Source organism: Silene latifolia, chromosome 10, assembly GCF_048544455.1.
Source record: "Silene latifolia isolate original U9 population chromosome 10, ASM4854445v1, whole genome shotgun sequence".
NCBI lineage: Eukaryota > Viridiplantae > Streptophyta > Magnoliopsida > Caryophyllales > Caryophyllaceae > Silene > Silene latifolia.
The window spans coordinates 130066284-130138372 of record NC_133535.1 but is presented as its reverse complement, the minus strand read 5'-3'; the positions used below and the strand labels follow the sequence as shown (position 1 = coordinate 130138372).

General features: G+C 36.3%; 1 protein-coding gene, 1 long non-coding RNA gene and 1 other non-coding gene across 3 annotated transcripts; 1 reads left to right on the top strand and 2 right to left on the bottom strand.

The window, feature by feature from the left end:
- The first annotated feature begins 21597 nt into the window (after nt 1-21597).
- On the top strand, nt 21598-21704 carry LOC141610116 (small nucleolar RNA R71). Its single transcript, XR_012528010.1, has one exon. It is a non-coding gene; the product is annotated as a small nucleolar RNA R71 (small nucleolar RNA).
- Nucleotides 21705-50175: 28471 nt separating this feature from the next.
- Nucleotides 50176-50688, bottom strand: LOC141608221 (protein FAR1-RELATED SEQUENCE 5-like). The gene has a single exon (XM_074427583.1). It carries the CDS (start codon nt 50686-50688, stop codon nt 50176-50178), a length of 513 nt encoding a protein of 170 aa, XP_074283684.1.
- Nucleotides 50689-52218: 1530 nt separating this feature from the next.
- LOC141609183 (uncharacterized) lies at nt 52219-62966 on the bottom strand. Its single transcript, XR_012527271.1, has 3 exons — nt 62898-62966; nt 62643-62693; nt 52219-52283 (listed from the first exon to the last, which is right to left on the bottom strand). It is a non-coding gene; the product is annotated as an uncharacterized LOC141609183 (long non-coding RNA).
- Nucleotides 62967-72089: the final 9123 nt, after the last annotated feature.

The following is a 72089-nucleotide window of genomic DNA, read 5'->3' as shown; positions in this document are numbered from 1 at the left end:
AACAACCACAACCTGCAAAAAAATACTTTCAGTATTGGGGTCCTTATCTCTCCAACCTAAACCCATCTTTGAATCTTTCATACCATTAGTAAATACCCAATTTTTTTCTTGATTGTAATGAGACAAAAATTCGGCAGCACTTCCTTACAGTTCTCCAAATACATTATTTAGAATGAATTCTCACTCTACATATGTATTCGGAGAACATTAAAGGAAATGTCAACCAAATTTTGTCTCATAACAATCAAGAAAAAAATTGAGTATTTACCACCTAAATGGCATAAAAGATTCAAAGACAGTCCCAAAACGGGGACTATTCAAGAATTACACCTAATGTGTAATCCCTGAACGGGTACTAGGTCAAAAATATATTAACAATCAAAGATACAAAACATTATGATTTCACAAAAACACAACCATAGGATAAATTAATATTTGTAAGAAAATACATATGACAAAATTTGGCTAAACTAAGCAAAAGTAGAATAAGCATAGTAAAATTGGTTAAAACATCCTAAATTGGTTTTTAGCTAAACTAAACTACCTTAATAATCCTAAACATTCTAAATTGGATTTTAATTAACTAAATTATTTTAACAATCCTAAACTTAATTAAACTAATCATTCTCAAAATGATTTAAACATCCTAAATTGGCTTTTAACTAAACTAAACTACCCTAATAATATTAAATATCCTAAATTGTATTTTAATTAAACTAAATTATTTTAACAATCCTAAACTTAATTAAACAAATTATTCTAAGCATCCTACACTAATTACTCAAGCATCCTAAATTAGCATCCTAAATTATCCTAAACTAAGCATCCTAAATTAGCATCCTAAATTATTCTAAGCATCCTACACTAACCATAATTAATCAAAATAATAACCATAAAACAACCCTAATTAATCAAAATAAGAAAACTAAGTAAAAAAACCTTGAATTAATTGAGACAAGGAAGTGGGGAGGTGGTCGGCAGCACCGAGTCTGGCGGCAGCGGCGGCGGGGTGACCGGCGTGAGGGCGGCGGAAAGAGAAAAAAAGGAAAGGAGAAAGGGAAAGGGGAAGGGGAAGGGGAAAGAGAGAAAAAGGAAAGGAGAAAGGGAAAGGGGAGAGAGGGCGGCGGAAAGGGTAGTGACCGGAGTGGGGTGGTGACCGCAGTGGGTGGTTACCGGAGGAGGATTGTCGAAATTATTGAAGAGAGATAGGGGATTAGGTAAAAATAATAGAAGAGAGATAGGGGGACACGGGTGAAAACCCGTCTATAAAACAAGCCTGCGACGGAATTTCCGTCGCAACAATTAAAAAATATTTTCCACTGTGAGCTGGAAACACAGTCATTAAAAAAAGGGCTGTAATATTATTTTAATATAGCGACGGAAATTCCGTCGCAGAATTTATTATTATTTTAATATTGCGACGGAAATTCCGTCGCAGCCCTTCCCGCTATGTCGGAAAATTTGGCGGTCTGGGAAATTTTGCTGTGACGGAAAATCCGTCGCAAGTCCGTCGTATAATCTGAGGTCCGTCGCAGGTTTAAATTTGCTACGGATTAATCTTCCGTCGCAATGTGTCCGTCGCATCGAAACGTTTTTTTTTTGTAGTGAAGGCAGCTAGGGATGATATGGTTGAGATGAGTATTAGGCCCGAGCTGGAAGTTAAAACAAAAGGAAATCGGACTTTTTTGCTGCCTGCAGCTCATACTCTTTCAAAAAAGGAGAAAAAAGAGTTTGTGAATGCTTGCATGGTATTAAGGTGCCAGAGAGTTATTCATCTAATATTAGAAGCCTTGTTTCGTTGCAGGACCTAAAACTTACTGGTTTAAAGTCACATGATTGTCATACATTGATGCAACAACTACTAGTTGTGGCCGTTCGTTCCATTCTACCTCTAAAGGTTCGACATGCTATAATTAGATTTTGCTATTTCTTCAAATCAATCAACAGTAAAGTCATTGATCCCGATGAAGCGGAAACTTTGCAGGAGATCCTCGTCACCAGTCTTTGTCAGTTTGAAGTGTATTTTCCTTCCTCATTTTTCATTATCATGGTTCATTTGACTGTCCACCTAGTCCGGGAGGTTTTGTATCTCGGGCCAGTGTATTTGAGATATCAGTACCCATTCGAACGATTGATGAAAGTTTACAAAGATTAAACATCTAATAGGTATCGTCTAGAGGAGTATATTGCTGGGCGAGCAATTATCGATGAAGCTCTTTCGTATTGTTACGCGTACCTCTCCTTGGATGAGTTAATTGGAGCTCCTACGAATCGTCATAGTGACTGGATGAATGGAAAAGGTGTAAGGGGTCGTGTTTCCAAGGATATGTCATCTGACATGTGACATAGAGCTCATACATATGTTCTATTTAATGATAATCATGTCCAGCCTTACAGTATGGAACACCAGAGTTACCTTAAGGGAACACCCTCATAAGAACGAAAGGTGGTATACAAATGAGCATTACAAGCAATTTAGTGACTGGTTTAAGGATACTATTTACGATGATGACAACCCAATTGATGATTGCTCAACCAGCCTACGACATCTCGCTTTCGGTCCTGATGCTCATGCAACTTTTTATAGCGGGTAAGCGATCAATGGGTACACTTTCTACACCCGCATTCAAGATGAGGCGAGCACAATGCAAAAGAGTGGAGTTTGCATAGATTCTGAGGCAATATACTTTGCTAGTTCAAAGGATAAAAATCTTATTTTGGGTACAATGCAATATTATGGAGTTATTCAAGAGATATTGGTTTTAGACTACATGGATTTTGAGATACCACTATTTCGGTGCAAGTGGGTTGACAACAACAATGGTGTTAGAAAGGATGATTTAGGATTCACATTAGTAAATTTGACAAGGTTGGAAACAAGGACGATCCTTTTATATTAGCGTCACAAGCAAAACAAGTGTTTTATGTTATCGATCCTATGGTTAAGAAGTGGTCAGTTATTCTATCTTGTCATCACCGAATTCCAGATGATGAAGACGTCGAATTTGAAGGACTTAATCACAGTGCTATATCGCAATTTGGTAATGATGTTGAAAATGTTAACTTTCCAAACATATATACACGGGATGATCATGATGAAGGTATTTGGGTTAATGAAGAGACTAGCAAATCCAAAAAACATTACCGGCAGCCGTGAAAATATCAGCAATCCAATCAAGATATCTTACATCATGTGTAATTATTGTCTTACTGTTATATATCAAACTTCTGTTGTAAACTTTTTTTGTTGTTGCAGCGGGAGGGTTAGGGAAAAATCGTATCAAACAAAATGAATTATTAAATAAAATTAAATGGGTATACCTAAACCGTTGTTCAGGACATGTACAGTTATAAGGGTTCAAGCAGTTGTTATCTATATGAAAATGATGCTTTATTTCTTGGCGGTAAAATAAAACACAATGAAATACTCCCTCCGTACTAGACCAAAGGTAACACTTACTATAAACGGACGTACCACACCAAAGGTAACATTCCTTATTTGGCCCACAACATTACCAAGTTATCCTTATAACCATTTGATATTTACACAAAATGCCATTACATATCCCACCTACCAACCCACAATTAAACCCACAATTACATACCCCACCTATTTTTTCCCTCTTTACCCTTACTTTTTCCACTTTTTCTTAAATACTCCAATTTTCCCTACGTTACCTTTGGTCTGGTACGGAGGGAGTATAAAGTAAAATGGTTATACCCAAACCGTTGTTCATGACGTGTACAGTTATAACGGTTCAAGCCGTTGTTATGTATATAAAAATGATGCTTTATTTCTTGGCGGGAAAATCAAACAACATGAAAATATTACAGACAACGGTTATTTTAAATCCATTGTAGATAATACTAATCAATTACGGTTTCAAACAAAACTGATGTCTGTTTGGGAACAAAATACAACGGTTTTTCTTATACCATGTTTATTACTTTCTAATAAACAAGGTCTTGCAAGTGTTGTATTATTCACACATATATACTCTGAGCTTCCCCTCCCCCACATAATATCCTCAAACATTGAGCTTCCCCTCAACCACCAGACTACCCCATCGCCGTCGCAGTCATCGTTATCATCGCCATTGCCGCCGCCAGATCAATTAGGATTCTCCTCTTTAAAGAAGTAATAAACCCTCCTCTCTAGAGATTTCTTTGTTATTATAAGTATGCATTGTTATTATTTGTTTATTAATTTCTGCTTTATATATGGTCCAAAAGCGAAAAAGAAACGATGGAAATGCGTCAGGCGACGACTCAGGTGATGAGAATAATTTGCAACACACTGCGGGTCGAATGCGCCACAGGGTTTCCCTAGAAGCAATAAATTTAAAGATACCTAATCCTTTACAGTAGGATAAAGATACGGGCCTGCCATACGGTGAGTATGCCGGGTATTTTGCGAGTTGGATTGGTTGTTGTGTAAGACAGTATGTGCCTCTCGGTACGCCGCGTATCAGTGAACCGAGTAAAATACGGAACACCATGCTAATAAACAGAATAAAGGTATGTATGTACAATAATAAATGTTTTTGCTGAAATTGAGTTACTACTTGATATGTGTATTAGCCAAAATACTTGTACCAACTACGCTCATCATATATGCAGTTAGCTTACGTTGTCCCCGAAATGTATGATAAGTATCTAAAAAAAAAGACAGGGGAAGCCCTCAGATCTTGGAAGTTAAAGATTGCTGAGAACCACTTTTTCAACAAAGAAACCGGGGAGATGAACAAGTACCCACCAAAAAAGAAGTATCCGTATGTCAGTCAGGACCATTGGGATAGCTATATCGCTTATAGGCAGTCTGACAAGTTTAAGGTAACTTACTAATAATAATAAGTAAAGAATTAAACTTAGTTTAGTGTTTGGTCATGCTTACGTTTCTTGATACAATTTATTTGATGAAGGCTATGAGTGAGAGGAACAAGGCTAACATTTCAAAGAAAAAGACCATCTTTTACGGCTCCCGAGGTGGTTATACATTGATTAAGAAAAAACTTGTAAGTACATAATTCTTATAGTATTAGACTATTAGGTGTTTTAGTCGGATGTTATATATGTTCATAGTAATCATACATATTTTGAGAGGATATCAATGTGATGAATGAGTTGTAGGAAAAGCTTGGAAAATTCAGTCGTCATGACGCTTGGGTGGAAGGTCACACTCCTAAGAATGGAAAGACGGAAACTGAATATGATAACGATATCAAAGACAAAATTGTAAGTTTGAATAAATATGTCACTCCTACCACTGGTAGTCGGAGTTATATAATTGTGAGTTGCTTAATGGTTTTATGTGTATGTAGAGAATCTGTGAGAAGGAGGTACAGGAAGGAAAATGAAAGCCTGAAGGACGTGATGACATTCTTGCTAGGGCAATCAGCAAAGCAGAGCATCCAGGTCGTGTGAGAGGGGTTGGAACGCATGTTGGTATCACTAAGTATTTTGGAAAAACTACTCGACGTGGTGATGATTCCAAGAAGGTAATCTATAAATACTGTCTTTGAACCAACGTAATTAATTTACAACTATATATGCTGACATTAATTTCTACTACACAGCTACAGAAAATAGCCAGGTTGATGGTGAGAATGTTGGAAACTGGGGAAAAGCCATCATAAAAGGAGTTGGATATGGTTCAACAAGTGATAAAGGAAGCAGAAGAGAAGAGGAGGAGGAGGAGGAGGAGGAGGAGGAGGAGGAGGAGGAGGAGGAGGAGGAGGAGGAGCAGCAGCAGCAGCAGCAGCAGGAGGAGGAGGAGGAGGAGAGGAAAAAGAGGTAATAATATTTAGGTCTTATATACAGTGTGTTATATGATTTGGAAAATCAGTACGTGTTATATGGACAAGTGTTAATGTACAGAAGGAAGCCGTGGATGACATGACAAGGGAGAAGGAAATGGTAAAAGACACTGAAGTGGGAGCCGAGGATCGATATCAGGCAGTTGAAGAGGAAGAGGATGCCAGGAAGGCCATGACACAGGTGGAGGTAGTTGATGATCAGATGTTCTTCTCAACACCGAAAAAGGTAATAGCTGCTAGTTTATAATTATTCATATCATACACGTTCTTTACTTATGAAATTTATTAAAGGTAGTGAATGTATGTGTACTAATTGATTAAAGATGACGTGAAGGACGATTGCAAGATGGATTGTCGTCTGTCCTATTTACAGGGGAAACAGAAAGTTGTTGTTGCCAGGGGATACGTGTTTACTTACGACCGGCTTCAGCAAGTTAAGGTTCATGGTATACCCCTTCGTCCCAATTGCAAGAAAGTGGAAGTGTCCCAATTATATAACGACGAGTATGGGGAAATAAAAGTACCATTTCCTAATAAGGAGGTTACTTATTTGAAAGAAGCCCTAAGCTTTTATGTGCAATGGCCTGCCAACCTTATCAATGTTGTCATCCCCGAGGTACCTATATGCAGATGTTAATTATTACTTGTTCTTTAAATAGATTAGGGTACGAATATTAACATATCTTAAGTACTTTAATCTTTACATTTGGAGAACTTAAGCAAAGCCATGATGGCAGCTAAAGCGATTACTACTACATTAACGAAAGTTGTTGCAGTCAAGCCTGCTTATGATTCTTATTATGAATCGTGTGAATATAAGAAAAAGATGAAAACTGCTTCGCTGAAGGCTTTGCACAACCTGGCTGTAAAGAGGTCACCTACAAGGGATGTAGTCATGATTAACATTGAAGAGGAAATTATGGGCACAGCTGATATAGCAATACTGGAGCCGAAGCAACTGATGGAATTTGTCGATCTTGATAATTTAGATACTGTTCACATTTTGAATTGGATAAAGTAAGTTTTATTAATAAAACTATTTAGTCATTTCCATTTACGAATAAAGATGTTTGTTTAATTTATCAATTACAAAAACAATCTTCGTTCTATGTGGCGTAATAGGTACCTCAATAATCAGTTTGCTGAGTGGAAGGTCCCAATTCACGCCTACGGATTCTTGAGTCCTAAGGCGTTCTCTGTGCACAGAATTTCATACGAAGAACAAATCAATAGTATCGCTCGTCGGCTGATGTCGTCCAAAAAACTATGGCTTGCCCCTTACAATGAGAATATGTATGTATAGTACGTGATTATTGTAATGAATCACGGTTCTATAAATTTATTATTAACATGCTTAAATGCGTGTAAATGAACTAACAGTTCAATGTCCCAAAATGAATAGGAAGCATTGGATGCTACTGGCAATCCAAGTAGAAACAGTAAACGATTAATCTTGGATTGACTCTCGCGAAGGCAAACCCTCTGACAGTTGTGTAAGGATGATAACTGAGTAAGTTTACAACCTTCAATAATGTCATTTGTTATTGTATGACTTGAGCCATATATATGCAAATAACAATGGCATGAGTGTATATTTATGAACTAGTGTTTTTGAAGCAAAAAAAAGATTATGTCCACTTGGGAAATATGAAAGCAACACTGATCCCAATTTTATCACGCCAATAATAAGTGTATTCTTAATAATTACTCGTATCATTTAATTAATGTTTATGCGAGCGGTTGATTATCTAATTCAGCTAATTTGTGTGTGATTTATATAATAGTCTCCTAAAGCACCAGACGACAAACAATGCACCTTTTACGTTTGTCAGTCTATGTGGAAGGTTATCGACGGAAAACTTTCTACCATTCCGATACGGGTTAGTGTGATTTAAAAACTATTTCAGACGTAAATTGAGTTCAATTCTATATACTTCCATGTATTATATCTATTTTGATTATATATATTTTGAATTGTAATTTCCACTAATACTCAACAAAGCCCCAGAATATTCGCCAGAGGACATCAATCAGAAGAGAAATATGTGGGCCAGTTATGTTGTTTCATTAGCAGAGTCTCAATAGTTTGCTCATGCTTTATATACGTGTGTGTGTGTGTGTGTGTGTGTGTGTGTGTGTGTGTGTGTGTGTGTGTGTGTGTGTGTGTGTGTGTGTGTGTGTGTGTGTGTGTGTGTGTGTGTGTGTGTGTGTGTGTGTGTGTGTGTGTGTGTGTGTGTGTGTGTGTGTGTGTGTGTGTGTGTGTGTGTGTGTGTGTGTGTGTGTGTGTGTGTGTGTGTGTGTGTGTGTGTGTATATATATAGAGCCACTGTGTATTGCCTTCTTTTGTTTTTTGAGGAAGTTGTGTTTTATGGCTTTTGATCATCCTGTTTGTACTGTTTTGAAACTAGGTTTAATTGATCACGTGGTGTAATATTTTGATGTAGGATTGAATTTTTGCGACAAATTTCTTTGGAATGCTATTTTCAGAAGAAATGGTGAAAAATAGCATTCCAACAAATGCTACAAACAAATATTCTTTGAAAAAATAGCATTTTAGCAACTGCTACAACAAGCTAAAATCATTTTTAAAAAAAAAATTAAAAACGATAACGGTTAAAAACAACTCGTTGCAAACAATTATTTGACAACTGTTTTATTTAGATAAATAACCGTTGACATCTTTTTCCTCCCATTCAAACAGCCAAAAATATAAGATAACGAACGATAACCGTTGTCGAGTTCAAAATCTTAAAAACGGTTTATTTAAGAAGAACCGTTGTCAATGTTTCATCAACTGATAAATATAACAACGGTTTAGCACGCAATAAAACCGTTGTTAAATTTTGACATTTAATTAAATAAGATAACAAAATGAACCGTTATCATATATAATATTTAACAACGGTTTTTGAATCACTAAACCGTTGTCAAGAGTAAATTATGACAATGGGTTTGAAACCGTTATTAATATTTAATAACGGTTTCTTAAAAGTATACCCGTTGCCATAAACATATTTAACAACAGTTTTATAACGGTTCTTGAGTTGTGATAACGGTGTTATAGATCCGTTATTGATGTTATATAACGGTCGCGTGTTTGTATACAACCGTGGTATATATTTAACAACAGTCGTTGCAATAACGGTTCCGTGTTTCTATTTAATAACGGTAATTGCATTATTTGACCGTTATTGAAGGTCTTATTTGGCGTAGTGCTAAGGAAAAAGAGTACAACGCGTGCTACTCCCCCTAATGATTACATAACTTGATAAATCTTGAAATGATCCATGATTTGGCATAACTTCTCGATTGTTGAAGTAGTACCCATAGTGGTTAATAAACTTGCATCTTCGATCAATAGAAATCCATGGCAGCTTCGATATCATATTTCTTTGAGAACTCACAGTCTTAATATAATCATTTCATAATAATTCTTGGATCTTCATTTCAATTAATACTTCCGCAATAGTGATATAATTTCTCTTCAATAAATGACATAACATTATATGTCTAGAACAATTGCCATCTTAATCAATCACGATGACATGACATGACTAAACTATAGCATAATAATGCGCTTATAGTGCTACCTCGTTAAAAACCTTGCTAAGAAATACCGTTGGGACAAAAAATCTAGTCGAAGGGAAAAAGAGCGTAGCCATCATTCCTTAATCCTTGTCTTAAGGAGAATTAGTCCGATAATTATTGAATAAATCATCCAATACCTTTGAGCGATTTTCTTTGCTAAACCACATATGTATGGATTGATATTCTCATTATAGACTTTAACTAGATTATTTTCCAATCGTTATGGTACTTTTAGACCATAAGCTAATTTCATATGTTTAGCAAGAAGTTCATTTAAATCTGAATTATCATAGGCTCAACCTTCACGTTGAGACAATAATAATTTCCTTCAAATAAACTCTACTAGAGTTTGAATATTCCATTTTGGAAATAATCACGATAACCTTTCAATCGTGTCGTAGAGAATCATATATAATCACGAGTTCCCAAAACTCAATTAATCAAACATCATCATTTGATGATCGTTTATAAGAGGCTCCTATAGGGAGTTATCCTCATTGGAGTATCTCATAAGATAACATTTATCTTTTTTAAACAGTTATTAACATGTGCATGCATATAATAGGAAACAAATTTCTAAATAACATATTCTAAAACAATCCAATAATAATAATGTATATAGTAAAACTAAATGCAATTATGAACTTACTATATATATGCACATGATGATGACTCGATAATGCAAACTGTACAATTTTCTTTCCAATATTCATAATTTCATTTGACTTCAGGTCAATGGATGGACTTCAGGTCCATGAGCTCATTTATAATCAAAGATTATATGTCAACAATCAAAATTAAACTTACATATGAGATCCCCATTTTCTAGTCCATTTATTAAATTCCGTGCTTAAATGCATATCGGTTCCTTAAACATATCGATATAATTTCAACATCTCGCGATATTGTCAGTACAGAATCGGTGATATCTGAATATATATGGTACCGTTCCTTTTCTATATAGGCCATCTAGTATCATTCAGATATCTATGTCACTTCCAGGACATCCAAATTTCTTTACTCTAGAGGAGTACCAACTGCCTATGCTTGCCATTTTCTTATTACTTGAAATATGTGAACCGATATGATTCTCACACTACATTTCACGTGTGGTTATTGTTCAATTTGGCAAGAATCTAATTTTTCATTACATATATTTTTTATGACTAATTTATAGCTCGCTATGCCACATATAGGGATAATCTGTCTATAATTAAATCATAGATTTCAATGTATGAACATATCACATTTTGATAAGATGATCAAAGTGGTATAATAATACATCTTCATAACCAAATGAATATCATCATTTCTAATTCCATGAACCTCTACTTGATGTATTTCATATTGAAGAAAAATCGTTGAACTTCAGATTCAGTTGGGGATAATATACTTGTTTGTTTTTACCGGCTTTTCCTTATCATTCTCCCCCTAAGATGGTTAAAACCATAACCACCTTAGACCTTAATTTCTCATATCACCGATGAGAATTTCTAGGGGCATTTTTTGTACAATAACAATACAATGCAGTTGGATTTTTAATGTGTTGAATCACAATGGCCCGATTCGGAGATTAACGATTTCATTTAATAATCAAACTGTGGTTTCCACAAAATATCTACTCAGAAAAATTATTATGTGGCTATAAGCCACTCAATATAGTGTCAATCCATACACGAACATTTAAGTTCTTTATTATACTCTGAGTAGTTGTTAGATCTCCAATATCAAATATACTTAATCTCCATGTAATGTCTTGCCTTTAATAAATTTACACGAGAGAGTTTTCAGCACTTCTATTTTCTTTAGGATAAACTTCAGGTTTATCAAAACGGTATAATATAAGAACCCGGATGGCTTTAATATGTCACATCAGAATTACTTCTTGACAACTTTCTAAGTTGCCCACAATACATGACAATGTTTAATAAAAATTGGATGTGTGTCAATAATTTCACTTATCACACGCCACATTTTTAGCTGACTGTATTTCTCATGATAAACCTTTAGTTATCAATACTTTATTCAACCGGATAAATGATGTGACATATGATACAATAGGTGTCTCATATATATAGGCAAGACTCATTTATATTCCAATGTTATATATTCCTCTTTGAGTATTTTAATATGACAAATAATTATAATCATCAACATATACAATGATGACATACACATGCTTATCGCAACCTTGAATGTGCTAGCATAATAATACATGTAAGTTGGCCAAAATTCAACTTAGGAATTAATTATTCCCTTCAAGGTTTATAAAATATTCAACAACTCTCAAATTAGTTGTACTGTTCAACCATTCACTATATATCATATATTGGTCACATGATCACTTTTATTTCAGGACTAAAGTAAATGTCCTATTCCATATGGAATATTAGTGTTTTAAAATAAACACATAACTCATGAAAATATCTATATCCTCATACGTAACCGCTGCTTGTGGTATATTTTCATACTTTTATTAGACGAGTAAAACAATGCCATATTATTCTCAAGGAATAATGGCCTCTAATTAAATTTATTATGTAATGTGTCTATAGGACTACATTACTTGTATGAAAGATAAAAAAATTTCATCCTCAAAACATGATATCTCATTCGCTCCAGGGAATGTTTTGAATCGGTTTGATATGATTTTGAATTTTCCAAAAGTGTCGCATAATTTGCAGACATCCATGTATAAACACCGAGTTCATTCTTAATATTGATGCTCAAAATAATACTCAGTTTATAAAATGTGAGAATTTATAAATACTGTAAACTTCAAGTCACAGTTTCAATATATGTAAACATTATGAACTCCATGTCATAATTCAGTATATGTAAACACTATGAACTTTGGTCATAGTATGAATATCAAAATTTCAGCTCGTATATCATTTTTTTCTTTTCTCATATCAAACTCTTGCATATACGAGTCTCATATTCTCACATGACTTTTCATAAGATATTCACTTTCATGAGAAATTTTCATTTCTTTCAATGAACAAATTTTGGCTTGATAAGGCCACATCATTAAGCTCAATTAAGGCTTCTTTAGTTGGCTCATCAAATGCCACATTATTAGGTTCAATTTAGGCCGCAACATTAGGCTTATCATAATGCCATGTTCTCGATCTCTGTCACCGGCAGAGTCTTTATGAGATATCACATTCACTTCCAGGAATGGATCAAATTTCATATCTCATTATATTGTTCAACATCAAGTGAATAAGAATTAATTCGTAAATAAATTTGTCTTTCAAAAAAAGACCGCTTTAAACACTTTGCGGTTCAAAAATCGTAGCTGTGAACTTCTGGCCACTAGCATTTACACGTGAACTTCTGGCCAGTTACACTTATACAATATGAAAATATTGTACTGATGAGACGGTGTTAAAATTATTATACACCTTCAAAACTATGAACTTCAGGCCAAAGTTACAATATGGACATATCGCTCATCTTTATACTATAACTCTTTTGGAACTTCAGGCCCAAAATTATATCATATGTCCCTTTTTCAAATTTTATTAACCATGTATATGAAATTTCAGGTCCGATAATATATTTTCGCAAAACTGATAAATCGCTTATCGGTTTTTCTATTGTGTGCCTCAAGGGCACACAATAATACTTTCCTAGGCACATGATAAGAACACAAATTATATTATCTATGCTTTATTTTAGGAGATTATATTAAACTACCTCTAGTATATTATCTTTCTATGTCCTCCCTTATTCTTTCCTAATAAAACTCTACACTAACAATATATTTCTTCACCAAACGTTACAGTATCAAAAAATTTGCCTCCACCATACTCCATTCAATGTTAATGTAGTGTTCCTGCTAGTCCTTTTTCAATGGAAAACATTGTGAGGTATGTATTTATTTCTTATGTTTTGTTATATTCTACAAGTCTTTCTAATTCAGTCTATTGTAAATAATATTGATAAATGTTGTTAATTGTTAAAGTTAGGAATTAGGTAAAAGAAACGTATCCTTGTTTCTTCATTATTTTTGTTATCTTACTTTGATCTCAATGACGTAATGTTACCCAATTCTAATTGATTGTTTTCTATACGATTTGTTAATGTAGGTTTTATATGGTTAATTGTATTGATTTGAACAATTATCCGGAGGATGAAGTAACTGATTTGGAAAATAATAATGTTGCTGATTTCACTAATGATGAGACGGAAAGACCAATAAGATTAATGAATAACATTGTTGATGGAAATAGCCAAAACGACTTTGAACCCTTTATCGGTCAATGTTTTCTTAGTGAAGAAGAGGCGTATAAATTTTACGAAAATTTTGCTAAAAATAATGGGTTTTCAATTCGAAGAGGTCGATTTGTCAATAAGAACGGGAAAATGATTAGGCGAGATTTTTTTTGTCATCGAGAAGGATTTCCAAATGAGAAAATTGTTGAACCTTCTAAAGAGCAACAAAATAAACCATCAACAAGGTGTGGTTATAAGGCTGCCATGAGGATAAATTTGAAGAAGACGTGTGACATTTTCCCTGAAGAATGGCATGTTACCCATTTTACATCACACCATACCCATAAGTTGTTGTCGCCTATGCAAGTGCATTTTCTCCCTTCGTATCGTAACATATCTAGAGAAGACGAACAACAACTTATGTTATACAAAGAAGTTGGACTCTCAGTTAAGCAAATAATGCGTGTCAAGGAGCTTCAAAAAAATGTGAAATACGGGGATCTGCCATTTCTCCGGAAAGATGTGCATAATTTTTTCAGTAAAATTCAACGAGAGAATTTAGACAATGATGCCATGGATCTACTTGAACATTGTAAGAGAGCTAAGACTGAGAATCATAATTTTCAATTTGATTATACCGTTGATGCTCAAAATAGGCTTGAACATATATTTTGGTCACCTGCTCACTGTTTTGATATGTATCAACTCTATGGAGATTGCACTGGGTTTGATACTACTTATCGGGTGAACTCATATGACATGCCTTTGGGCATTTTTATTGGCATCGACAATCATGGAAGAACTATATTATTTGGTTGTGGTCTCCTTCGCAATGAGCGCGAAGCTACATTTCGTTGGCTAATGAAGGTACTAATACCTCTCATATCTACTCACTTTCTTAATTTTTTTCGGTTTTTCTATTGTGTGCCCCAAGGGCACACAATAATACTTTCCTAGGCACATGATAAGAACATAAATTATATTATCTATGTTTTATTTTAGGAGATTATATTAAACTACCTCTAGTATATTATCTTTCTCTGTCCTCCCTTATTCTTTCCTAATAAAACTCTACACTAACAATATATTTCTTCACCAAACGTTACAGTATCAAAAAATATGCCTCCACCATACTCCATTCAATGTTAATGTAGTGTTCCTGCTAGTCCTTTTTCAATGGAAAAAATTGTGAGGTATGTATTTATTTCTTATGTTTTGTTATATTCTACAAGTCTTTTTAATTCAGTCTATTATAAATAATATTGATAAATTTTGTTAATTGTTAAAGTTAGGAATTAGGTAAAAGAAACGTATCCTTGTTTCTTCATTGTTTTTGTTATCTTACTTTGATCTCAATGACGTAATGTTACCCGATTCTAATTGATTGTTTTCTATATGATTTGTTAATGTAGGTTTAATATGGTTTATTGTATTGATTTGAACAATTATCCGGAGGATGAAGTAACTGAATTGGAAAATAATACTGTTTTTGATTTCACTAATGATGAGACGGAAAGACCAATAACATTAATGAATAACATTGTTGATGGCAATTGCCAAAACGACTTTGAACCCTTTATCGGTCAATGTTTTCTTAGTGAAGAAGAGGCGTATAAATTTTACGAAAATTTTGCTAAAAATAATGGGTTTTCAATTCGAAGAGGTCGATTTGTCAATAAGAATGGGGAAATGATTAGGTGAGATTTTTTTGTCATCGAGAAGGATTTCCAAATGAGAAAATTGTTGAACCTTCTAAAGAGCAACGAAATAAACCATCAACAAGGTGTGGTTGTAAGGCTGCCATGAGGATAAATTTGAAGAAGACGTGTGACATTTTCCCCGAAGAATGGCATGTTACCCATTTTACATCACACCATACCCATAAGTTTTTGTCGCCTATGCAAGTGCGTTTTTTCCCTTCGTATCGTAACATATCTAGAGAAGACGAACAACAACTTATGTTATACAAAGAAGCCGGACTCTCAGTTACGCAAATAAGGCGTGTCAAGGAGCTTCAAAAAAATGTGAAACACAGGGATCTGCCATTTCTCCGGAAAGATGTGCATAATTTTTTCAGTAAAATTCGAGAGAATTTAGACAATGATGTAATGGATCTACTTGAACATTGTAAGAGAGCTAAGATTAAGAATCATAATTTTCAATTTGATTATACGGTTGATGCTCTTGAACATATATTTTGGTCACCTGCTCACTGTTTTGATATGTATCAATCTATGGAGATTGCACTGGGTTTGATACTACTTATCGGGTAAACTCATATGACATATGATAGGCTTGTCGCGTGCCTATGCAAAGATAAATTCCCTAAACACAAGTAAATGTAGTAATAGGGGTCGAACCACAAGGAAACGGGAATTACGTCGTGAATTGCTATGGTTAGATTCTTATCAAGGTCGATTATGATTTGGTTTGGTTTGGTTGATTGATGATTAATAATAATTATGATGTAAAATATATAATAAAAGAGAGTCTAAGGGGTTCGGGTCACACATGCAAAGGTAAATATATGATCATGATAAACTTGGTACTAATAACATTGTCAATTGCTTAGGCTTAAAGATACCCATCTTACGATATTAGCATCAACCATAGACCGGGTCCTAGAGAAACTCTCGTCCATGACTAGGTCGTCCTACTATACATGCTTAGTCTAATTCAATTCCGTGCCTCTCGACTTATAGAACGAATAAACAAACTTAATCAAATGAATAGGGCCCTAAACAAAGATTAAACATTGTGGCACAAGCATGTGATAGAAGCAATATGAACAATATTATTATTAATCTATTTTATCATGTTATATATTTGATTTTACATGGCTCCCCTAGCCCTTAGACTAAGAGATTTAGCTACTCATGTTAAAGTGTAAATTGTAAGTTATATTAAGAGAAATGATAAACATGATTAAATGATTTATAAGAACTAGATGATATAACATGTATAAGAAATAATGCTAATGTAATCTAAATTAAGTACTTTAATTATAAACTATGTGTAAGCTAAGATAGAAATGTAAATTTACAAACTAGAAATAAGAATACCTCAATAGGGAAGAACTTGTAAAGGAGAAATGTATAATAACCAAATGCTTGAATAACAAAATGCTTGAACAATAACTTGAGTACCAAATGTTGAAAGATTAAACTAAAGAAAGCTTAACAACTTGTAAACTAAAATGAGAAGACTAATGAGAGAAATATAAAGCTTAAGGCTATTGTAAAGTGAAAATGAGACGTAAAGATTGGATGCCCAAAGCCTCGGAATACCTCTCTTATTTATAGGAGAGGAGACCAAAACGTAAAAGGCTAGATGCATGCGGCCCCGATCGGGGTTGCATGGCCCTGATCGGGGTCGTGTGTTTCCGGGCATTTTTTCTTAACTCCTCACTTAATTGCGTGAGGAATCCAAAGTTCATACTTTAATGCTCTTTAATCACCCGGGTAAATGCCTCATCTATGATCTTTAGAGCTCCCAAAAAGCATCCAAAGTATGTTGGAATCTTATGCTTTCCACCTTGACTTGGATTTGATCATTGGGCCTTGACTTTGGTTGTTGTCAACATTTGCATTATACATAACAATCCATCAATTTCTCCATACAAAACCCAATCCAATGCTCCATGCTTAGTCCAACACTTGGTCTTGTTTAGCTTAATGAACTTAGTGTATAAAATGATAGGGAAAAGCCTCTAAATGCTTAGATTCCTACAAAAACATGTTAAGACAAGCAAATACACTAGAACAACAAATATTAGCTTACAACACTATGATAAGTGCCAAATGACATGTAAAATGAAGCTAATATAGGGGTGAACGTATATAAAATATGCACTTATCAAACTCTCCCAAGCTAAACCCTTGCTTGTCCTCAAGCAAGAAACCAAATCCCATCAATTGCAATATCCAAACAAGCTAAGCATAATGATTTTGAAACCCGAAACAACATGGGCAAGGAATAAAGCAAAGCATGGTTGAGATTTACATGACGGCGTAGCATAGAAAACTTTGGATGAACCTTTAAGCTCTTGCATGATCTTTTGACTTATGGACTCTCACGGGGCACTCGAACTCTTTTATATGTGAAAGGACAATTTTTGTGAATGAACACTCAACTATCCTTAACTTACAATAATGTACCCGCAATCTAATATGGTAATCAATCAAAACTAGCAAGCCAAAACACTCAAATGTAAGCATGATAGAGAAGCCAAATGAGTAGGAAGAAGGCAAATAAACATGGGTAAGAAGGGGGAACAAATGAATTATGGTAATGTGGAGCTAAGTCAAGCTAGCAACTACCAAAATGTAAAAGTGCTCAATCCCAATTCCAACCCAATTTTGCAATTCAAACCATGAGAAAATCCTCCAAAATATATGAATAATGCTTGAGAATTTCTCACATCTTTTCTTCTTCTCCTTTTCTTCCTTTTCAATTCATACTTCTTTTTTTTCATTTCATTCTCATTTTTTTTCATGGTTTTCATTTCTTTCTTTCTTTCTTTCTTTTCATTTTCATCATTTTTCATCATTTTTCCCTTTTTCAATTTTTTTCTTTCATTTTTTTTTCATTTTCCTCTTTTTTATCTCTTGAGCATTAAGACCAAGCTCACATGATATTCAACTTTGAAACAAATCTCAATTGAGCACCCAAACAAGACCAATCAAGCTACTAGCTCAACAAGGTAAGCAAGTTATAATGTAGCTAGGGAAAATTGTTTGTGAAGGGGTCAAAAAGGCAATTATATTCATGTGAATGGCTCCAAAATGCTATAACAAGTGAATGCATGCTTACCAAGAGATGACATGAGAACCATACTTGTGCGTTTTGATGTAACACACATTATAAGGAGATACCTACACTCACCTAAGAGAGACCGGATATGGATGCATCGGTCAAAAGAGGCTCTACCTACCATTTTGTAGCTTGCCACAAGTCAAGATCAAGCCCATTCGGTTCATTCTTCATCTCCCACCTACTATGTCAAGACATCCCCATGTAGCTAATATCCCATCATTAAAGAATAAATCATTAGCTACAAGCCATTATTAGGATAAGCAAAGAGAAAAGTAGGAAACAAGCAAGCACAAAGCAAAAATTTCTCTCAAAAATTTTCAAAATTTCTACACTATATGCAAACTACGCTATATGCAAATGCAATATCTTCCCCCAAGCTAAACATCACATTGTCCTCAATGTGGTAACTATCCAAATCACCCAATCAAACCATAATAATGGCTCAAAGCACAAAACAGGAAGGACTAGAGGTTATGTTTAATGGGATGCAAGATCTAAACTAAAATGTAAAGCAATTAAAAACTCACTCGACTTGCTAATCTCCCCCAAGCTAGCATGAATTCGGGGGATGTAGATGTTTCTTTGTGACCAAAGTGAAAAATAGTGAAGAAAAATGGTAGAGAAAGAGAATGGAGGTACCATCGGGTTTATATAAGAATGATAAAACGATCCACTCTTTACCCGCATAAGGAAGAAAGGCCAAAAATCCACGGAACCACGACCCCGATCGGGGCCACCAACCCCGATCGGGGTTGACCTCCTCTTCAGGTTTTGACTCTTTTCCGCATTGATTTAATTCCCTCTTGTTTCTCGAAAACCACGTCCCCGAACGGGGTTGTTGTATGGGGAAGCGTGCCAGGTTTACTTCTAAACCTCATTTGTTCATTTTCACCTAAAAAATCACAAAAAGAAACATCATCAAGTCGAACATTTTATTACTAATCTACGAAAAACAATAAATTGCAGAAAATTAAAAACAAAAATTAATAAAAGCAATAAAAGGCTTGGGTTGCCTCCCAAGAAGCGCTGGTTTAACGTCCCGCACGACGTAAGAAGCTATTTGATTCAAGTTTTGTCATTGAGCTCGCCACCAACCAAGCTCCATTTCATAGCTATCTTTGCATTTCTCAACCATTTGAAATTCTTCAAATAAAATTTCCCTTTCTTCCTTTTTCCACTTTTAGCAATAGCGTCCCTAGCATCATCACCTACAAAGCAAACAACACCCATATCGTCCTCCAACGGATCCGTTAGTGAGGATCCGAGCATAGTAGAGGCATAAGAAGAGTCCACAGTGCTAAGTAAATAACAAGACTCTTGTAACATTGGGCTTCTAATGGTGTTGTTTTTGCTAAAGGAAACCCGGTCATCACCTACTTCCAACGTCAACTTCCCATTTTTCACATCAATTAACGCACCCGCGGTGCGTAAAAATGGCCTACCCAATATAATTGGGGTTTGTGAGTCCTCGGCCATATCGAGTATGAGGAAGTCAACGGGTATGAAAAACTTGCCAACTTTGGCGGGTACATCTTCTAAGACACCTAAGGGTCGCTTTAAAGAACGGTCCGCCATTTGTAATGTTGTACTTGTGCATTTTAAAGCACCCATGTTAAGTTTTTCATAAAGAGAGTAAGGCATGACACTCACACTAGCACTTAGGTCGCAAAGGGCCTTATCAATGTTATATGTGCCTATAGTGCAAGGAATAGAATAGCTACCGGGGTCCTTAAGTTTCGGGGGAGACTTGTTTTGTAAGAGTGCACTACACTCTTCGGTGAAAGCAATGGTCTCAACCTCATTGAAGGATCGCTTCTTTGAGAGAATTTCCTTCATAAACTTTGCATAAGAAGGGACTTGGGTAATCAATTCCATAAACGGGATGGTGACTTGCAAATTCTTACAAACTTCCAAAAATTTAGCAAACTTACCTTCCTCCTTGTGCTTTGCTAGAAGATGGGGAAATGGTACTTGAACAACTTCTTTGGGAAGAGCATCCTCCACATCTTTCACTTTCTCGTCCTCATTGGGAACACTCACCTTTGTTGGAACGGCATCACTCTCCTTAGCATTAGGAGAGATTTCTTCAACAACCACCTCATCACTTTCATTTGGCATAGGAGACCCAACATCTTTGGCATCAAGCTTGCTCTTCCTCTTTAGCATCAACAATCGATGAGGAAATGGCACACGATCTTTAACAATAGGCTTTTCACTAGCCTTCTTCTTGTCATTTCCCCCAAGCTTAGCCTTTTTGACAACCACCTCATCATCCAAAGTCATGGATGGCCCATCATAGCTTGAACCACTTCTCAAGGAAATAGAATTAGCGGTTTCATGTGGTTGCTCACCTTGGGGAGGTAGTTGACCATTCTTTCTTTGAGAGCTAGAAGCGGCTAGTTGAGCCACTTGTTGTTCCAACATCTTGACCGCGGCACTATGAGCTTGATCATTCTTTTGAATTTGAGCCAACAATTCCCTTTGCATTTGGATTATCATGCCCTCGAGCTTACCAACTCCTTGATTGTTTTGTTGGGCATTTTGTGGTGGATTTTGTTGGTAATTGTTTTGTGGGGGCCTTTGTTGATTTTGATAACCCGGTGGAGGGATATACTTTTGTTGTTGAGGAACATAGGCATTTTGTTGTGGTGGGGGTTGAGGGTTAAGCACATTGTTGCTATTGTAAGACAAGTTTGAATGAAATTTTGAATTCGGGTTATATGTGTTGGAAAATGTACCCGGTGGATATGAACTTTGTCTTAGAGCTTGAAAAGCATTTACCTCTTCCATAGGAGCTCGGCAATGAGCGGCATAATGACCCGCACCTCCACATCCATCACAAACGATGATTTGGCTCGTTGAAGACACAACATTGAGTTGTTGAATGGAATCCTTAGCATCTCTCTCCGCCAATTGTTGTTGGAGCAAGGCAATTTGAGCTAGCAAAACGGAGTTGTTAGAGGATTCTTCTTTATCTTTGGATGGCATAACTCGGGAATTGACATATTGGGCATCATGGATCGCCATAGATTCGATCGTGGAATGAGCAAGATCGGTGCCAATTTGATCAAACTGCCCATTGTTGGCGGAATCAAGAATCCTTCGGGACTCGGCACAACATCCATTGTAGAATGTTATTGCAAGAAACCAATCATCTAGCCCATGATGTGGGCATTGTCTTTGCAACTCCTTATACCTCTCCCATGCCTCATATAAGCTCTCAAGAGCTTGTTGACGGAATCCGGTGATTTGGCTCCTCAAAGTTTGAGTTTTCTCCGGTGGAAAAAACTTTTGATAAAAAGCAAGAGCCAATGTCTCCCAATTGGTGATTCCCAAGGTGGTGCGGTCAAGGCTATTGATCCAAAGCTTGGCCTTGTCCTTCAAAGAGAAAGGGAAAAGTATTTCCCTTATTTGGGCTTGGGTGACGCCCGTTTGACGGATCATGGAGCAATAGTCACAAAAGTTTTGCACATGCAAATTGGGATCCTCCAAAGGACTTCCTCCAAATTTCTTTCTCTCCACAAGGCTAATAAAAGCCGGTTTGATCTCGAATTCCGGCGCGGTGATTTGAGTGGTGGTGATTCCGGCCGGAAGCATGGCCGCGGTGGGCTTTGAATGATCGGAAAGTTTCACCATCTTTTTGGTAGTAGATGGTGATGGTGGTGGAGATGATGAACAAGAAACCTCCTCCTCTTCAAGGGCTTCTAGATCGTCTAAGTAAGACTTTCTAGCACTTTCAACTTGTATGGGAGAAGTGGCTTCTTTCACTTCCTTCCAAATTCGTCGTCTTCTCCTAAAGGTTTTCTCGGGCTCGGAATCCGGTGAAAGCAATTCTCCACTACGAGAGGACCTGGGCATAAGACAACAATTTCTAGGAAAATGATAAGTAACGGTCTCAAGGAACAAGTGTTCCCCAAGACAAAGAAAAACAAGATAAAAATCGACAATTCAAAAAGCAATAAAACCGTTTCCCCGGCAACGGCGCCAAAATTTGATAGACTTGTCGCGTGCCTATGCAAAGATAAATTCCCTAAACACAAGTAAATGTAGTAATAGGGGTCGAACCACAAGGAAACGGGAATTACGTCGTGAATTGCTATGGGTAGATTCTTATCAAGGTCGATTACGATTTGGTTTGGTTGATTGATGATTAATAAGAATTATGATGTAAAATATATAATAAAAGAGAGTCTAAGGGGTTCGGGTCACACATGCAAAGGTAAATATATGATCATGATAAACTTGGTACTAATAACATTGTCAATTGCTTAGGCTTAAAGATACCCATCTTACGATATTAGCATCAACCATAGACCGGGTCCTAGAGAAACTCTCGTCCATGACTAGGTCGTCCTACTATACATGCTTAGTCTAATTCAATTCCGTGCCTCTCGACTTATAGAACGAATAAACAAACTTAATCAAATGAATAGGGCCCTAAAAAAAGATTAAACATTGTGGCACAAGCATGTGATAGAAGCAATATGAACAATATTATTATTAATTTATTTTATCATGTTATATATTTGATTTTACATGGCTCCCCTAGCCCTTAGACTAAGAGATTTAGCTACTCATGTTAAAGTGTAAATTGTAAGTTATATTAAGAGAAATGATAAACATGATTAAATGATTTATAAGAACTAGATGATATAACATGTATAAGAAATAATGCTAATGTAATCTAAATTAAGTACTTTAATTATAAACTATGTGTAAGCTAAGATAGAAATGTAAATTTGCAAACTAGAAATAAGAATACCTCAATAGGGAAGAACTTGTAAAGGAGAAATGTATAATAACCAAATGCTTGAATAACAAAATGCTTGAACAATAACTTGAGTACCAAATGTTGAAAGATTAAACTAAAGAAAGCTTAACAACTTGTAAACTAAAATGAGAAGACTAATGAGAGAAATATAAAGCTTAAGGCTATTGTAAAGTGAAAATGAGACGTAAAGATTGGATGCCCAAAGCCTCGGAATACCTCTCCTATTTATAGGAGAGGAGAGCAAAACGTAAAAGGCTAGATGCATGCGGCCCCGATCGGGGTCGTGTGTTTCCGGGCATTTTTTCTTAACTCCTCACTTAATTGCGTGAGGAATCCAAAGTTCATACTTTAATGCTCTTTAATCACCCGGGTAAATGCCTCATCTATGATCTTTAGAGCTCCCAAAAAGCATCCAAAGTATGTTGGAATCTTATGCTTTCCACCTTGACTTGGATTTGATCATTGGGCCTTGACTTTGGTTGTTGTCAACATTTGCATTATACATAACAATCCATCAATTTCTCCATACAAAACCCAATCCAATGCTCCATGCTTAGTCCAACACTTGGTCTTGTTTAGCTTAATGAACTTAGTGTATAAAATGATAGGAAAAGCCTCTAAATGCTTAGATTCCTACAAAAACATGTTAAGACAAGCAAATACACTAGAACAACAAATATTAGCTTACAACACTATGATAAGTGCCAAATGACATGTAAAATGAAGCTAATATAGGGGGTGAACGTATATAAAATATGCACTTATCAACATGCCTTTTGGCATTTTTATTGGCATCGACAATCATGGAAGAACTATATTATTTGGTTGTGGTCTCCTTCGCAATGAGCGCGAAGCTACATTTCGTTGGCTAATGATGAAGGTACTAATACCTCTTATATCTACTCACTTTCTTAATTTTTTTTTTGTATTGACTATTTTAATCAGGAAGTGACACATATCTATTATTATTGCTAGACATTCATTAAATTGATGAAGTAACCACCCCAGACGATCATAACTGATCAAGATCGATGGATGTCAGACGCAATTGCAATGGAAATGCCATTTACAAAACATGCATACTGTATTTGGCATATTACATCAAAATTTTCTGGTTGGTTTACAGCACTTCTTAAGAATCAATATTCATATTGGCGTGCTCAGTTTTATAGACTTTATAGGTTGGACAATGTTAATGATTTTGAACGAGAATGGCCCATCGTTGTCTCGAAGTTTAATTTGCAAGAAAATGAACACATTCGTGGATGATATGATATCAAGGAAAATTGGGTGCCAGTTATCTCCGTGACCACTTTTTTGGTGGTATGACGACCACAGGAAGATGTGAAAGTATCAATTGTTTTGTAAAGCGTTTTACTGTTGGGGTTGGTGTCCTTAACAGTTAGTGCAAGGACTTATAAATCTCTAAAAGGATCAAAGGGTATACTTTGTATCATAATCAGTTGATCCACGTTTATCAATAACGGTTGGCTTGCTAGATAAGTTTGACGTTATTGTCATACAGATGGCGGTGATCAACTGGTCCCTAAAAGTCACACCTATAGGATACGTTTTGAGTAATGTGACGGTATGAAAATACAGTCACATAGATGCCAATTTTGACTAACCAGTTAGTCCGAGTTATTTGACTAGTAATTAGTCTAATATGGGATGTTGAGATATTTTATTTAATACGGATTAAATGAAAATGGCTAAGACGAATTAAGCGATTAATTCGTAAAATTGAATATAAACGTTTTATATTTAATTAAATGTATATTGAATATAATTATACAATACTGTTTTGTCGGACATGTATTAATAATTCAACTAACCCGTATTATTAGTTGATGCCTTAATTTCCGATAACCGATAACAGTTTATAATGAAACCGCGTCGTATACACTTAGCGAACTATGGACCGGACCACGAGTTTAAGTGAAGAGAAAATGAAAAGCCCATTAGGGCTCCTCTCACTCGGTTTGGCCGAGACATGCATAGACAAAAGGAGAGTTTTCTCCTCTTGTCTAACCTAATTCATTTTGCAAAAATAATTAGGGTTTTGGGAATTGTGCCTCCTGAATCCCGGATCTCTCATCCAACACAAAACTCACAAAACAATCCCCTCGATATTGCAAGGCAATTAGGGGATTCTCTCTAGCACAAGGGCATTACTCGGACATCTTGGGTGCAACGATTAGGAGGAGATCTAACTTGATCTCTCATTGCCTTTTGCACTAGGACCGAAGGTTATTTCTATATCTTTGTCGTTTCCTTGTTGTTTTCGTTTTATGACTATAAACTACATATAAATTTTGCGTTATAATCCTATAAAGAAAGGGTTTTATACGGATATTACCCTACAAGTGGTATCAGAGCGAGGCCACGTAAATTTTTATATGTGTTTTTCATCAAACGATTGTTGAAACGATGAGTTTTGGTTAAAAAATTGTCACGGCTCAAATTTTTTTACTCGGCAGAAATTTTTTTTTGCTGCGTTTTTTTTCTTGTTTTGTGCCTTGTGATCCGTGTCAAGTTTACACGGTAATGTTTATCTTTTGTTTTGTGTTCATTTTCGATCTTTGCATATTGTATTGTAATCGATATTCCTTGCAATTTGTTAAAGTTCGATCAAAATGATTGCATAAAATTTCGTGTGGCTAATTTTTTTTTTTAGAAAACCGTGTGGCTTTCTTTCACGGCCTGTTTTCTGTTTTTTTGCATCGTTATGCGTGCCACATGATTTTGTTAGATCAATCGATCTCTTGTTTTCAATCGTTCTTCACATGTTGTAATTTTAACCGATAATTATTGCAATATGTTGAAGATTAACAATTGTAATTTGATTTCTATACGGATTAGATTAAAATTGCAATTGTGTTTTTCAAACCGTTTTGTTTGAACTCTTGTTGCTCTCGGTTTTAGCCGATTTATTTTTTTTTGGCCTTAAAGGCTCTCGGCTTTTCAGCATTAATAAAAAAAAAAAAAAAAAAATTTTGGCCCCTGGTACTGTTCACGTACAGCAGTACAGAAGAAAAAAAAAAAAAAATTTTTTTTTTTTTCGTTTTTTATTTTTCTTTCGGCCATTTTATGCATAAAACGTTTTTATGCTCTCGCTTGTTAGTGAAACGGTTCACCCACGTAAACTAAAGTTACTTTAAAACGATTTAAAGTAACGGATTATATCGAATTAAAATTAAGTTGATGAAGCGGTTTTGTCACATAATTTTAATTATCTTTGGTGGTTTGGATAAAAATTTAACATAATTACGGAATTATGTCACGAATAAATTTAATTTTTAGTTGATGCATTTTAATTTATCGTTCTTGTTTATATTTTGAATGTTTTGAATGCCTTTTAATTACGTATTTAATTATTTTGCAAACGGTTGTAACTTAGTGTGGCCTTAGTAGAACGTGTTACCGTAATGATGGAACACGGTCTTGGTTGTATTTTGAGATCTCGTATCTCCATTTTATTTCTTTTAATTACAGTTTTTATTTAGAATGTAAATAGGTTTATATTTGTAAATTTTAATTGTAATTTTTGAGAAGACTAAAGATGGAGACCGGATGATCACTCCCGCTACATGGACAAAGATGGAACACCAAGACAAGCTTTCGGGTCCAACGGTGGATTCCAAAGTTGTATTTTGTTCTTTTTACTAGGATAGGCCACACTAGGAATTTTTATTTACGTATCGCATTCATTTATTTATTTTATTGTAACGATAGTATGCATCATATTCCGCCTAAAAACCAAACCACCTAATTAATGCATGAAAACTGACACATTTAGAGGTCACGAGTTAGTTTTCTTTGACATTCGTATGTCACACGATTTTTATAAGCCATCACCCAAATTAATTCATTCACGCAGACGCTAGTTATTCGTTCACTTAATATGAATTATAATTTAGTTGATGGGATCTTCCTCGTATAAACAAAAATTGAGAACGGTCTTTATAGGTCAAACTCCAATGACTCCCTTCTTCGTCGGTAGGCATAATATGACCCCTTCTACGTCGGGTAAGTTGGAACCGATTGACCTATTTTATCTCAACACTATGGTCACTAAATGCGATCCTGTGACTATGGTGGACTGTAGATAGGATTTACAGAAATCTATCGACCAAGAGTTCTTCCAGAAGAATTAGCTAAACAGTTGGCTTATCAATTTACAGAAATTGAGTCTTGGGATCACTTGTATCATTCTTGAGGGAGATCAATTATGCAAGTGCATTGAGTCTACACGTTAAAATGAATTTTAAATAGACTTAAATCACCTCGATGAGTTGCTTATTTCGTTTTGTTTTTCTTCCTTTTTCAGTGTAGAACACGAACATTTAAACTGCTAATAACATAATGGCTGGCCGTGAGGACGACCCAATGCCAAGTGTCACATTGGACCGTGAGTCCTGGCTTCGGATCTTCATGGATCGGATGAATCGATCTACTCGATCAAGAATGATGGATCAAACTTCACGGATCGGGAGGCGGCATTACGGAATGCCATTGCCGATGGGAAGCTCAAATATCCGATTGAGCCCATCCCACCAAACCCAGGCCCCACGGCTGAAATTAACGAAATCGACAAGTATAACGATTTCGCCATGGAAGCGGGTGCGGTAAAGAACGTACTTATTTTTGCAATGGAATCCAATTTGCAGAAACGCTTCATAGCTCAAAGTGCAAACAAGATTTTCACTACACTCACTAGGGAATTCTCGAAAGCACCGAGAATCGTGACCTATGAGCTTACCACTCGCTTCTTTGATGCGAGACTCGAAAGGGCCAACTGTTAGCCCACACATTCTCGCATGATTGAGAATGTCGAGAAGTGGAGACCTTTGATTGTAAGATCGCGAGAACATTGTTATTGACCGCATACTTCACTCACTCCACGATGGTTATTCGCAATTTAGAGCGAATAACTATATGAATGATTTGAAGAAAACTCCCCATGAACTGCACTCCCTCCTCGTACAGACCGAGAAGGACATGAAGTTCAGTGGGAGCATGAAACAGGACGTTCTCGTTGTGTCAAACAAGGGCAAGGGTAAGGGCAAAGTTCAGCCAGGCCTAGCAGTAGGCAAACCGAAGTTTAAGAAGTCGGGATTAGGTAAGAGTGGGCCTGGTGAGGCAAGTAACTCATCAGGCGCGACAAAGAGCAAGACCGAAAACATGGAATGCCATCATTGCCACAAGACTGGGCATTGGAGGCGTACATGTCCTGTTTATCATGAGGACATAAAAGCAGGTCGCGTTAAACCTGTTGGTATGTCTTCTCCTCCTACTTTTATTCATATGATTGAGATTAACCACGCAAGTTACGGAACTTGGGTACTTGATACTGGTTGTGGTTCTCATCTGTGTAATCATGTGCAGGGCCTCCGAAATCTCAAGCCTCTCGTAAAGGGTGAGGTTGACCTGCGTGTCGGGAATGGAGCAAGAGTGGCTGCCGTCTCGAGGGGAACATATGTGATCCAGCTTCCTAGCGGATTTGAGTTATCATTATATGATTGCTATTATGTACCCAGTCTTTCGAAAAACATTATTTCAGTTTCTGCACTTGATAAACTTGGTTTTTCATTTGTAATAGAAAATAATACTTGCATTTTCTCATTACACGATATGATTTACGGCAAGGCAGTCTCCATGAACGGAATTTATGTTTTAGATCAGACCACCGAAATATTACACGTAATGAATAAAAAGTTAAAGGTTGGTGACAAAGATCAAACGTATCTATGGCACTGCCGTATGGGACACATTAATGAGAAACGCGTAAAACAGCTCATCAAAAATGGAGCTATCTCGGCCTTTGATTTTCAATCATTTGGCACGTGTGAATCATGTCTCATCGGTAAGATGACTCGGATTTCCTTCAAAGGTGTTGGAATGCGCGCTGCTGACCTATTAGGGCTCATACACACGGATGTATGTGGTCCTATGTCAATCACCGCACGAGAAGGCTATAGATATTTCATCACTTTCACGGATGATTTAAGTAGATATGGCTATGTCTACTTAATGAAGCACAAAAGTGAATCCTTTGAGAAATTCAAAGAATACCAAAATAGGGTACAGAACCTACTTGGTAGAAAGATAAAAACACTACGTTCAGATCGTGGTGGCGAGTATCTTTCTCACGAGTTTGATCAACACCTTAAAGACGTGGGATCGCCCTACGTTAACTCCACTGGAACACCTCATTTGAATGGTGTGTCCGAACGGAGAAATCGAACACTACTTGATATGGTTCGATCCATGATGAGTCACACGGTTTTACCGGATTCATTATGGGGTTATGCTCTTTGTCACCATTTGCTCTAATACTTAACCGAAGTCCGTCTAACGCTGTTGACAAGACTCCATATGAACTATGGAAGGGAACGGTCCCTAACTTGTCCTTTATACGGGTTTGGGGCTGCGAGGCTTATGTCAAGTGGAGACCTGAAGATAAGCTCGGCCCGCGATCGGTCAAGACATACTTTATAGGTTATCCTAAAGGAACACGTGGTCATTACTTCTATTCGCCAACCGAACAACGTGTTTTTGTTGCGGCTAGTGCGACATTCTTAGAGAAGGAATTTCTCGAGAATGCAAAGAGTGATAGAACCTTCGACCTGTCGGAGATTCCAGAACCAAACACCGAGCAACCATTGGAGGAACCTATTCCTTCAATCCCGGCTGCGGTGAATATTCCTGAGGAACCTAGGAGGTCGGGAAGAGTCTCTATTCCTCCAGACAGATACATTGGTATGGTCGAGGAACATGATATAGACGACGTTCTACTCTTAACGAGTAGTGAACCCGCAACCTATAAAGGTGCCATGACTAGTTCTGACTCAAAGCTATGGCTTGAGGCCATGCAATCCGAGATGGACTCTATGTATGAGAACAATGTGTGGGATCTTGTTGACTTACCTGCTAAGGTTCGTCCCCTTCAATGCAAATGGCTTTACAAGATAAAGCATTCTGTGGAAGGTCAACAAGATATCTACAAAGCACGACTAGTTGCTAAAGGTTTCACCCAAGTGCCAGGTTTGCACTACGATGAGATTTTTGCACCCGTAGTCATGCTGCGTTCCATTCGGATTATCTTAGCGATTGCCGCTTTTCATGACTATGAAATTTGGCAAATGGACGTGAAAACCGCCTTCTTAAACGGTTTTTTGGAGGAAGAGTTGTACATGGTACAACCCGAAGGTTTCATCGATCCAGAACATCCTAAGAAAGTGTGCAAGCTTAAGCGTTCCATTTATGGACTTAAGCAAGCATCAAGGAGTTGGAATCATCGCTTCGACCAAGTGATAAAAGAAAATGGATTTACTCGATCGGTCGAGGAACCATGTCTATATATCAAGTCGAGTGGGAGCAAGATTGTCTTCCTAATATTGTATGTTGACGACATACTCCTGATTGGGAATGACATACCTCTCTTAACTTCGGTGAAAGTATGGTTGAAAAACCATTTCCAGATGAAAGATCTGGGAGAGGCACAAAGAATTCTAGGCATCCGTATCTATCGAGATAGATCACGACGGATGCTATCTCTCGACAGAGTCTTACATAGACAAAGTCCTAGAGAGATTCAAAGATGACTAACTCCAAGAAGGGGTTCCTTCCTATGTCTCCAGGGGTGCATTTGAGCAAGTCTCAGGCACCAGAGACACCGGAAGAGAAAGAGCGCATGACACGGATTCCTTATGCTTCGGCTATAGGATCTATCATGTATGCCATGATATGCACACGTCCCGACGTGGCATATGCATTGAGTATGACAAGTCGATTCCAACAGCATCCAGGTGAATCACATTGGTTGGCTGTCAAGAACATTCTTAAGTACCTACGGAGGACTAAAGATTGGGCATTGACTTATGGAGGCGAACAAAAGCTATGCGCAACCGGTTACGCAGATGCTAGCTTCCAAACGGATCGTGATGACTCGAAATCTCGGACTGGATTCGTTTTTACTCTTAATGGCGCTGCATCAGTGGAAGAGTTCGAAACAAACTGTTACAAAGCAGATTCTACGACCGAGTCCGAGTACTATGCCGCGTATGAAGCTACAAAGGAAGCGATATGGATGCGTCAATTCTTACATGGGCTATCTGTAGTGCCTAGTTCGAATGACCCGATCACCATCTATTGCGACAATAGTGGTGCCATCTTCCAAGCTAAGGAGCCAAAGTCTAGCAACAAGTCTAGACATGTACAACGGAAAGCTCATCTAATCCGGGATTACGTGGAGCAAAAGGCAGTAGTGATAGAAAAGATTGCTACAGATGATAACATAGCAGATCCTCTCACTAAAGCATTACGACAAGATAAGCATGAAGGGCACGTTAATTCCATGGGAATTAAACGTGTTCCTAAGTTGTAGTACTCTTTTATGGATTAGATTCATTCGCTTTTGTACTCTATACAACATCATCGTTTTGATAATTTTATATATATATTGTTTTTCATGTGGATTTGTACGACAAATTTTGAACACCACAAAGTGAACTGAACGAACATTATATTTTTTCAGTCCTTAATTGCCCATATGAGCTGATAACTCTGGCAATTATTTTGTGACGTTGGTTGATGGTGGGTTCAACTAGCCATAAGTCAACAGGTTGACTGACCAATCACAGAGGCGATTTATACGGATATTTCGTAGGACACAATTGTGACATCGACGTGGAGTCCTAAATGTTTTATAACATTCGGTGCCCGGTCGTGGATAGGACTTCCATGGTGATCCTAAGAGTCGATTCTTTTGACTATCGACTGTCTCTTGAGACTAAGGCAGATTTTGGGTGACTTTGGTTTCTTTCTCACGGTCATCCGTAACAGGGGGCCAAGTAGATTGTTTCGGGTCATTTCATGTCTGTGCTTAGATCGGAAGGAATTCGAGTTGAAGGAAATATTCAGCCTTTATCAGGTACTCGATATTTCTCAGGGCCACTCGAGGAGTCAGAATCGAAATGCATGGCCATGCTCGGATACGGATTCGTTTTATCAGTTAAGTTACTCTCTAGTCGGGGAAACCACTCTAGATCCAGATCGATTGTAAAATACGACCTTTGTGGATCCAGATCTGCAAATTGTTTTACATTGAGTGGGAGAAATTTTAAATGAATATGAGAATCGGTTATCGCACATACACTTGTACGGACAAGTGGGAGTTTGTTGGAGCTGTGTCCTCCAGTTAGTGCGGATAACGTCATTGCACATACACTTGTACGGACAAGTGGGAGCTTGTTGGGGTTGGTGTCCTTAACAGTTAGTGCAAGGACTTATAAATCTCTAAAAGGATCAAAGGGTATACTTTGTATCATAATCAGTTGATCCACGTTTATCAATAACGGTTGGCTTGCTAGATAAGTTTGACGTTATTGTCATACAGATGGCGGTGATCAACTGGTCCCTAAAAGTCACACCTATAGGATACGTTTTGAGTAATGTGACGGTATGAAAATACAGTCACATAGATGCCAATTTTGACTAACCAGTTAGTCCGAGTTATTTGACTAGTAATTAGTCTAATATGGGATGTTGAGATATTTTATTTAATACGGATTAAATGAAAATGGCTAAGACGAATTAAGCGATTAATTCGTAAAATTGAATATAAACGTTTTATATTTAATTAAATGTATATTGAATATAATTATACAATACTGTTTTGTCGGACATGTATTAATAATTCAACTAACCCGTATTATTAGTTGATGCCTTAATTTCCGATAACCGATAACAGTTTATAATGAAACCGCGTCGTATACACTTAGCGAACTATGGACCGGACCACGAGTTTAAGTGAAGAGAAAATGAAAAGCCCATTAGGGCTCCTCTCACTCGGTTTGGCCGAGACATGCATAGACAAAAGGAGAGTTTTCTCCTCTTGTCTAACCTAATTCATTTTGCAAAAATAATTAGGGTTTTGGGAATTGTGCCTCCTGAATCCCGGATCTCTCATCCAACACAAAACTCACAAAACAATCCCCTCGATATTGCAAGGCAATTAGGGGATTCTCTCTAGCACAAGGGCATTACTCGGACATCTTGGGTGCAACGATTAGGAGGAGATCTAACTTGATCTCTCATTGCCTTTTGCACTAGGACCGAAGGTTATTTCTATATCTTTGTCGTTTCCTTGTTGTTTTCGTTTTATGACTATAAACTACATATAAATTTTGCGTTATAATCCTATAAAGAAAGGGTTTTATACGGATATTACCCTACATTTACAACTCCGCGCTCATGTTTGACCCAACTTATCAAACACCTTATCCTTTAATGTTCATTTTATTCTTTTTAATTGTATAACGTATAAACTTTTTTTATCGATGTCAATTTATGAACTTTTTTATGTCAAAATTCGTAGGTTGATCTTGCTGTAGAAGATGTTGGGCAAACTCAACTACATCATACCATGCTAAATACATATAGGAGTTCCTCTCTGCGTACTACCTCTCCTTTAGAAAAGCAGGTGTACAAAGTGTTCACAACGTTCTCTTTCAAAAAATTTCAAGAAGGGTTTGAAAGAGCGACCCAATATACAGTACGTGAGGAAGACAATTTGGTTTTTATTGTACAACATTTCAAGGACTTGTGTACCCAAAAACATGTTGTCACATGGAGCGGGGATATTATTACTTGTAGCTGCAAGCTTTTTAACTTTTGGGGTATTCTATGCCGACATGTGTTATCTCTATTTATACATAGGGATTGCTTTGAGATTCCAGTAAGATACTTACCCTTGCGCTGGTGCCAAGAAGAATTCCATGCTGAAGTTGCTTAATATAAGTGTTTCAAACATTGAAAAAACGAGCAACGGTATTGTTAATCATGCAAATGATGATTTTATTGGCAATCCCCCAGTTTCTAAAACTAAAGGTTATCCTAAGTTTAGACGAGAGATAGGGGGCAAAGAAGCTGCACGAAAACAAGTTAGAAGTTGTGCTTTGTGTAAAAAGTCCGGCCACAATATCACAACTTGTCTGGATAAGAAAAATTTCAACCCAAATGTCATCCAAGGAGCTATGGCTAAGAAGAGGAAAAAAAATGCCCAAACGCAGGAAGGTTTAAATCCCATTTTTTGTATTAAAGACTAGTAGTAATTTAAATTTTGTGTTGTTCGTATTGATTTCAATGTTTTGTAAGACATTTAGACATTTTTTTTTTGCTGAACTTTCGTATTGCTATTTTTTATACGGTTTTTTTTCTAAACGTTCGTTATTAATATTACTAGTACCAAACTACCCGTTAGATGAATGTAATTAGTGCTTCTAAAAGAAAAATTGTGGACAAGCAAATATGGCGTGCTCATACTCAATAGCTCCTTTATTCAAGATTTCAATTTTGTGCATGGTTCTTAAAATTATTCTCAGTGTTTCCTAGCAAAAATGAGGCGTGAACAAGTAACAATTTTGTAACTATCAAAAAAAAGTTGCAGTGTACGATATTGTTAGTGTAGAGTTTTATTAGGAAAGAATAAGGGAGGAAAGAGAAAGATAATATAGTAGAGGTAGTTTAATATAATCCCCTAAAATAAAGCATAGATAATATAATTTGTGTTCTTATCATGTGCCTAGGAAAGTATTATTGTGTGCCCTTGGGGCACATAATAGAAAAACCGATCTCTTATATACATAGTTGAGAAATCCCTTTAATACATGTGAAATTCAAGTGTAATCACCAATAAAATAAAATTGAGAATGTATATATCTTATTTAATAATTAGTAAAACTAAACAAGTGATGTGTTATCTCATAGCAAGCTACCCAATATTAGAAAACTTGAACTTATGATCTTACAAAAACACCGGTGAATTTATACAATTTAACCCCTAATGGATAGTGCGTAACATTATTGAATGGCTGCACATAATCTTGAAAAGTTTGTTAATTGTTATTACCAGATGCAATAAATCGTCAAAACAATCAAATAACGAAAACAGTACCTACGAATTACTCCGTAGAAACGTAATTTAGGGAACTACATACTTTAATTTGTCTCATCGATGAGTATATAGAAGGTTAATAGATTATACGAATATCAAAAATTATAATAGTAGTGTTGAGACATACCTAGACCTGAGAAATAGTATAATAAGATCTTATATGAACTTTCTGATTATCAGATCATAATAATAATATAAAAAGTATGAATGAATTAAGCCCTATTAATTCCTTTTTGCTCAGTTCGTAGACTCGTGCTGATAACGTGTTTTGAAATAAAGAGAAGAAATAATTATATAGAGAAGGTAGAGAGAATAGAGAGAGACATAACTGTATCTTATTCTATTACTAGGTTGAAAACCCGTGCGTTGCAACGGGTTAATTAACTTGGTTATAATGAAAAAAATGTTCTAAAACTTTAATGTTTACATGATAATCATTTGTTTACATATTATTAAAATATCTCTTTCAAAGAAAATAAATGATAAATACATACACACACGTCTACCGTTTATTGATTATGCGAGAAAAATTAATAATAAATAATAAATAAAATTTTCTATTAAAGAGATAATAATAGAAACTCTAATAAGAGATCTCTAATAAGACAATACTTAAGAGACTCAAAAAAAATTTGGTTGATATTTAAGTGCCAAAGATGACTCCTATTAATAATCATAGGTTCACCCCACCTTATAGTAATTTTTCGATGTGGGACAATTCGACTATTTATACATTATATATTAACACCACCTACATTGTTTTTCAATATGGAACAAATAACATTGTCAGAAATCACTACTACAAATACAGGCTATAACAACGGTCAAAAACCGTTGTTATATAAAAAAGCGGACGTTGTTAAAGCGTCCGTTGTAGAAGGTTTTAACAACGGTTGGTTTTCTTAAGGAAACCGTTGTTAAAACTATTAACAACGGTTTTATGTATAAAAACCCGTTGTGGAAAGTGTGACTCAATTTTGGGGGGAAAGTTATAACAACGGGTTTTAATATACAAAACCGTTGTTATAACTAAAGACAACGGGTTGCTTGTAAATAACCGTTGTTGTTTGTTCTTAAAAAATAAAAAAAAAATTAAATTAAATATTACTAGATGCATGCATAATTACGGCCCGTTAGAATTCCGATGCATGCATTATTACTGACATCACTGTGCATATGAACGGACAATATGGAATGAGAAGGGTTAGTAATAAGATTTGAAGCAGCATTGAGAGAAATGATGATGATTATGGCACAACTTCCTAACATATATATTAATTAAAAAACAACTCAACCCACACATTGCTTAGTATAAATACATTGCATTATCTCAACTAACATTTCCATTATCTCAATATATACATCTCCAAACCCTAACTGCTAAAACAAACTCTACTTAATCTTTCAAAACAAACTCCAAAAAACTCCAACAAAATGAATGATTTCATCCTTAAGACTTTTACCATGATCGAGAACAACAACAGCTTCATCCGCCGGTTCCTCCATATTGAGGAAAGTTTCAGGAGCTACCTTGCGGATGCTCGATCCGCACCGAAGCACGCCAAAGAAGATGGCTTGACGGAGCAAAGCAGCGAGCGAGTTGCGGCTATATGACGATATAGCAAAGCTGCGAACGGAACCTCCAAATAGCCAAGGAGGAGAGGACGGATACGATAAAGCAGAATAAGATCCTCTATGAAAATATAAGAATTTCATTTTTATATATGTAATTTTTTTTTTTAATTTATGTATTTATAAATATATATATATATATATATATATATATATATATATATATATATATATATATATATATATATATATATATATATATTAATTATGTTTATCTTGCTTCTTCATCTTGCTTCTTCATTTTTTACTAACTAATTATGCGAACAATACTTAAACAAATAACATAATGGTCGATAAAAACACATACATGCAAAAGAAATAAATAGAAAAAGAAAATAATGACGATGAAACTAACAAAGACGGCGAGATTTACCCGATAAATACGTAACGTAAGAGACGATGAAATCAACGATGACGGCGAGAAGATAAAGCGACGATGAGAAAGAGAGAAAGAGAGAAAGAGAAAGTGTGTGTTTTATGTTTGTTTGTCTCTTTGTGTTTGTGTTTGTGTATTAAGGGTTGTGTTTTGTGGGTCGCAGCAGACTTGTTTGTGTGGTTTATAGTATGTAAGGTATTGACAACGGTTATTAAACAACAACCGTTGTGAAATATGTTTTAACAACGGTTGTAAAAAACACCCGTTGTGAAATATGTTTTAACAACGGGTTAAAAAAGTAACCGTTGTGATTACTTTTCACTAACTTTGCGCCAATTTTGCGCCAAATTATTAACAACGGTTGTGCATGTGTGACCCGTTGTTAAAACTAATAACAACGGTTTTTATAACCATACCCGTTGTAATTGATTTTAGTAAAATTCGCGCCATACATTCTACAACGTCTATTGTGATTTTCGTGAATAATCGTTGTTAAAGGGGCGTTGTAGTTGCCTGGATTTGTAGTAGTGAATACACTATATTTTTCGCATCCAGTTCGACATCCAACCCGATTAATAATGAGAAAATAATATGCTATGTTCGTACGATTTTTCTATACTTATATATATGATATGATGTTTTTTCTAAGTATATTATTTGTCCCACATTGAAAAATAATGTAGGTGTGGTGAATATTACATATAAATAGTTGAATTGTCCCACCTCAGATGATTATCAAGGTGGAGTTTCCTAAAAATTAATTTAGGAAAGTATTATAAATAATATTTTTGGATGCAAGAAATAAAGTGTAGAATTTTTTAATTATTATAATTTAATATTTATTATATTATATTATATTTAAGTGATATTTCTAATTTTTATATAAAAAATTATACATTTCATTTGATTTGTGGTAACAAATGCTATCATTAGAGTATCGATTTCATATAATTTGTTAATATAAAAAATTGTATACTTCTTAGTATGTTATATATTCCACATTAAAACATAATCTAGTGTGATAAATATACTACATATATAAATAATAAAATTGTCCCACATCGAAAGATTAACATAAGAGGGGGTGATCCCATGATTATAAATAGGAGCCATCCTGGAAAAGAGATTATTTATAATGTATAAATATACGTGTAAATGATAATAAATCTATACTCTAATGGTAACAATTTTTTTTACCACGAATCTAATTATATAATTTTCATAGTTTTTTTAAAGATACTTTTTGGTCAAATGAAATAAAAAAGCTTTTATATAAAAATTATAAACTATCACTTGAGTATAACATAGGACATACGTGTTATAATAATTAAAACATTCTCCACATTATTTTTAATATCATATTATGGAGATAATGATATAAACTCCTAAGAACTCTCTAAGATAATATTTGAGAGATTCAAAAGATTTTGGATTGATATCTAAGTTCAAAGGATGCCTTCTATTTATAATCATAAGTCCACCCACCTTTTGTTAATCCTTCGATATGGGACAATCCTATTATTTATACGTTCAATGTGGGGCATGTAACATACTTATGGGTGCCTGGTTGGCTAATATGGAATTGAATGGAATGGATTGAATCAATTCAAATGTTTGGTTGGGTGATTTTGGAGGAGTTGGATACTCAATAGATTCTAACTCCATCTCAACCCCTTGAAAACTCACATCCACCTTCTCCCCTTTAATAAACTTCATTCCTTCCCTTTACTTATTTAGATTGAATTAAATAACTTTGAGATCAAATGAAGTTGGAATCTCATACATCTATGATATCATACTCCGTTCCATTTCATTCCTTCATCTCGAACCAAACGACTCCTAAGAAATATATCATCTTTAATATATGCAAATAATATGAAATTCATACTCCAATAATAACAATTTTTTTACCATGAATCTAATTATATTATTTTCATAATTTTTTGTTACCATATCATATGATCACCCCATCTTATAGTAATTTCCGATGTAGGAAAATTTTACTCTTTATACATTATATATTAACAACACCTAAATTATTAATGTGGACAAATAACACACTAAGAAGTAAGAAGTACACCATCTTTTTTCGGACCTAGTTTGACATCCAACCCGATTAATACTATACTATGTTCATATTTTTTTTCTTTTTTTTTATCAATTAAAATATGTGCAGATGATAAGAAATCTTTACTCTAATGATAGCATTTTTTTTATCACAAATCTAATTATATAATTTTCATAATTTTTTAACGATACTTTTGCAAATGAAATGTAAAAAATATAAAAAATATATATTATAATAATTAAAATATCCTCCACATTATTTTTTTTATATCATAATATAGAGATAATAATACAAAATCATAACTCTTAGTAACTCTCTAAGACAATACTTGAGAGACTCAAAAGATTTTGGGTTGATATCGGAGTTCCAATGATGTCTTCTATTTATAATCATAGGATCAGCTCACCTTGTGTTAATCTTTCGATGTGGGAAAATTCTAATATTTATACATTCAAGGTAGAACATATAACATATTAAGAAATACAACATCCTAAATATGTGCAAATTATATGAAATCTATACTCTAATGATAGCATTTCTTACCACGAATCTAATTATATTATTTTCATAATTTTTTTACCGACATTATTTTGCCAAATGAAATGTAAAACTTTTTATATGAAAATTAGAAAGATCGCTTGACTATAAAATAGGAAATATATATTATTATAGTAACTAAAAGATTTACCACTTTATTTTTTACATCAAAAATATTATTTATACAACTTTCCTAAATTAATTTGTGATGATGTGGTGATGATCTAGAATCGCTCGAAAAAAACTCTCTTATATATATATATATATATATATATATATATATATATATATAGAGAGAGAGAGAGAGAGAGAGAGAGAGAGAGAGAGAGATTGAATCATGTGAGGCACCCTTCTTAGGGTGAGGCGGCTGGACACCTTCTAAACCGTCGATCTAATAACTATAGACGCACCGAGATCGCCACGTGTCCCTATTTAATCATACACTCAAAGCAAATGCCAACCAACAACTTCATTTACGACATTTTACTCTCTCTCTACTCTCTCTCTCCCTATCTCTGTCTTTCACGCATTTACTCAACTCTCAACACTCAACAACTACCGTTTTTCGATTAACTTCGTTCATCATAAATCGAATCACACGCAGTTCATCATCTCGATATTTTGATCGCGATCGTCATCATCATCATCATCCCCTGTTCGGTCGTCCTTTTCGGATCTAGGTATGTGATATTCTCGTTCGTATCACTATTTTTCTTCATTTTCGATCAATTATTGTAGATCTACTATTTTCAGAAGCTTTTCAATCTACTATTTTTTTCGATAATGTATTACTAAATCATTTTCATTATAATGCAGGTTTTAATCATCCTCGAAGAATTATCCGATCGATCATTTAACGCAACAAAATCAATTTCGGAGCATTTTCGATCTACTATTTGTATGTCCTGTTCGCTCTCTTCAATACTTACTTCGTCAATTTTTGTTTATTAGGTTTTTCTCATTGTTCATTGCTTAATATGTTTCGTTTTTGTTAATATTGTGCTTTTTTGTTGTTGTTGTTGTGGTGCTCTGTTGATTCTGCAATGGCGACATAGTTCTGTGTTTGTGTATCATGAAACTTGGAGGCGATATTGTGAATATTGGTCTGATGTGTTGTTAAACCTGAGTTAATTTTGTGAATTTTGGAGTCGTTTTTGTGAATCTGGTGGAATATTTTGTGAACGGTGGAATATTTTGTGAATCATTCTCATTATAATGCAGGAAGTTAAACCTGTGTTTGTGTATCATGAAACTTGGAGGTGATATTGTGAATATTGGACTGATGTGTCGTTGTTAAACCCGAGTTAATTTTGTGAATCTTGGAGTCGTTTTTTGTGAATCTGGTGGAATATTTTGTGAATCTGGTGGAATATTTTGCGAATCATTCTCATTATAATGCAGGAAGTCAAACCTGCCTCATGATTGTCATCTTTTTATGATGAGTTTATGTGAATGCTTGTCTGAAGCATAAACCTTATCTTGCGAAACCTATAGACCACTTTGTCCATAGTTGATCATTTGTAAAACTTCATCTGAATGCTTTACCTTGTTTTGATATGGCTTTTAATCTTACTTATCTGGAATGTACTTATATGAAACATGACATTTTGTGTATGTGTATGAAATGTATTACTTATTATGTTTTAGTTATTTTCATTTATTTTTGTCTGAACTTTTTTAGTTATTTATATGCCTAGGTCAATTGCTCCTGTCTGCGTATACGTTGCCAACTATGGACACTTGGTGTACGGGTCGGGTAGTCGATATCTTTGAAGAGGCAGAGTTTGAGCTCATTACATGGATATGCTATCTTACCGGACAGCTTGCTGACTGTAGGGACTATTACTGGTCATTTGAAATATAGTTTAGTAGCTACATTCCCTATCACGCAAGGGTACACTTTTAAGTCTTACGAATGTGTTCTTAAGGTATTACTATGCTCAAACTCTGCCTCATCTGTACAATTCCTTGGGTTGTATTAAAACGGAATTTTAGGTTACCTTTCTTTCCATGTACTAGTAGAAAGAATATGTATCATAGATGAAGATGATAACGATGGAGATCGATCCCTAAAAACAAGACTTTCTCACGACCTATATTTTCTGCCATATCCCGACATTTGTGTTGCTCATTTAGCCCGGCCTTCTAGTTGTGACTGTTTCCTGGCTAAATGAGCAACACCAAATTGTGGGATATGGCAGAACATATATGCCATGAGAAAGACTTGTTTTGGAGGGATCGATTATCTTCATCGTCCTCATCTTCATCTTTGATATATTTGCTTTCTTGTACATCTAAAGAAAGCTTGCCTACAATGCCCTTATAATACAACACAAGGAATTGTCTGGCAGCTGAATATGAGGACAAGAATACCTTATGAACACAGATTGTAGGACTTAAAGTTGTACCCTTGCGTGTTAGGGATGTAGCTACTAAATTATATTTCAAATGAACCTATTATGTTTAGTTGTCGGTCGGTGTACTTAGGTCTATCACCGTTAGTATTTAATCTTACGTTTGTATACTTGCTAAGGCACCCTTGTATAAATATGTAATCAGTAGTTTTCTATTTCGGATGTTGTATCAACATAATGTATGAATACTATGTTCTATTAATCAAGTTTATTTTCCTTTTATTTTGTCAATCCTCGAGCATCTATCTTTCATAATAACTTCGAATACAACTTTCATAATAATTTAGCTGGCATGCACTTGATGAGATCCTGTTCTGTCTCTCGATCTTTGTAATGTTGATTCATAATTACGTGAATCGTATACTTGATTTTGTGAATCTTGGAGTAGTTGTTGTGAAACCTAGATCTGCCATTGTGAAACTTATTCATTTAGTTACTAACCTACTATGCGTTCCTATTATTATTTTTAGTGAATTATGGAGTCTTGGTGCAAAGGGTGTGTCGTTAATGCTTTTGAAGAAGACGAATCGTCATTTCGTGCAGCTTATGTCTGTCAAAAACAAAACGCAATCAGTTTGTCTTTTAAGGAAGCCGATTTGGCGAAGTTAAATTATCTTCCCTCGCTATCACTCACAACATTCTGTTTTCAATATTCAAGGAGTTATGCATAATATATTTTCTAAACTTGATGCCTTTGAAGACAAGGCAAATATGGCTATTGTGTGTCGGAATTGGTCTCAGTTATTTCTTATTCATCCCAATGCTCCCGGTGTAACCGCTGCATATTGGCTTTCTCTTGAAATCAACCATGTGGAGGGTATTCTAATTATTCATAGGGGTGCTAACCTAATATTCCAAACGTGCAAATGTTTGTCGATCGATAATATGTCAGCTAAATTCATCCTTCATTTTCACCAATATAACCATCCAAGTGCCATGAACCTTCTGAATGCTATTGATCGCGCTACAATTTATGAGAACTTACGTTCTTTACCTCCGATGATGTCTCTTGAACGAGCCACTCGCAATTGCTATTGTTGTCAACTTATTACGCAATTGTATAGACGCATGTTCTATTGATTTACCTTCTATTATGGACCTATAGCCTACATTTGTATCCCTTTTCCTAAAATACTATCTTTGTAATTTTCGGCATTGAACTTGCTATCTTGTTTGCCGTGTTCTATTGTCGATAGTTTATAAATATAATGTATGACTACTATGTTTTATTAATGAAGTTTGCTTTGTGTTCTTTGTTTTTTGTGAATCCTTGCGTTCCCTATTGTTTCATAATAACTTCAAATGACAATTTCAATAATAACTTCAATAATAACTTCATGCCCCGTTGACATTTCCGGCCCCCTACTGTTAACCCCGTCCCCCAAAAAGGGTTCACCCGTCCCCTCCTAGGGTGTCTTTTGGTATTGGCGTTGGTCGAATGACTATGTACAAGGGAAAGGGTTTAGGGTTGGATTAGGCGGATCCGCGGTAGCGGATCCGCCTAACCCAACCCTAAACCCTTTCCCGTCCCGTTTTAGGACACCCGACCCCCTACTGTTAACCCCGTCCCCCAAAAAGGGTTCACCCGTCCCCTCCTAGGGTGTCTTTTGGTCTTGGCGTTGGTCGAATGACTATGTACAAGGGAAAGGGTTTAGGGTTGGATTAGGCGGATCCGCGGTAGCGGATCCGCCTAACCCAACCCTAAACCCTTTCCCGTCCCGTTTTAGGACACCCGCCCCCCCTCGTTAACCCCGTCCCCAAAAAGGGTTCACCCGTCCCTTCCTAGGGTGTCTTTTGGTCTTGTCGTTGGTCGAATGACTATGTACAAGGGAAAGGGTTTAGGGTTGGATTAGGCGGTTCCGCGGTAGCGGATCCGCCTAATCCAACCCTAAACCCTTTCCCGTCCCGTTTTAGGACACCCGGCCCCCTACTGTTAACCCCGTCCCCCAAAAAGGGTTCACCCGTCCCCTCCTAGGGTGTCTTTTGGTCTTGTCGTTGGTCGAATGACTATGTACAAGGGAAAGGGTTTAGGGTTGGATTAGGCGGTTCCGCGGTAGCATAGACATGGTATTAATTATTTGCCTAATCTAACCCTTGACAGTTTGTGAATCAGAGTATATAAAACATTTTTAGTGTACAATCAGTATTAACTCGAAACATTTTCAGGTGGCCAAATTATCTCCTATTTTGGCAAGTAGTTCCCCGTCATATTATCCCATGCGGTTTCTGCACTCTCACAGGGTTATAACTCTCAAAGTTCCTCAACAATCAAATAAGTAAGTTATTCCCTAATGTGTCTGCTTTACGGAAATTAAATATTGTTTACTAAACAGTTGAACACTATACTACATTCAGTTTTGATTGTGGAGCTCACGTGTTGAGGTATTTGAGTATGTTGGACTGTGAGCTCGGTGATTGGCAGAATCCAGACAATTATCAGGTAAGAAACAAGTTGAACAGTATACGTACATGAAATCTGTATTTGAAACTGTGTTGTTCATTAATTTCAACTATAATTTCTTACAATTGCGAGAGAATGCCGATTTTCGAAAGTCCGTAATGATGCAACTACTTTCATGGGATGCAAATACTAGAACGGTACAGTCCCGGTTCTTTAATAACTTTTGCATATCAAATCCCCATTCATTCATAGTATCCGCGATATTTTGAATAGTAGCGAGCCATGCTTGTCCGTGTATATATTTTGAAATATTGTTTGTGTTTTCTGATATAGGAGTATAAGTAGCAAGATGTGCTTGTCTATGGTGGTGATGTGATGTGAAGTAGGGAGATCGTTCTTCAGTGTATGCTTCTCTGGTTGGGAATTTATTCTTCATGATTGTCTTTGTGAGCGTGTAGTAGAAACGGGGCAGCATTTATTCTTTTGCTGTGAGTTTTGGGTGTTATGCAGTGTATACTTACTTATCTCTGGTTGGTTCGTCGGAGGCATTTGTCCCTTATGCGTGGGATTTAACTTGTGGTGGATACAATCAAGTATTATGTTAGTATAGTATTAGATGGTATATGCAGGATCTATCAAGTATTCTAGTGAATATGTTATTAGTCATTTAGTTGGGTGTTAATCTGCTTATTTAGTAGATCTCCGTTTGTAATAGTTGACTTTAATCAATGGAATTGATTAGTCGCTTGAAGTTGTGAAATTTAACGTGGATGATTTATAAAGCGTCTGATTCGCAAAATTAGACCTGAGATTCACAAAAGAATGTCTGAGATTCAAAAAAAAAAAAGGACGATATTCACAAAAAGATGGATTCACAAAACAAGTCAATAAAATGAGACCTGAGATTTACAAAAGAATAAGAATGTCTGAGATTCAAAAAAAAAAGACGATATTCACAAAAGATGGATTCACAAAACAAGTCGATTCACAATATTAGACCTCGGATTTATATATTGTCATTCACACGGTAAGATTCATGAAATAATATTTAAATTGTGTCGTTCACAAAATAAGACCGTTTAGCCAGTTGACCGTTCCTTTCTAATAAGATTACGAATCTTCCTAATAATCGCGAAAATTAGACCCAGGATTCACAAATTAATACCAACAAATAAGATTTCCAGGTCTTTTGTACATATTAAGATTTAAGATTCATAAAAAAACCTCTTACATTCACAAAAGAATCTCTCAGATTCACAAAAATAAGATAAACAAATAAATATGTTGCCAAACTAAAAGACTGCTCCTTTCAAAATTGTCAGTGTCTTCTTCAATCATCATATCTATTTCTCAAGGAAAGAAGACTCTTTCCTTCATTCTTCATCCTCATCCCCTTCCTCTTCTACTTCTTCGTCCGCTAGCTCTCCCTACGTAAAAGACAGAGCTGGAATTAGAAAGATGTTTACAAACATTAGATGTACAATAATAAAAGTGAGGATCATGCAAAATTGGGTGACACGACGTGAATCACATTCATATAAGCCAACTGTTGTCATTTATGTTACAAAGTGAGGAATTATATCAGGTTACTACATACAATCAGTCTCATTTCTGTGATTCACAAATAAAGATATGTGATTCACATAACAAGACCCAGGATTCACAAATTAAGACCTGGGATTAAACGAAGAATGAGTTTCAATACTTTTTGGATTAAACCGTCATTTACATATTTCTAAACATTTCATCTGTGTTAATTATTTACCACACATACACATTTCTAGACATTTCTACACATCGTGGCAAGTGCCATGAATGTTGTTATTTACAACGTTTCACACAAAACATTCATTCATTCTCTTTATTTAAAACGTTTCACACCAAACACATTTCAACTCTATCCATTGCATCTGATGCATCTCTTTGTTTCATCAATCGGTTTGTTTCTATATAAATAGGTTTTGTTTCACATCTCTTTGTTTCATTCTCTTTAGTTACTCACATCTCTTTGTTTCACATCTATTTATTTAACCCTCCATACCCGTCTATCCCGAAACTTCAAACTTAATCCATAGTGAATTCCCTCTAAAACCATTATGCCTTCTAATAATTCATCTGATGCATCGTATGAATCTGATGGCTATGAATCTGATGGCTATGAATCTGATGGCTATGAATCTGATGCATCCTTTGATTGATAGAAAGTTTCGGACGCCATTCCGAAATATCGTACGTCAAACCTGTGATGTGCATTCTTTATAATTTGCCAAGCACAAGAGATGGGTTTGGAAAGGAAACTCTCTCATATGATCTTGACAGATTAGTAGAAATTATTCGGGGTGCTGGATTAAATTTAGTTCAAGCTATCCACCCGGCTATTACTGACAATGGGTCGTTCAAGGGACATGCAATGATCGAGTTTGGAGGGGGAGATGAGCGCAATTGCTTCCTTCAAGCGCGCAAATTGGAGCGCGCTTTTTCTAATAATGAAGCTTCGAGGTGGTGGTTTGAAAACGTTAAACCTCCGTCAGGACCATATTTATGGGTTGCTAATAGAGATGATTTGGGACTGGTCGCATATTTGTATGCGAAGGGGCCTTCCTTTGCGTTCGGGACAATTCCGCTTGCATGGGAGAACGACCCGGTGGATTGGGTTGAAGGTGATAATGATGTTTTCAGTGATATTCGTTTTGAAATCCGTAACTACTTTCCGGATTATTAATTTGTCTTTGTACTTCTATATGCCAAAATCTCCATTATCACAATTAAATATAAAACCTTGATCAAATAATTGATCAAATATATGATGTGCTATATATGTAGAAGTAATTTATGATTATATTCCAGGCGAGTACTAAACCGATCTTATTACAACGATCAATTTTTTTGATTATAATCTTATGTTTTCGCATTAAACTACTTCTTAAATCATTACAATTGAATAGATTCAAAATACTAAACAAATCTTCAAAGATTAAAATAAGATTTGAATTGAATCTAACCTTCTTGCTATAATACAATGAAATTCGTTCGTAGGAAGGGTCATCGACGAAAATATTGGTGGTAGAATAGGCGGTGGGAGTGGCGATAGACGGTGGAAGTGACGGCTAGCGGTGGTAGTTACAGCTAGCGGTGGAAGTGGTGGGAGGCGATCAAAGATCAGTGTTTGTGGTGGGAGGTAGGGAGGGTGTCTAATTGTTTCAGGTGGGTAAAGAAATAAGAAAGCGTGCTTGAGAATTGGTTTAATGCCAAAAATAAGATTTCCAGGTCTTTTGTACATATTAAGATTTAAGATTCATAAAAAAACCTCTTACATTCACAAAAGAATCTCTCAGATTCACAAAAATAAGATAAACAAATAAATATGTTGCCAAACTAAAAGACTGCTCCTTTCAAAATTGTCAGTGTCTTCTTCAATCATCATATCTATTTCTCAAGGAAAGAAGACTCTTTCCTTCATTCTTCATCCTCATCCCCTTCCTCTTCTACTTCTTCGTCCGCTAGCTCTCTCTACGTAAAAGACAGAGCTGGAATTAGAAAGATGTTTACAAACATTAGATGTACAATAATAAAAGTGAGGATCATGCAAAATTGGGTGACACGACGTGAATCACATTCATATAAGCCAACTGTTGTCATTTATGTTACAAAGTGAGGAATTATATCAGGTTGTTACTACATACAATCAGTCTCATTTCTGTGATTCACAAATAAAGATATGTGATTCACATAACAAGACCCAGGATTCACAAATTAAGACCTGGGATTCACAAAGCAACCCTCGGGATTCTCAAAATAAGATAAACAGATAAATAAAATACTTGATTAATATCAGATGTAGTTGCGTAGATGAATACAAACCTGGTTCCTTTGGAGGAAGGTCTGCAAAATCATATGGACAATTCCTTTTGTCGTGGTTGCCCTTGCGCTTACAGTTAGCACACAACCTTTTTGCTTTTTCCGCCTTCTTGATTGCCTTATTTTTCTTGCTCACCAACCGTTTACCACAGCCTTTGTTCCTAGACACATTAGGCGGTAAGATGTTGGTTTCTTCTGGAACCTTGCAGCCAAGAGAAGCTCAATCTGTTGTTGTTTTGTCAACGGTTGAGTGTTTCCCTCTAGTTTTGTCCTGAATTCCTTGATTAACTTGGCAAACTCTCTCACATCCGACTCTTCTTTCCTTTTGAGCATACCAACGATTAATGAATCTCGAGACCACACCACAGACATTCCAATCTGTTTTGTACTTGGTATTGTTGTATTTCTCTAATGATTCCCATTCCAATCATAAACGTCACTTTTGAGTGCATTCTTGCTCCACCTTTGCAAAATATATTTATCAGGTATGTCCTTAAACTTTCCCGAACAAACCCAAATGATGTGACTGCATAAAATACCTCTCCTTTCAAACAGTTTACATGTGCACCTTACATCATTCGTGCTTCTACCGCACTCATCGCAAATTTTAGTCCTTTCTTTGCATCCTCAACTAACGACACTTCAAAGTTCGTCACAGGATCTGGCGGAGTGTATCCAACCAAACTGCAGGTATTTATTGAAAGCTTCACCTGGTTTTGGAACTCATAGAACATCGCATGGGTATAGCTTCTCACTGCTTGTGTCTCCCATTTTGATCCATACGAGTGTTTCAGGATTGAATTCGCATTCTCCTCTTCACGGAGCTTCAAAGCAGTGCATTTGGTGGTCGGTGGCGCTTTCATAGCGCACCAAGAACTCGATTAATGTCCCGTATTTGTTTTCAAACCGCTTAAAGAAACTATTAGCACTCTCTGACCTTTGTGTAGTTCGTAGTAAATCGCCCATTGGCACATTTCTGAAATAAGCGGGTATCCATGTGTGTCTATCAGCGAACTTCCCATTCAACCACGTATTGTCTTCCAAGGAGAAATCGTTCATGACTTTAAGCCACTTCTCTTCAAATTCCCCGGGCTCCAGGTCATCGTCCCATACAACACCGTTCATACGGGTTAAAAAGTCGGTATCTCTACAAATTTTACTCACAACCTTGTCGGTTATTTTCTTCATGATGTGCCACATGTAAAACCGATGTTTCGCTGTTTTGAACTTAGCTGCAATGAACAAAATCAAATTATCGACCGTCACCATCATTTTATAATAACTAAATTCACGCAGTTTCACATAACAAAGTCATACGATGCACTATTATGTAAATCTCAAGTCTTATCCTCAGATTCGGACTATACATCATATAGCTTATTTTGTGAATCCTATAGCTTATTTTGTAAATCTGGGGGGTTATTTTGTGAATCTCATGTCTTAGCCTCGGATTCAGACTATATAAATTTTGTGCCTTATTCGCGATATAAGTACGTGAAACATATTTTTACCCCAGTTTCACAAATTCATGATCTAGTTTCGCATAATAAGCACTACGATTCACATAAACAAAAAACCAAACAAATTATTACAACCATCCTATTTTCCAGTGCCAACTAGAATCAACAAAACAAATGTAGGATTCACAATTTAATATGAAGTTTCACAAGTTAATAGGTACGAATTGCAAATTTCATAAACATACCGGAATCGCTTTAATTATTCCGGGTCTTCGTCGGTGATTATGTAGTTGGGCTCTTTCCCACCCATAGCCGCTTTAAATCGGTCAAATACCCACATGAATGACTCATCGTTTTCATGTTCTATAAGCGCACATGCAAATGTGGTTGACCTTTTATGATGGTCAATGCCCGTGAAAGGCGTGAACGTCATGTTGTACTTGTTTGTACCATAAGTTGGGTCGTATGAAACTCCATCCCCAAACAGAGCATACGCTCTTTGCATGTCACAATTCGTCCAGAAAATCCTTGTCAATGCATTCTTGGAATCTTTTTCATAAACAAAGTGGAGCCCTTTTGTTTCAGCTAGGGTGTCTAAGCGTGATTTGAACATTTCCCCATCATGACTGTTCATTAGACACTTCATTTCCCTCTGAAAATTTTTGAATTGCTTGACTGTTGCCCCGACATTTTGAAAACCACCCAATTGTTGAGTGCATAGTTGGTGTGTTAAGCTAGGACCAACATTTGCTTTTGAATTGCTGACAATCATTTGCATATGAAATTCATTGATATTTCAGCAAGTTTCTCAAATTCCTTATTTTTCACAACATCAAGCGGGTGATTGTGACCCTCAATAAACACGTCAACCATGTACTTGTTCTCATGGAACTTGAACTTTATCATTCTTTGGACAGCCCCACCTTCTAATCTTTGTTATTCTTGTGGTTGACCCTTTGTTGGAACTCTCTGCCTCTCCTCCACCTTTTTTCACCCTACGTTTAGCAGTTGGTTTGTTCGGTTTGCTCTTTGTACTACCTATTTTCGTTATTTCGATGCAACGGATTCATCCGCCTTTTTCGCAACACCAGTTAGGGCAGGTCGTCTTTTCTTCTTATTACAGCCTTCCCGATTGCAAACCATGCACTTTGTTTCGATAATATCATCACGAAACCTTTTGCTTGAAGATTTCCTTGATTTAAACCCACAAGCAACGGTGTACGTTTCATAAAACAAAGATCGCCGAGTCTAAGTCAATAAATGTTTTCCCAATCATTTGGTGTAAACTTTTCATCAATCCTATTTATCCATTGTTGGCTGCCACTCGGTGTGTAAGTTATAAGAGTAGTAGGTGTGGAAATAGTTGGTACTGTAGGGCTTGTTAACACAGTAGAGGTAGAAGCTTCACCGCAATTAACATTGGAATCAACAACTGAAAATTGTAGATTCACAAAATAAGCCAAAAGTGCAAGATAGGAGATTAACAAATAAAGTTCCACAATATTAGCATATAAGGTTAATAATCTATGCCACAAACCAAGTTTCAGGATCTTATAGTCTATATTTCAATAGATAACCTACTAGATACAAATAATTTGCTCTTATATTTACAAAATAAGCACTCTGATTCACAAAATAGACAATGTTAAACAATCCGCCACAAACCAAGCTTCATAATCTTATAGTCTATATTCACTAAATAACCTATCAAATTCACATAATTAGCTCTTATATTCACAAAATAAGTCATCGATTCACAAAATAAGGAGAATAGCAAAACAATCTCAAAAAAATAACATCTCAAATTCATAAAAGATTGATGTTTCTTCGGTTCAATTAGTAAGTTTTGCCAAACAGAGCAACATAGGCGATTCACAAATCAAGTTTCACAATATTAGCATCTAAGTTCCTCTGTCACAAACCAAGTTTCGGGATATTAGTCTATATTTTTCAAAATAACCTCTCAGATGCACAAAATTAGCTCCTAGATTCGCAAATAAACTTCTCAGATTCACAAAACCAGACCAAAATAACGTCTCAAATTCATAAAATAGGGACAAAACAGAATACCTGTTGCACTAGCACTCTTATCGAGTCATTTTGTAGTATCAGGAGTTAGACCTGCAACATTAGCAGGAACACTATAATAAGTAGGACGAAATTGATAAATTTTGATCAAATTCAGGATATTATAGCATACATTCACGAAATAACTTATCAGATTTACAAAATTCACTCTTAGATTCAGAAAATAACCTCACATATTCAAAAAATCAGGATAATAGCGAAAAAAAAGGAGATTACCTGTTTCAACAGCAATATTATCACCAGTTACTGTAATGTCTGTAATCTCCATTGAAATTGAAGCTGCAACGTCAATTTGAGCCTTATTAGCTCTTATATTAACAAATACAGTTTCACGATAATAATGTTTCAAATTAACAAAATAGTAGGAACACCATAATAAGTATGAATACAAGGACAACCATAGATAAGAAAGCATGCAATATTACTGATACAAGACAATTAAAGCATTCAATGGTGCGGACTTGTGCAAACTTTTCAGAATTTGTCATCTTATTTAGTTTTAATCTTACCCAGGTTGTATATATTAGTTACTTAAGTTTCACAAAATAACCTTCTAGTTTCACAAACTGGGGTCCAAGATTCACTAACTATAGGCTGAGATTCAGAAAATAAGGCCCAATATTCAGAAAATAAGGCCCAAGATTCACAAACAAGGGTCTGAGGTTCACAAACTAGGGTCCAAGATTCACAAACTAGGGTCCAAGATTCACTAACTATAGGCTGAGATTCAGAAAATAAGGCCCAAGATTCAGAAAATAAGGCCCAAGATTCACAAACAAGGGTCTGAGGTTCACAAACTATGTTGGGGTTGGTGTCCTTAACAGTTAGTGCAAGGACTTATAAACCTCTAAAAGGATCAAAGGGCATACTTTTGGTATTATTATCAGTTGATCCACGTTTATCAATAACGGTTGGCTTGCTAGATAAGTTTGACGTTATTGTCATACAGATGGCGGTGATCAACTGGTCCCTAAAAGTCACACCTATAGGATACGTTTGAGAGACGTGACGGTATGAAAATACAGTCATGTAGATGCCAAATCTGACTAACCAGTTAGTCCGAGTTATTTGACTAGAAATTAGTCAAAATGTGATGTTGAGATATTATATTTAATACGGATTAAATATCATGGGCTAAGGCGAATTAACCAGTTAATTCGTAAAATTAAATATAAGCGTTTTATATTTGATTAATGTATATTGAATTAATTATACAATATCGTTTTTGTCGGACATGTATTAATACTTCAACTAACCCGTGTTATTAGTTGATGTTTTAATAGCCGATAACCGATGACGATTTATAAAAACCGCGTCATATACATTTAGTCATTTGGGTACGGACTACGAGTTGAAATGAAGAGGAAATGGAAAAGCCCATTTCCTCCCCATGGACTCGGTTTGGCCGAGATTAGGAGATCAAAAGGGAGAGCTTCTCCTCCCTTCTGACCTAATCATCATTAGTGAAAAATAATTAGGGTTTTGAAGAGCATTCTTCTCTGAAAAACCTAGATCTCACATCTCGAAAACCTCACAACAAGTTCTCCCAATATTGCAAGGCAATCGGAGAACACCATCTAGCACAAGGGCATATCTCGGACAAGTCTTGGGTGCAACAATTAGGAGGGAATCTCGTTTGATTTCTGTTCTTTACGCCGCACTATAAAGGACCCGAGGTTAATTCTTGTTCCTTATCGTTTCTCTATTGTATTTATGTTTTATGACGATAATCGCATGCTAAATTTACGTTATAGTCCTAAATTTAGAGGGTCTTATACGGATATTACCCCACAAGTGGTATCAGTGCGAGGCCACGTAAATTTTTCCATGTGTTTTTCATAAAACCGATTTTGAAACGGTTGTTTTGTCTCGAATTCCGTGCCATGTATTCACGGCTGATTCGGTTTTTGTTCTTGTTGAAACCGTGACATGTTTTACACGGTTTTATCACCTTGTTTTCGATTTGTTTTTATGCATATTGTTGTTTTATACGGAGATTACAGCAACATGTCAAGTTTTGTCAATTGTTAAATTGTTTTTGATGCGTTTTTGATCAAAATTGCAATTGATTTTGTTTTGTCAAACTGTTTTCACGAGGGTTTTATGTTTTCCAGAAACTTTTTCCCTCGATCGAGCATGTTTTTAGTCGATCGAATGGTTTTTCTGACATGTTTTTACTCGATCGAGTCCTTGCTGTACTCGATCGACCTGCTTTTAAAACCCCACTGCTCGATCGAGAAGTCCTCGTACTCGATCGAGCAGTATTGCTGATATAAGTCCTCGATCGACTACCAGTTTTGTCGATCGAGTACTTCCTGATTAGCACACCTCTCGATCGACTTGCAGTTCAGTCGATCGAGCCCTTTCATTCCTCGATCGAGCACCTGTGTCCCTGGATCGAAGGATTTCTGTTTTGACAGCTTTGAAAATTTATTCTTTTTGCTTTAAATTTTCTTTTGGCTACAAAATGTACATTATACGGATATTGTACACTCGCTATGATTGTGAAACAGTTCACACACGTACCATTAAGTTATTTTAAAGCGTATTTAAAGTAACGGATTGTAATGGATTAAAATTAAATGATAGAAGCGGTTTTATCACATGAATTTTAATCATTAAAAGGTGGTTTGGATAAATTTAACATAATTACGGAATTATGTCACGAATGAATTTGTTTTAGTTGATGCATTTTTTTTTTTTATCGTTAATTTTGAATGCTTGTGAATGCCTCTTATTACGTATTTAATTTTGCAATCAGTTGTAACTTAGTGTGGCCTTAGTAGAACGTGTTACCGTAATGATGGAACACGGTCTTGGTTGTATTTTGAGATCTCGTATCTTCGTTTTGGATTTTTCACTTGTAATTACAGTTTTAATTAGAATGTAAATAGGTTTATTTTTGTAATTTTAATTGTAATTTTGAGAAGACCAAAGACGGAGACCAGATGCTCACTCCCGCTAACTGGATCAAGATGGAACAACAAGACAAGCTTCTTGGGTCCAACGGTGGATTCCAAAGTTGTATTTTGTTCTTTTTATTAGGATAGGCCACACTAGGAAATTTTATTTACGTATTGCATTCAATTATTTATTTTATCGTAACGATAGTATGCATCATATTCCGCCTAAAAACCAAACCACCTAATTATTGCATGAAAACTGACACATATAGAGGTCACGAGTTAGTTTTCCTTGACATTCGTATGTCACACGTTTTTAAGCCATCACCCAAATTAATTCATTCACGCAGACGCTAGTTATTCGTTCACTTAATATGAATTATAATTTAGTTGATGGGATCTTCCTCGTATAAACAAAAATTGAGAACGGTCTTTATAGGTCAAACTCCAATGAGTCCCTTCTTCGTCGGTAGGCATAATATGACCCCTTCTACGTCGGGTAAGTTGGAACCGATTGACCTATTTTATCTCAACACCATGGTCACTCGTACGATCCTGTGACTATGGTGGACTATAGATAGGATTTACGGAAATCTATCGACCAAGAGTTCTTAGGGAAGAATTAGCTAACAGGTTGGCCGATCGGTTTACAGAAATTGAGTCTTGGGATCACTTGTATCATTCTTGAGGGAGATCAATTATGCAAGTGCGAGAGTCTACATGTTTAAAATGAATTTTAAAATAGACTTAAATCACCTCGATGAGTTGCTTATTTCGTTTTGTTTTTCTTTCCTTTTCAGTGTAGATCACGAACTGTTAAACTGCTAGTAACAAAATGGCTGGTCACTTGAACGACCCAATGCCTAGTGCCACATTGGACCGTGAGTCCTGGCTTTGGATCTTCATGAATCAGATGAATCAGTCAACTCGACTGAAGAATGATGGATCAAACTTCGCGGACGGGAGGCAGCATTACGGAATCTTGCCGCTCGCCGCCGACGGAAGCTCAGATTTCTGCTTGAGCCCATGCCGTCACACCCAGGCCCCACGGCTGGAGTTAACGAGATCGACAAGTATAACGATTTCGCCTTGGAAGCGGGTGCGATTAAAAACGTACTCATTTTTGCAATGGAACCCAATTTGCAGAAACGCTTCATAGCCCAAGGTGCAAACAAGATTTTCACCACACTCACTAAGGAATTCTCGAAAGCACCGAGAATCGTGACCTATGAGCATACCACTCGCTTCTTTGATGCGAGACTCCAGAAGGGCCAACCGGTTAGCCCACACATTCTCAGCATGATTGAGAATGTCGAGAAGCTGGAGACCTTTGATTGTAAGATCAGCGAGAACATTGTGATCGACCGCATACTTCACTCACTCCACGATGGTTATTCGCAATTTAGAGCGAATTACTATATGAATGATTTGAAGAAAACTCCCCATGAACTGCACTCCCTCCTCGTATGGACCGAGAAGGACATGAAGTTCAGTGGGAGCATGAAACAGGATGTTCTCGTTGTGACAAACAAGGGAAAGGGTAAGGGCAAAGCTCAGGCAAACCTAGCGGTAGGTAAGGCGAAGTTCAAGAAGTCGGGTTCAGGTAAGAATGGGCCTGGTGAGTCGAGCACCTCATCAGGCACGACAAAGAGCAAGAATGAAAACATGGAATGCCATCATTGCCACAAGACTGGGCATTGGAGATGCACATGTCCTGTTTATCATGAGGACTTAAAGGCAGGTCGTGTTAAACCTGTTGGTATGTCTTCCTCTTCTTCTACTTTTATTCATATGATTGAGATTAACCACGCAAGTTACGGAACTTGGGTACTTGATACTGGTTGTGGTTCTCATCTGTGTAATCATGTGCAGGGCCTCCGAAATCTCGAGCCTCTCGTAAAGGGTGAGGTTGACCTGCGTGTCGGGAATGGAGCAAGAGTGGCTGCCGTCTCGAGGGGAACATATGTGATCCAGCTTCCTAGTGGATTTGAGTTATCATTATATGATTGCTATTATGTTCCTAGTCTTTCGAAAAACATTATTTCAGCCGCACTTGACAAACTTGTTTTTCATTTGTAATAGAGAATAATACTTGCATTTTCTCTTTACACGATATGATTTATGGCAAGGCAGTCTCCATGAACGGAATTTATGTTTTAGATCAGACCACCGAAATATTACACGTAACGAATAAAAGGTTAAAGGTTGGTGACAAAGATCAAACGTATCTATGGCACTGCCGTATGGGACACATTAATGAGAAACGCGTAAAACAGCTCATTAAACATGGAGCTATCTCGGCCTTTGATTTTCAATCATTTGGCACGTGTGAATCATGTCTCATCGGAAAGATGACTCGGATTTCCTTCAAAGGTGTTGGAATGCGCGCTGCTGACCTATTAGGACTCATACACACGGATGTATGTGGACCTATGTCAATCACCGCACGAGAAGGCTATAGGTATTTCATCACTTTCACGGACGATTTAAGTAGATATGGATATGTCTACTTAATGAAGCACAAAAGTGAATCCTTTGATAAATTCAAGGAATACCGAGAATAGGGGCAGAACCTATTGGGTAGAAAGATTAAAACACTGCGTTCGGATCGTGGTGGCGAGTATCTTTCTCACGAGTTTGATCAACACCTAAAGGACTGTGGGATTGCCCTACGATTAACTCCACTGGAACACCTCGGTTGAACGGTGTGTCCGAACGGAGAAATCGAACACTACTTGATATGGTTCGATCCATGATGAGTCACTCCGTGTTGCCTGACTCATTGTGGGGTTATGCTCTTCTCGTCATTTGCTCTAATACTTAACCAAGTCCGTCTAAAGTGTTGACAAGACTCCATATGAACTATGGAAGGGAACGGTCCCTAACTTGTCCTTTATACGGGTTTGGGGCTGCGAGGCTTATGTCAAGTGGAGACACGAGGATAAGCTCGGCCCGCGATCGGTCAAGACATACTTTATAGGTTATCCTAAAGGAACACTTGGTCATTACTTCTATGCGCCAACCGAACAACGTGTTTTTGTTGCGGCTAGTGCGACATTCTTAGAGAAGGAATTTCTCGAGAATGCAAAGAGTGATAGAACCTTCGACCTGTCGGAGATTCCAGAACCAAACACCGAGCAACCATTGGAGGAACCTGTTCCTTCAATCCCGGCTGCGGTGAATATTCCTGAGGAACCTAGGAGGTCGGGAAGAGTCTCTATTCCTCCGGACAGATACATTGGTATGGTCGAGGAACATGACATAGATGACGTTCTACTCTTAACGAGTAGTGAACCCGCAACCTATAAAGGTGCCATGACTAGTTCTGACTCAAAGCTATGGCTTGAAGCCATGCAATCCGAGATGGACTCCATGTATGAGAACAACGTGTGGGATCTTGTTGACTTACCTACTAAGGTTCGTCCCCTTCAATGCAAATGGCTTTACAAGATAAAGCATTCTGTGGAAGGTCAACAAGATATCTATAAAGCACGACTAGTTGCTAAAGGTTTCACCCAAGTGCCAGGTTTGCACTACGATGAAATTTTCGCACCCGTAGTCATCTTTGCGTTCCATTCGGATTATCTTAGCGATCGCTGCTTTTCATGACTATGAAATTTGGCAAATGGACGTGAAAACCACCTTCTTAAACGGCTTTTTGGAGGAAGAGTTGTACATGGTGCAACCCGAAGGTTTCATCGATCCACAACATCCTAAGAAAGTATGCAAACTTAAGCGTTCCATTTATGGACTTAAGCAAGCATCTCGGAGTTGGAATCATCGCTTCGACCAAGTGATTAAAGAAAATGGATTTACTCGATCGGTCGAGGAACCATGTTTATATATCAAGTCGAGTGGGAGCAAGATTGTCTTCCTAATATTGTATGTTGACGACATACTCCTGATTGGGAATGACATACCTCTCTTAACTTCGGTGAAAGTATGGTTGAAAAACCATTTCCGGATGAAAGATCTGGGAGAGGCACAAAGAATTCTAGGCATCCGTATCTATCGAGATAGATCACGACGGATGTTATCTCTCGATCGGGAGTCTTACATAGACAAAGTCCTAGAGAGATTCAAAGCATGACTAACTCCAAGAAGGGGTTCCTTCCTATGGCTCCAGGGGTGCATTTGAGCAAGTCTCAGGCACCAGAGACACCGGAAGAGAAAGAGCGCATGACACGGATTCCTTATGCCTCGGCAATAGGATCAATCATGTATGCCATGATATGCACACGTCCGGACGTGGCATATGCATTGAGTATGACAAGTCGATTCCAACAGCATCCAGGTGAACCACATTGGTGGTGTCAAGAACATTCTTAAGTACCTACGGAGGACTAAAGATTGGGCATTGACTTATGGAGGCGATCAAAAGCTATGCGCAACCGATTCTGCAGATGCTAGCTTCCAAACGGATCGAGATGACTCGAAATCTCGGTCTGGATTCGTTTTTACTCTTAATGGCGCTGCTGATCACCTGGAAGAGTTCGAAACAAAGCTTTAAAGCAGATTCTACGACCGAGTCCGAGTACTATGCCGCGTCCGAAGCTACAAAGGAAGCGATATGGATGCGTCAATTCTTATATGGGCTCTCTGTAGTGCCTAGTTCGAATGACCCGATCACCATCTATTGCGACAATAGTGGTGCCATCTTCCAAGCTAAGGGGCCAAAGTCTAGCAACAAGTCTAGACATGTACAACGGAAAGCTCATCTAATCCGGGATTACGTGGAGCAAAAGGAAGTAGTGATAGAAAAGATTGCTACTGAGATGATAACATAGAGATCCTCTCACTAAAGCATTACGACAAGATAAGCATGAAGGGCATGTTAATTCCATGGGAATTAAACGTGTTCCTAAGTTGTAGTACTCTTTTATGGATCAGATTCATTCTCTCTTGTACTCTATACGACATCATCGTTTTGATATTTTATATATATATTTTGTTTTTCATGTGGATTTGTACGACAAATTTTGAACACCACAAAGTGAATTGAACGAACATTATATGTTTGGTCCTTAATTGCCCACATGAGTGATAACTCGGCAATTATTTTGTGACGTTGGTTGATGGTGGGTTCAACGAGCCATAAGTCAACCGGTTGGTGACCAATCACAAAGGCGATTTATACGGATATTTCGTAGGACACAATTGTGACATCGACGTGGAGTCCTAAATGTTTTATAACATTCGGTGCCCGGTCGTGGATAGGACCTCCATGGTGATCCTAAGAGTCGATTCTTTTGACTATCGACTGTCTCTTGAGACTAAGGCGGATTTTGGGTGACTTTGGTTTCTTTCTCACGGTCATCCGTAACAGGGGGCCAAGTAGATTTTTTTCTGGGTCATTTCATGCTGTGCTTAGATCGGAAGGAGTCGAGTTGAAGGAAATATTCAGCCTTTATCAGGTACTCGATATTTCTCAGGGCCACTCGAGGAGTCAGAATCGAAATGCATGGCCATGCTCGGATACGGATTCGTTTTATCAGTTGAGTTACTCTCTAGTCGGGGAAACCACTCTAGATACAGATCGATTGTAAAATACGACCTTTGTGGATCCAGATCTGCAAATTGTTTTACATTGAGTGGGAGAAATTTTAAATGAATATGAGAATCGGTTATCGCACATACACTTGTACGGACAAGTGGGAGTTTGTTGGAGCTTGTGTCCTCCAGTTAGTGCGGATAACGTCATTGCACATGCACTTGTACGGACAAGTGGGAGCTTGTTGGGGTTGGTGTCCTTAACAGTTAGTGCAAGGACTTATAAACCTCTAAAAGGATCAAAGGGCATACTTTTGGTATTATTATCAGTTGATCCACGTTTATCAATAACGGTTGGCTTGCTAGATAAGTTTGACGTTATTGTCATACAGATGGCGGTGATCAACTGGTCCCTAAAAGTCACACCTATAGGATACGTTTGAGAGACGTGACGGTATGAAAATACAGTCATGTAGATGCCAAATCTGACTAACCAGTTAGTCCGAGTTATTTGACTAGAAATTAGTCAAAATGTGATGTTGAGATATTATATTTAATACGGATTAAATATCATGGGCTAAGGCGAATTAACCAGTTAATTCGTAAAATTAAATATAAGCGTTTTATATTTGATTAATGTATATTGAATTAATTATACAATATCGTTTTTGTCGGACATGTATTAATACTTCAACTAACCCGTGTTATTAGTTGATGTTTTAGATTCACAAACTAGGGTCCAAGATTCACTAACTATAAGAAATAAATAAATTGCATCAGTAACGTTTAACAACAGAGATTCAGAAAATAAGGCCCAAGATTCACTAACTATAGGTTGAGATTCACCAAATAAAATCCGAGATTCACTAAATAAAGTATCAGATTATTAGTTCAAATAATTAAAAAAAAAAATTTTGGTGAAGATTATGAATTCACTTTTAAGAAAAGGTCAGGTTGTATGTATCTAGATATTTTGTTGATTTGTTAATAACAGTTCCATTCAATCAAAAAATTTAATACATGGGTAATGTGAACAGGCACTTTTGACATTGAACAATCAAACATTCAATCAAAAAATTTAATACATGGGTAATGTGAACAGGCACTTTTGACAGTTGTGCCAAATACCAGGCCTATAAATACCTAATTTCTGAAACATAATAGTATATACCAATAACCTCTCTTCTCTCTTCTGTAAAACATTTCAAAAATCCCTCTTGCACACAATGTCTCATTTATTTGTATTTCCCTATACTTGTGTTTTGGCGAATGTTCCAGGTTATATGAATCAAAAAGGGAAGTATGTTTGTCCTGACCTCTCTAAATTGGCAGATTGTTTAATGAGCCAAGGTTATGAGATAGAGTCTTTGGTGCCTGTTATCTGCAGACAGACTTGTCATTTTATGGGAATAGTACTAATACAATTTGGCACAAATGGCAATGGCTGCAAACAGGCTTTTAAGTTGCAGGAGAAGTTCGAGCAATTTGGGCGTACTAGATCCGAATGGTGGCTACCTATTCCCGAGTTCAGGGGGCCCTTTCTATGGGTAGCATCAAGGCTTGATTCACAATATTTTAGCTACACTCCAGTATGTAGAAGAGTCCCATATCCATTTAAACATGCAGGAAGATCAACTCGTCGATGCGGATGAACGCCGCACCTATAGCTATATCAATATTGCTCTATGTGCATTGCCTCGAACAAATAGGGGTGATTGATAAACTAAACAAATATCATATCTTGTTTAATTTTTCAGCTTTTCAGTTTATTTTATTTTTGAATGTTGTTGTTTTAAGTTTATTTTATTTTTGAATGTTGCCTGCGAAATTTTATGTGATGAAAAATTACAAGATTTTTAAGTTTTCTGAATATTATATTTAGCTCTTATATTCACAAAATAAGCACTCTAATTCACAAAATAGACAATGTCAAACAATTTCTGCCACGATCCAAGTTTCAGGATGTTATAGATACGCAAAATTAGCTCCTAGATTCGCAAAATAACCTCTCAGATTCACAAAACCGAGCAGTCTATATTTACAAAATAACCTCTCGATTCACAAAATTAGCTCCTAGATTTGCAAAATAACCTCTCAGATTCACAAAACCGAGCAGTTTATATTTTCAAAATATCCTCTCAGATGCACAAAATTAGCTCCTAGATTCGCAAAATAACCTCTCAGATTCACAAAACCAGAACAAAAAAACGTCTCAAATTCATAAAATAGGGACAAAACAGAATACCTGTTGTAATAGCACTATTATCAGGAGTCGTTGCAGTATCAGGAGTTAGACCTGCAACATCAGCAGTAATACCATAATAAGTAGGGCGAAATTGATTATTTTCGATCAAATTCAGGATATTATAGCCTACATTAACGAAATAACTTCTCAGATTTACGAAATAACTTCTTAGATTCACAATATAACCTCACATATTCACAAAATCAGGAGAATAGCAAAACAGCTTCATAAAATAGCGAAAAAAACGGAGATTACCTGTTTCAACAGCAGTATTATCACCAGTTATTGTAATGTCCGTAATCTCCATTGAAATTAAAGCTGCAACGTCAATTTGAGCCTTATTAATGAATGAATTATAATCAATTAATGAATGAATTAACAAAATCAACAAATTTTACACCGCGAATTCCGAAATTGCTCAATTGCTCAGTTTTGATCGAATTCAAACCCTAAACTACCGAAATACTTGATTTTGATCCTTATAAATTTACAAAAAATTCGATTTTGTTCAAATTTGATCATTATATCATCAATTAATGAACGAAGTTAAGAAAATCAATTTTTCATCAAATAATATGAAATTACCTCGAAATTACCTCGAAATCTTCTAAGAAATCGATTAATTTGATGAATTCGCCTATTTGATTGTCAGAATTTGATTAATTTGATGAAATCGTCTCACAAATTTGATGATATTTTAGCTCTCTTTGAAATCGACGCCCCAAATTGAGTGTTTTTGTATAACGTGAAAGCTCATTAATTTTGGAAGGAAAGAATTTGGGCCTTTTGTTTAGATTAGAGAGAATAAGGTATTTGGGCTTTTGTTTAGTTTAGAGAGAGAAAGTGTTTTGGACCAAATGAAAAGTTTTCTTGTTGACCCCTAATTTTCATCCTTGTTTTTTCAGTCCAACATTACAAAATCAGCCCATCAATGTATAATGCAAATCAGTCCAAGGTAGTCATTTGGTGAGACCGGCCGCCTCGCCATAATGAGGTACCTCACCGGATCCGGCCTCTATATATATATATATATATATATATATATATATATATATATATATATATATATATATATATATATATATATATATATATATATATATAGATGAGGGGGTATATATACACATACAATGAGGGTAGAGTTTCCAAAAGATAATATACTCTATAATATTTTAAGATATGGACATCCATATAATATTATACTATAATCAGGAAAATTTAGCCCACATATATCAATATATTTTCGGATTGAGAAAAATATATAGTACATAACTTGTTAAATCTAATTCACAATATGTATAACGAGTACAATGACCGGTTACATAATAACTTAAATTTTGTTACTTCCGAACTAAAATTTCAATTCATGTTATATTTCTTACTAATTTACGATTTATTAATTAATTTATTTTTTCTAATTCATCGACTAAATTTTTTATCTTGTAATTTAGCGAATTTTTATTGCTTTCGTTTTATATATGTAGAATTGAGCAAAAAAAAGAGGGAATATGCATTTTATGAGAATCGAACCCGGGACCCATTGGTGAAAAAACAAAGCCCTTACTATTGAACCATATGATGTTTATTGTACATTTAATGCGCTAATATGTACTTATCCATTATTAAGCAATATTTGGATAGCAAAAATCCAACCCATAACAAATTTTTTTTACGTTTGGGGTAGCAGGCGCCACCCTTTGCTACCAGGTGGGTCCGCCCTTGACTATAATATTTCACAACAGTTTTGATTACTTTAATGACAAAAATTTTTTGAGAGAATTTATAAATTGGAATCATTAGTTTTGTGGTATAAAAAAAATACTTTTTAAAAACATACATTTAAGCACATTTCTCAATTCTCTTGAATTAATTTGAAGTTATTTTTTTTCTCAAAAAAAAGTACAATAACGAGGAAAATGAATAATTACGTTAATGAGATACCAACATTATGTTACATTTCAATTTACTCAGTTTTCTTGAATAATTTTACAATTCATTTTTTTTTGTTTCTCATATCAAAATATAATGACGTGAAATATGCAAAATTAATGAGGTGTTAATTTAACATAATTAAGTAATACAAAAATAAAAACGCTTAAATACCGCGTATTTATTGCGCGGGATCTAAACTAGTACAACTATCAATTATACAACTCTCTTTACTCACCCCTCCTAAAACTTATTACGATACCTTAATCCCGAAGTCACTAAAGTAAAACTAGTGAAGTTAGGTGTAAGAAAATAAAATTAGCCGCAAAAAAAAATAGAGGAAGATTGTTCAGACATGAGATTAAATATTTAAACAATTGGTCTCCCTTGTGACGGGTTACCATTTGTGGCGGATATTTTGTGAGTTAAAATGGTAACAAAATGGGTTAGTGGAGAAAGGGGACCACATGAATAGTGTTGCAGAGAGAGAAAAAGTGGGTATTTTGTGAGGTAAAATGATATCCGTCACTCCAGAGTGACGAATATGTGCCGTCACAAATGAGATTTTGTGATATTTAAATGAACATGTTTTAGGTAGCCTTTGCAATGCATTATCCATTAGTTTAGAATATACCACACAAAACTTCTCAAGTACACTATACCTAAGATGACAAATCATTCTTTTTACTATTAGTTACTCCCTCAGTGCCAATGAATTGTTATCTATTTCCATTTTGAGGTGTATCATTCATTTGTTATCTATTTTTATTTTAGGCAAGTATTAAACAAGTGACTAGTGTATGCAACTATGCAAGTGACAATTGTTCCTTTATTTTTGTCACATGTATTGTTCTTTGTGTAAAAATGAATAGATAACAATTGGCTGACACGGAGGGGGTATGTTTTAGTAAATCAAAATGATCTTACATAAAACCGCTTTTATGATATACGGAATCGTATACAAATTGATGTCTTAAGTCGCAGGATCGAATCGAGGATCGTAAAAGCTTACAAATAGCTTGGATAAACAAGTTTATGTAAAACAAATTGGTATAATTTGTGATATATAATGTTAATAGTTTATTTAATGATATAAAAGTATTAATAATCATGTCAATATATTACACATACCTTTAATTTAGAGTTGTAAATATAGAAAAACAACCAACTCACAAATTTGTAACACAAATAAGCTTTTTACGATCCTGAACAATCCTACCATCGATCCTATACAATTCTATCCAATCTTGAACAATCCTGTAGCGATCCTACCACCAAAACGATCGTACGACGATTTGGATCGTTTTCCACTCGTTACACCAATAAAGCGTATAAACAAGCTAAGTTTTGGCTTGATTAAAAACATACCATGTCTAGTGAGTAGTGATACTCTAACTGAAAAATTCATTATAACCAATTCAACGTGGCAAACTTAATTAGCTCATGAATGTAAGTACGTAACACGAAAGATTAATTTATTATAACATAGGTAGCAAATTGCAATACATACATTCAATTTTAAACAAATGTTCTCCCTGAATACAAGAAAAAAAAAAATTCAAAGAAATTATAATGCAAGAGAAAATTAATTAACAGAAATGAAACATTTGATTTTTGGCCATCTAATGGTGCGGCGAGGTATGGTGAGCACTAATGCTTCCTCCACCTATTCCTCCTCCAACTCCCTTCCATATGCCACCTCCAATACCCCCACCAATTCCCTTCCATATACCGCCGTTAACTCCACCGCCAACTCCCTTCCATATGCCTCCACCGAGTCCGCCAGTCACACCACTACCAATGCCTCCAATTCCACCTGCTCCACCATCACCGCCACCTACACCTCCACCAATACCTTTACCTATTCCTCCAACAATTCCACCACCTATTCCTTTTCCAATGCCACCACCAGCCCCACCTATTCCTCCAACAACTCCTCCTCCGACTCCCCCAACTATTCCTCCACCTATCCCTTTACCGAACCCACCTCCGATTCCCTTTCCAATCCCTCCTCCAACACCACTACCGGCTCCTCCACCAATGCCTCCACCAATACCTTTTCCGATACCACCAACAACTCCTCCCCCTATGCCTTTTCCAATGCCGCCTCCGGCTCCACCTATCCCTCCAACAACACCTCCACCGACCCCTCCGACAATTCCTCCACCTAACCCTTTACCAATTCCACCTCCAATTCCCTTTCCAATTCCTCCTCCAACACCGCCACCAATTCCTTTACCAATACCTCCTCCATCACCACCGCCTACTCCTCCACCACTTCCTCCTCCAGAGCCATACCCACCACCTCCTCCAGTTCCTTTACCACTTCCTCCACCACTTCCTCCACCATATGCACCTCCACTCTTTTTACCACCATGGTGCTTCTTTGGATGTGTTTTCCCACCACCACCACCATAGTATCCACCTGACCCATGTCCACTGCTGCTACCTCCGCTTCCACCTCCAGCACCACTTCCATGACCACCACCACCTCCTTGACCTGCTCCTCCACCCACACCACCATCATGACTGCCTCCACCCCCACCCCCATACCCACCTCCACCTCCACTTCCTCCTCCACCGCCACCGCCACCCCCAACACCACCACTAACTCCTCCGCCTTTTCCTCCACCACTACCACCACCCCCACCGCCTCCAACAGTACCACCCTTTCCAAAACAATCCGGTTTTCCTAAACTTCCAATACTAGGAGTTTCATAACCAATCCCAAACCCTTTACCTTTCCCAAAGCTAAAAGATTTCCCAAAGTGCCACCCCTTTTTCCACCCACCAGCTATTCCGCCGCCACCAAAACCACCACCACCACTCAACCCAGGTTCTCCACCCAAAAACCAATTCGGCTTCACCACCTTATCCTCCCCCTCTTTCTTCCCTAACTCCCTAGCCTCAATCCCCAAACAAACAACCCCTATAACAACAACCCATATCATAAAACCGAATTTTCCTGCCATCTTCATAAAACAACTATTAAATCTATTAACTCTCTTATCCAACCTCATCTCCACTTCATAAATATATATAGTGCAATACTCATAGAAAGTAGCTAGCTAGTATTAAATGTAGACTAGTATAGTAGTTGAATAGTGAATATATATCCTAACAGTTAGGCGACCAACAATCACCACTATCCCATGATTTGTAGGGAAGAATGTATTGATTATGATGGGGTTTCTGGTTGGATCTACAGCTTTACAACCCAACCAAGGTCCAAGTAGTCCACGTACATAACTACCATCGTCTAATCCATGCAATTCTACGTGATTATTGCCGGTTGCATTGAATTCGACATTCATAAATGCTTCAATTGTTTATTAACAGTTACAGCAACTAACTGAGACATGGAGAATGCGGTGATTTGTTGCACTGAAATCATTAACCTGCAACTAACTTCTTGTCTCCGTATCATTGCAACATTATTACTACTCACTACTTACTGCATTCCAATCATTTTCTTACCTTTTTTTTTTTTTTTACATTTTCTGAGCTGTATTTTAAACAAAAATCATCAAATTGAGACGTAGGGAGTAAATTCTAATTTCACCAAGCTGGCATTAAGAAATTTAATTTTCATCAAACATATTCGATAAATTTGTTGTTATGATATACTCGTATTGTTTTCTAAGCTATCTTTTTTGTTTTTTACTCCACCATTAACTGCATATTTGAAGGTATCAAATTTCTCCATATATAACATTAGTTCTAAATAATTCAGTCTCCCAATATAAGACCTCCATTCATACTAAAGTTTATCTCTTTTTATTTAACATTAGTGCTTAATTAGAACATGTGGAATTTTGAGAAAGCAGGTAGGATTTTTCTTAAACGTGTGCTCATTTCGTATCGAATTTTGTATAATACTACTAAGATCAGTTGGAGAACAAGAGAGAAGCCAGCAGAAAAAATTGAAGGTAGAATTTGTGGCTTTACAGTTCGATAAGATAGGTAGTCCCTCCATTTTCCTATTTTATTCCTATTTCCGTTTTGGAGGTCTAAACTTTGACCGCATATAAATTAGAGAATAATTTTTTTAATCCCTAAACTGAAATATCTATAAAATACTATTAAAAGCCTAAACTAAAATGGCTCATAAAGTCCACGTCAACAAAGCCACGTGTGATTGTAAAAAGCCACGTCTGATTAACGCTATGCCACATTTGCTTTACAAATAACACGTTTGCAATAAAATTGCCAGCACATCAACTTTTTATCAATTTCAATAAGTATTGATGATGAAATTTGTGACGCTTGATATTCTAGGGCTCATTGATGCTGCAAAATACTTAGAAGAGCTACGGAGTATTAAGCAAATGGACTACTAAACGGTCTTTTGATTTGATTTATGAGTATTATTTACTAATCATAAAGACAAAACAACCGTTCATATTATCAAGTTGTACATCTTTCATTTAAGTCTTCATGGCTATTTCTCTTCCTCTCTTCATCTATCTCCTTTACGGTGGGAATTTCTCCGCTAACGGCGATGGCACTTCATATACTCCTTACTCCTTAGCAACCATTTATATATATAAGACGACATTAAAAAATCATAACAACTTTTTGCGCTATTCTTATTATTCATAATTCATAATTTGTTCTATTAATCCCTCCCTGACAACTTATTTTTATGTAATTGCAGGTTGTTAGAATCATAAATCCTTTTTCAAGCAGTTTTCAAGCAATTGAGACTCTTTGGTTCTTATCAAATCGGTATTTTTCAATATGGTAACCTAAACGCTTTGTTCTTTATTTCTTACTCATAGCCTTACCGCCTTAGTAATGCATGTTTGCTTTTGTTTACTTTTCATTTTGGTACAAAGATAACTAAGAGAGGAGGAAGCAAATTATTAGATGACAAATGGACCAAATTGAATGCATAGGATCAATTTGCTCATCAAATACATTCTCAAAAAAGAAAGGTAACAATCGACTTGGACACCCTAAATGAAAAAGGGTAAACAAATGACCGGGACAGAGGAAGTATAAGGAAGCTTTTGTGTTTTTATAATTATTCTATCCTAATATAACAATATGTTCTAATATCTTCTTCTTGATGTCCTACCTCCTATCTCCTATTTCATAAATTCTGTCTTCCCAGGGGTGTTGGTTTTGAAAAAAAAAAAAGTCATATAATAAAGACTTATGTTCCTATACCAATTAACGAGGATTTGGAAGGGATTAAGTGAATGACATAGTTAGAGGAGTTGTCGTACATTTATATACTCGTAGAACGTAAGTAGCAAAGAGTGGATCATCAACCCACCAATACAAACCCATTTAGCAAGAGGACATGCAATTATGTGTGGCACTTATATATGATAATTGCATTTTTGGTCAAATGATAATGATGGGGTGAAGGTATGTGATTGAGTAGAGACACTCTATTTTTTTGTTGTTCAATTGCCTCGTGGGGTGATTGGTAGCCATTGACAATCTCATATTATTATTATTGAACATGGAGCGAGTAGGGAGTATAGTGCAACTTAGTTCAATATAGTTCGTTGTTTCACTTTGCTTTGACGATTCCTTTCTTTCCATTTTGCTATCAATCTCGAATCCTAATAGGCCGTGATGAATGTGATTATTATTGCATGGATATTCAATACTATTGAAAAAAACTTATGCTCAACTATTTCCTACAATAATACAGCAAAGCAGCCATGGGAAGCCCAATTAAATACAACTGAAATTGCAGGATCAACTAATTCAGCCGAATAAAATAGGAGGATTAATTTTATTGCGAAATTTGGTGGTTAGATTTTACAAGTTAGAAGGCCATTTGTATTTTTTTTTTTAAGTTGTAAATTATGGCCAAGTTGACAAATGGAAGTTGTGAATCCCTGCTGATTTATCTTCTCATATTATATTTTTGGTTTGTACAAAAAATAATATTATTATCTTAACTCTTACTAAGAGATGGATGCGGCCGGAGGTTGGAAGATGGAAAGTTAATGTCGACGGGGCAGTGTTGCCCTAGAGAGAGAATGGGATATGAGTGGTGGTCCGTGGTGGTGAGGGTGAGGTGAGTTCGTGCGGTTGTTCTCCAAGTCAGGCTTGAGAGCCGAGTGTTGTGGAAGCTAGAGCTGCAGAGCAAATGGGTTTGGAAGTAGTGACCTTGGAGTCTTACTCTTTGAACTTTATAAATTTCTTGAAGAAGAAAGTCATACAGCATAGTTTGAGTGAATATGTGACGGGATTCTATTTTAAATATTGTATCATCTGATTTTATGGCTGGTTATGTTTTTCAAAAAATGTGACAAAGTACATATCCAAATTGCCCAGGACATGGAGAGAATTGGAACTTTTGAGACGTAATTCATGTAGAGTATTTTTTTTACTGTTGGTTTACATTAGAGAGTACAGATATAAATTGTTGGTACGTCGGATGTAGACAAACGCGATGGTACAAATATTGCACAACAAATTGTTACTTAAATGTGTAAACATCTTTTGGGTTAGTTTATTTTACATTAGAATTAGTATGAAATCACTAGCAATAAATTCTAAAGGTACCCGTGATTTTCACGGGTCACAAAATTAGTTTACATTTATCATCAAACCATCTTTCCCGAAATATTATTTTTCGACCACTACAAAAAGTAACATTTACTTGTCAGAAATTATAGTTAAAGTACCATGTTGGAGACTATGAAAAAACAACTAGTCTTGCTATAGACGAGTATATCTGTCTATTACTATAGACGGGTCAAATACAATTAACGTGGTGACATTTTTTGCCCCCATCACCTCACTTGTTGTTTGTCCTATTAAAAATATGGTATTGTATTTGGTCCGTCTTTCATTATAGACGAATATTGTCCGTTTATAATGAGAATTTGTGATGAAAAAAATGGGACAAAAAGAAAAAAATGGAGGGAGTACTCTTTACTCCTCTTGTTCTAATCAATTATGCTGCATCTTTATATTTACTAGTTGTTCTTCCGCGTGCGTTGCGTTCTGAGCTCCAAGGACCAGCTCCGTCTAACTTAAATTTTTTTGACAATATTTATTTACCCAACGATTACCTTAGGTAGAAACTGTACTCTAAGGTAACAATTGATAATAATTGCTACATTTTTGTTCATAAAAAATAATATTAGATAATGACTATAAATGGTTGCTCGTTTTCCAATTAGTTGTGATTTAGGGGTACATCTTATGTATACAATCCGTATTTATGCCATACGTATTTATGCCGTACGTATTTAAGTCGTCTGCATTCGCAAGATCTTGACCATCAAGTCTAATTATATATGACACTTCTACTTAGGTGTAGCCCTTGCTTAGTAATTGTGCATCTCCACGCGAAGCAACCCAACAATAAGGCCCTAACTTAGGGGAGTGCTTAAAAAATCACTCAAGAGTGACCATACTTACTCTTTGCCAACATTTGTTCTAGTTTAAACGCAGACAAACAATGTTCAACCATTGGACCAAACTCAATAATAACTTTACCATTGAAACTAATGTAGATGGCGAGACATAATGAATATGAGTTTT

What these genes read in the sequence shown, in the direction of transcription:
- LOC141608221 (XM_074427583.1), bottom strand. Translation starts at nt 50,688, where the DNA reads ATGATTGTCAGCAATTCAAAAGCAAATGTTGGTCCTAGCTTAACACAC.